The sequence below is a fragment of the Mytilus trossulus genome, chromosome 13 (assembly GCF_036588685.1).
Source record: "Mytilus trossulus isolate FHL-02 chromosome 13, PNRI_Mtr1.1.1.hap1, whole genome shotgun sequence".
NCBI lineage: Eukaryota > Metazoa > Mollusca > Bivalvia > Mytilida > Mytilidae > Mytilus > Mytilus trossulus.
In genome coordinates this window covers 7,321,512-7,393,600 of record NC_086385.1, presented here as the reverse complement: position 1 = coordinate 7,393,600, position 72,089 = coordinate 7,321,512, and the positions used below count along the sequence as shown (strand labels likewise).

Below are 72,089 nucleotides of genomic sequence, written 5' to 3'. Positions count from 1 at the left end.
TTTTTTTGTGATTTCACTTTTTAAACAAGTAAATCATTATGTTGCAAAATGTTCTATCATATTTGACAATGTTTGAGCTATATTGAAAGTTGGTGCAAAGTGATACTATTCTTTATAGCAATCTAACACATATAAATTCATGTTCAATACCTTGTTTTCGTAAACAATAATTCATTATGACTGAAAATCCATAAAAGGTTTATACATTACATATTGCTCATATAAATACATGAATATGCATATTTGTTATTATCTGTAACAACATAATGACATTTTTTGGTCAACATAATGTCTTTTACAATGTATATAAAGATTGGAAATTTCCGAAAATTCTTTAATTTCTAAAGATCTAGCAAAATTCCATGTAATAGTGTATATAATTGAAATACAAAAACGGGAATATTTTTTGGTCAACATAATGTCTTTTACAGCTTACAATTACTAAAATAAATCATGATCTAAATATGGTTCTATTTGTTGTCAATACATTGGCTTATGTATATAATATTCTTACAAAGAGGAATATGGAAGTTTATTTTTATGCAACGAAAATAACTCTATAAAGGATCTTTCTCTAAACTGATAGAGGTGATACATTTTATTTCATACATATATGCATAAACTTCCCAGCAGGGGTAATAGAAATAACAACAAACAATATACAATTATGTTTATCTTGTTTATTGATAGGCCAAATCAAATTCGAAGTTAGCTGATTTGGCAATTTTTTTTAGATTCAATTTCTTGCTTTATTTGGCTTTTTTATTTTTGTTATTTTTTGGTTTGAGCGTCACTGATTGGTCTTTTATAGACGAAATGCGCGACTGGCTCAAACACAAATTTCAAGTCTGGTATCTACATGATCTATGATGAGTTTATTTACAACCACTGGTTCGATGCCACTGTTGGCGGAGTTTTGTTTTATTCTGCGAGGTTATTGCCCAGTTAGTCAGTAGTTTTGTGTTGACATGAATTATCATTAATATGGTCATAATTATAAGGTTACAGTTTTCAAATTTTAACATTTTGTAAATACCTTAAAACAATAGTACTCTTGCTACATTTTGGCAGAACTTTTAGGAACTTTTGGGACTCATTGCTCATCAAATGCATTCTTTATTTATCTGTTTTCACTTTTTCCGATTCAACCGTCTTTGATAATCATCTGTAGACGAAACGCGTGTCTAGCTCAAATACAATAGTTCATTCCTGGTATCTATGACGAGTGAGTTTAATCATACATCATAGTTCTGAATTGACCATGGTTGATATCCTTTTTTTCTCTTTTCTGTTACACTTGAAGGTGTTTTTTTTTACAAATACACTTAAGAATTATAGCTGGATTAATTGATATGACCGAGCGTACTGTCTGAAAAAGCAATAAGGGAACTCGTTGTGTAAACAAAAATAATGGACAAGGCGTAACTTTTTATAAGAAAATTATACTTCATCAAAAAGGTTCCCTGAATTTGCCAAATAACTCATCAAAGATATAAACATGATAAACGGTGCCATATATTTGTGTATAGAAAGAAGAGTGTTCCTGGTCTTTTCTAAAACTTTTAAAATTATAAGAAGTAGTTATAATCAGTCAATAATATTTGAAGTATGTTGCGAAAATAAGTTATTAATTAGAAATGTTTAGAATGTGGCAGGGTAATTTTAGACCAAATTCATACTGTTCAGGTTGAAATGTTGTAAATATATACAATGCAATTTCTCATATATAACAAACATGAGCACATTCTACTATACTTTCAATTATTAGAAATACTAGAAGATAGTTTCCTATGACACAGATGATAGAACATCATACATAAGCAGATACGTTAATAAAAAAAATGAAACAATTGATCAAACTTAACTAAAAAGTCTTTAATATGGTCTTAAGTCTTGTTTGTCTGGACAGAGGATTATCATATAATGCATCTCTAAAATTGCACAGTGAATTCTAAAAGTAAAACAGACAAAAAATAGGAAACCCATTGGTGCTTTGAAATTTTAGCATTTGCTGCAAATCCAATGATATCTGTTGTATTTTTCATGGCCAGTTTAATATCAGCAAATTAAGCGTCTGTGCAAAAAGCAAAAATAGATAACGGGACTGTTCATGAAATACTGACATTATGTGTTCATCTAAACAAACAAATATTGATCAATATTTATAGTTTTTTGTTGGATATAAGCCAATGCTCCGTCTTTCAGACTGTACTATGACCTATTATGGTTTACTTTTATAGATTGTGACTTGGACGGACAGTTGTCGCATTGGCACGCATACCACAATTACTTATATGTATTATAACACAAAGCGGGATATAAAACAGCAATATTCAAGGTGGAAAATAATATCAAATAAAAAGTGAGAATGAAAATTTAGTAATATGTTAATATGACAATTACACGACCAAAGTGCAGATAATAGCCACAGGCCACCAATGAGTATTCAACACAGAGAGATATTTAGGGACCAGCTGATACCGCAGCCGGAGATGGGTATCAGCTGGCCCCTAAATTAAAATGTGTCCTAGCTCAATGAAATTGGGCGTCTTACTGAACTCCAAAACATATAAATGAACTGAAAAGTAAACGCATAACAATACGCACATTCAAATTCAGTTCAAGAGAAGTCCGAGTCTCATGTCAGAAGATGAAACCAAAGAAAATAAACAAAATGACAAAAATAATACATAAATAACAACAGACTACTAGCAGTTAACTGACATGCCAGCTCCAGACTTCAATTACAATGACCGAAAGATTATGATTTCATCATATGAACATCAGGCACAACCCTTCTCGTTAGGGGTTTAGTATCATACCATCATAACATATATGAGAAGAACATTACCCGTGTCATGCCAACAACTGGTTTTTGAATACGTGTGTTTAGTTCCGATGCAAAGACCCTATAAGTGAATCAATATTAACGCCCAAATATGCAATCTTTATTGACCTGACAACAGTATCGTAACTATATATCTTCTTAATAAGTCTATTCAAAGATTTTGTTAGTTTATGAGGAGAATACTGACACCTTTGCGCTTTATTAAGAATATTTCCATAAAAAAAATGGATGTGAAATACCTAAATGTATAAGAAGTCTGCATGTTGAGCTTTATTTACGAATGATATCCTTATACCGAGGATAACATTTATTGAATGTCTTGACTCGTTAAAATCTAAAACATTGTTACATACACGAGCAAATCGTACATGAGATATATAAACGCCGTAAGATGGTGACAATGGAACGTCACCATCTAAAAATGGATAATAAACGATAGGAAATGAAAAATCATCTATTTTATCATAAATTTTAGTATTCAGCTTTCCGTTAGTGATATAGATATCAAGATCGAGGAAAGGGCAGTGGTCATTGTTAGTATTAACTTTATTTAAAAAATGAATTTCTTTAGTAAAAATACTGATGTCGTCATTATTCACAGCTACAATATCATCCAAATATCTAAAAGTATTATTAAATTTGTTTATCAGATGTTGTTTCGATGGGTCTTTTGTAATGTATACTATTCGCATATAGCGTTCAACCAGATCTCTGTTAATGATGGCAAAACACAAAAAATATGTACAAAATGTTGCATCATCATATTTTACAATACTTCCATATAATCATGTACTATTTCATAACCATCTTCAGATTCATGTAGTTCCTCCTTATCAATTTCATCGTGATCATTTAGTTGATTTGAAGCACGTTCCTCATTTTGAACACTTTCCATAGCTTCATAATTTGAATGTATTTCTGGAATATCATATTGATGGACATTATGACCAGTTACTTCTTCTGTATTAAACCTAAATGAAAAATAACTCGATGACTCACTCTGACATGTTGAAGCATTGTGATTCAATCACAACAAGGGCATTGGATAAAATAACCAGGACTTAGAAAATGAGAAAAAATCGAAAAATTGAAGAAAAAAAAACAAAGCGCAAAAACAGACATCATAATTATATATGGACATAACACAAAAAAAAATCTCATAACAAACATTCATTGTATATTTGTAAACAGTTTTCTTTGAACCTATGTATTAAATTTATCATGTTATGTATCAAAGATACTATAAAAAAATCTTTATATAACGAAATAGCTTTCTGGTATATTTGTGTTAATCCTGACAAGTTAAAGAGAATAAACTATTCACCTTTGAAATTGTAGATCATTGTCTAGACTATACGTTGTACTATCCATGTTCGGAGAATAAACATATTAACATTCTTTTTCGATTTTTGCAAATAATTAATCAACCCAAAATCTTTAATGTGAAAAGTAATGTTACCAATAACTGCCTTACATAAGTGCAAAAAATCGTTTTGATATTATTTCAACTACTGCCATCTACTGCCATTCCCGTATATTTTGGAAAAATATGTCGGTACATGTAAGCTTGTTTTTGTATTCCTTTTCTTGTGTTTTGTTTATTCATGCATGTCATTGGGTATATATCATCGGGGATTGAGAACAAGTTCTCTTATTTTCTTTTCTTTCCTTTTTTATACTCTATTTTGTTGTTTTAATCTTTGTATATAAGCCTAGAAAATATGTGTATTTTGTTTAATGCTTGAAAATTTGGTATATTTTACCAATGAAATTCACTAAACCTGATTCCCAACGAATCTAATCATCCATATTCAGTGAAATCAAAAATTGACAGTCATCGCCTACAGTCGTTGTTATCCAACACAAACAATATATGTTAACCAGACTTGATTTCTTGTTAGATCCTAATCATAACCCAGTTATTATTTAACACTTCCTATTGATAGAATGTTTTGCATACATATGGGATATTCCAGTTAATGATCACAGTATTCCAAATATGAAAGCAGTTGTGTTATATTATTTGCTTATAACAAAATACTTAAGGTAAGTGGTATGTTTCTTTTCTAGTAAGTCGCATCCGAATATAAGAGTGTTATACAGCTATTAGCTTGAAAAAAGGAATATACATTGCTTTTGGAATAAAGCATTGTATTATATGTTTCAAAATACATCTGAATAAATTTCACACTGTCTAACTTTGCGTAATCACATGTAGATCTACATAGAAAACATTATATTGATTATTGATATTTACGTACATGGATTCTGAATATAGTGTTTGTCTGCCACCTACAAGAACATAAATGTATATAATATTTATAGAATCCCTAAATTCAGATAAAATATTCATTGTTTTTAAATTTCATTTTATGGTGGTTTAATTTCTTATATTAAATATACGCTTTCTTTGTCGTTTTAATTTTTCAAAGTTGTTAAGTAAGGATTCTAAATTTGGTGTGTTGAAGTCCAACAATTCACGTGGACCTCTCCAATCTGGATGTTAAACCAGTCTTCAAAAGATGCTTCACCTCAGACGTGAATTGTGTGTAAATATGCACAAGCATTCTGTTGAAGTTTGGTTATTCATGGAATGAATTTAGAAGGAATGGTCCCAAGGCATAATCGAAAAATATGCCGATAAATCTAATCGTAGGTAGTCTGTTGCATAAAAATATGTATCTTTTTCTAGTAGAAGTCGGATTTCATTCGATTAATACTTCAAGAACAGGCCCTGTGTGAAACCTATATTTTGGATATATCGGTTATCTTTTCTTATCCTGAATGTATAAAAAGGGATTCCCTAATGAACGTTCAACAAACAACAACCAAAAATCAGTTTTACATAGATTTCTATTTTCCAGTTCGTATCTTCTGTATTTTTCAGACAGTGTACATGTATATCCTAGTGTTCTAATATAGAACACATATGTATCTGGTTACATAATGCTACACATACAGATGCAGTAGAACATTTTATTTTAACAATGTTTTAAAATAAACTCATCACAGATATCAGCACTAAATTAAGTATATACGCCAGACACGCGTTTCGTCTACTAAAGACTCATCAGTGACGCTCGAATCCAAAAAAGTAAAAAATGACAAATAAAGTACGAAGATGAAGAGCATTGAGAACCAAATGTCCTAAAAATTTAGCCAAATACAGCTAAGTTAATCTGTGCCTGAGTTAGAAACGCTAGTTTTCTAACCTGTGAAATTAAAGTGGTTCATTTTTTAATGATTCGGTTATTCGATGTAAATATAGAAGCTCAACTGAGATATGTTTTGTGCACGTGAAAATGACTTCAAACGCGATGATTTTAATTTTGACTTTTCCCTGCTAAGTAGCAATTTACCAACTTCACCTGCATATGGGATATACATTTCCCAACGTATTCGTTATTGAAGAGCTTGAAGCTTCTTCTCAAACGTCACAAGTGTCTAAGCAGAATGTTGATGAATCAGAGGTTATGGGACCTGCCTTGCTTTTTCTTAAAATGTTCATCAGAAGGTATCAAGACCATGAAGACCTTGTTGATAAATACCCCGTATCAACTTCACAGATTCTACACGATTGATTTGAAGTATCGAGTCTGCGTTTTCTTAATAACGTGTAATAGTATTCTTTAATTTGTCTTTATAATTTTTACCTTCACTGTTAAGTTTTGTTTATATATCCATTTGACGTGACTCTATAAATCCCGTTATACTTTGAACGGCGTGATTCAACGCCAGTTCTTAAAATGTTTCCTTTTATGGGAGGATTTTGCATAGAAAAATTACAATAAAAAAGCAAAATGAGGCTGTTGAATTGGATGTTTGCCTTTTTCTGCCTCTATGTTACATTTTTTTATGGTGATGGAGATGATAACAGTGTTGACAGCTGTATCCCAATTTTTGACATTTGTACCTATGGAGTCTGTTTGTTCACACATCGTTGTCAATATAATGAAATTTGATGCGATTGTCATACAAGTGAGAGGTTTGGCTAGCTAAAAAACAGGTTTAATCCACTATTTTTTACATGAGAAAATGCCTGTACCGAGTCAGAAATATCACAGTTGTTATCCATTTGTTTAATGTGTTCAGATTTTGATTTTCCCATATGATAAAGGACTCTCCTTTAAAGAGTTGTCATAGGAGTACAAAATTTTGTGGTTAAATTTTTCAGCCCCAAAAAATATACACATGTGCAAAGGTGGACTACTGTTGGTTGTTGTTTGTCTTTATTGTGTACGTCTGTGGATTCAATGTAAGCGGTTTGCTTAGTCTATTTGTATGTCGGTTTATTGTGATTCCTGTTATCTTTTTAAGAACTTGTGTTATACATATACAAAAAAAATACCTCTTCTATAACTGTTGAATAAATTTGCAAAAACAGAAATTATAAGAATCAATATGATAGTTCCAGACAAAAACCATAAGATGTCCTTAAGATGGAATTCCGAATCGGATACAGATCCTGAAATACAATAATATTTTGTTAAGTTTAGTTATTAATAAATTTAAACTATCAACATATGTCAAGATAAGAATTGTCTATATTATGGTACCGTTTATAACTAGAATTTATCGCGGTGAGCATGGTGCGATCGTGATCTAGTGGGACAGGGGCTTAATGTAACTAAATATAAAAAATGTTAAATATTTACTATAACAGAGGGAAAAAAGATGCCAGAGTGACAGTCAGACTCACAAATTAAAAATAAACTGACAACACCATGGCTAAAAATGATGATAAGACAAACAGACAAACAGACAAACAATACTGCACATGACACAACATATAAAACTAGAGAATAAGCAAGACGAACCCCACCAAAATTTATGATGGCCACATGTGCTCCGGACGGGTAAGCAGACCCTGATCCACAAGTGGCACCCGTCGTGTTGCTTATTTGGTAACAAATCTGGCAAATAGTATAATTCGGTGGGTCGCTCTAAATGGGAAGGGCATTTGTTAAACGATTATTCAATCAACAGCTAGCGTCCGTAAATTTTAGAAGGGATGATTTCAACTTCATCATTTGGAACTCTTGGTTTAATAGCTTCCTTGTGAGTAGCAACTCTCAATCATTACTATAAAGTGCAACAACTCCTTAATAGGCATTTGAACATTTTGGTTATGTTAACTTATGTGTACATTTTCAGATCTTACTTTGCTGAACTTTATTGTTGTTTACAGTTTATCTCTTTCTATTATAATATTTAAGATAATAACTAAAACTGGAAAAATACATTTGAATTACCAATCTTGGGTAAGCAACCCAACAAAGGGTTGTCTAATGCGTTTGCAAATGTTAGGGAATACAGATCGTGAGCTGATAAACAATTTGACTCCACCACAGATTTGCTCTAAATGCTTCAGTTTTAGAGACATAAGCCAAAAAAGCATTTTCCTCTCTTGTTCTATTTTTAGCTATAATGGCTATCTCGATTGATTGTTGGGATGAGCGGATATATTTTAAAACTTACTCTAGTGATGATTAAGGCCAAGTAATTTTTAATTAAGCCCAGTAGTACAAGAGGAGATTTTGGTACGATATTGCAAATATTTACGAAAAATTGTGAAAAAAATATGTTTAAGGGCAATAACTCATGTTCACTCATGTGTAAATCTTACTTCACTGAACAGTGTTGCTGTTTACAATTTATCTATTTTAAATTCAAGATAATAACCAAAAACTGCAAATGTCCTTAAAATTAACTATGGGATCCCGCTAACATGTTTAACCCCAGCACATTATGTATGCTTATACCTGTCCGAGGTCAGAAGCCTGTAATTCAGTGGTTGTCGGTTTTTTTAAGTGCCTATGCGGTATGGGCTTTGCTCATTGTTGAAGGCCGTATGGTATTAGTTGATCATTTCTGTGTCAGTTTGGTCTCTTATTGAACGTATTCTCATTGGTAATCGTACCACATCTTTCTTTTTATTTATACAGGGGCAGCAGCTAACAGTAGGTTATCTGATGCGTTTGAAATTTACAGTGCAGATAGATCTTGACTTGATGAACATTTTAACCTTGTTAGATTTGCTCTAGTTTCAGAGATGCAAGCCAAAAACTGCATTTTAGCCCCTTCGTTCTATGTTAAGCTATGGCGACCAGCTTGGTTAATTGGAGGGGTCATCGGATATATTTTTCAAATTAGATACCCTAAGAATGATAAAGGCAAATTTGGTTTTATTTGGTCCAGTAGTTTCAGATGATTAAATTTTTGGTCCAGGTGAGCTAAAAATCTATATCATGTTAAACGTTCATTTTTGTACTGAATAACTAAAAGTAAATTGCGAAAATGAAAATAGTACCGTTCCGTATTTTTCCGGTATTTTAAATTTATTTGTTTTTCTTGCAGGAAGATAAATCTTCCTTCTTTTAATTTATTAATAATTATGTTTTACGGACTAAATCACGGAATTTACGAATGTTCTGCGTTGAAGTAAGACTTAAAAAACGGTCACTTTGATATGCGATTCTGACGCAATAAGTTATTAAAAAAAGTGTTTTCATTTTCAAATAAAAGACACTTAACCGTTACTCGCAGTTAATTCTAACCAATCAATCCTATTTTTTTTAACTATATAACTGCTTTACCTTTCTCTCCTATAACAAAATATTCAGAAACATTTCCAATCTCATTTTGCACTATCATTAACAATGTTTTTCGAGCATTTACAAATGTTTTCAGTGTTAGATTTGCTGAAAATCCATTTTTGTTTATAAGTTTCCCATGTAGTTTTCTTTCCACCAAAGTCTTTGAAAGGGTCAACCTATATCTTGTAGAATTTTTAATTTGAACATTTTCAATGAACCATGATACGTTAATTGGATGCGGATCTGCATAAATCTTTACCGTCACTGTCAATAAAGGCTCCTTGTATATGTATTTATCTGTAACTATTGGTAATCCTGAAATATATAGAATACACGTACTATAACAAAATGTAACATATGGGCAAATTTATGAGAACATTTAGAAAAAAAAAAAATATACGCTGCCGATTTTAATAGATAATGCACATGTTTACAAACTATCTTTCATTTTGTAAACATAAATACTTATCAGAACATCAAACTAAATACGTCTAAAATACACAATAGAACGGATATTTATGTAAAAGGCCTAAGAAATTTTATCAAATGAACTCATTACACTGTATTGAACAGTGATACCTTTCCAATACGTTTTAAAAATTGTAAAAGACAAAAAGGAACACAAATAATTTAGTTTTGTCTTACACAATCAATTTGAAAAATCATATTATCTGAACAATTTTAAACATAACACTTTATGTACTTTTAAGATTTTATTTTTTTATTTTTTTCAGATATAATTTTGTTGTATATTCAGTTTTGTTCAGATATTTTGTTAGCTGTCAATCCATTATTGTTCGGTGCATCGTAAGACAATTTAGTTACTATTTATTTCGTGCATGTAAAAACAAACTTTTGCATTATCTGAAAATATACTTGTCTGGTTCGGTCTTTAAAGAACTAAATTGCTAGTATTATTTGAAATAAACGAGTTTTGGTCAAGGTGTTTTCAGCATTCCAGAATGCTACATTGGGGAATGTTCTAGGAAAAAGGTACCTGAAAATGCAGTTTTGTATGGGAACGAAGTCCCCAATAACATTAGAAAAATCAATAAAAAAAATAAAATCTTCAAAAAGCGGGAAATTTTCATTGTACTGATGAACTTAAAATCGTTCAATTTTTTTATGACATATTTTGAATTCCCGCATCTGCGCAGACATCTACAATGTACTTCATTTGTCCGGTCTCGTTTGTATGAAACTTTGAGTTAAATATATATTTATCAGTCTAGTAAAAAATAGGAAGGAACGCAATACCAATTTCATTTTTCATAATTCCTTGATATGAAAAAACGTTACCTGATGATAGAGTTTCTTTGTTTACATTGCATATGACGTCATAACTTAAATAACGTCACATTTCCGTTTCTGTTTTTTAACAAATATTTAAGTTACTTCGTCCTCATTTACAGGTAATGCCTACCACATATTAAATTATAGTAAAATCATTGCATAAACATTCTGACTTCTGAATAGCTCATCCGTTATGCACAAATGAACAAAATATATTTGTGTTGCTCGTACATCTAATAACAGCCATTAGATGTTTACCTCTCTGACTTGAGATAAGTATACAAAATAACAGTGTACGTATATGCAAATGAAAACCCAGTGATAGAGATGAGCATGTATCAATTTAATAATGGAAATGTTACAATCTGCACCATAAAAAGTAGAAATAACAATGAATGGTTTAAAAAATCGATATATAAAACAATTACCTTTGATTACCATCTTGCTCGAAATGTTATTCGACAGATCAACATTTTCTATCCTTGTCCATGCGCTACATATATAGTCTCCCTCGTCTTCATAGTTGCATTTATCCAAGTTTAAAATTGATGTGTTCGCAGTTCTTTCGCCCTTTAGATACCTTACAATATTTCCATTATATGAATGCTGCCAGAGTCTAAAGTGTAATACTGGTATTTCTCCACTTGCGTTGCATGATAGTTTAATGCTGGTTGACTGACTGCACACGGCCGTGCTCATTAATTCAAGAACAGGCGATTCTGAAAATAAAAAATCTATATTTTCGAATTCATCTTCTTGTCGATAACAACAGAAAATGTTAAGATTTGTATGAAACACGAGTCATAAATATCACTGATTTGGCCAAGCGGTATAAAGTGCTGGAGAAAGTAAGTACGGGGTTGCAATGATGTTTCTGTAGGAATTGTAATTGATTTTCATATGACGAAGACATAATCTTTCTATCAGTTTAATTGAGAGCTGGCTTGTTAGTAAGTAACTGCTATGATCCCTTTATTCATTTATATATAATTGACATTTTGTTTAGTTCATTTTGTTACATATACCTATTATGACATCGGACTCTGACTTCTTTGAAACTTAGTTTAACTGTTCGTATTACTATGTATTTCTTTGCTCTACATTGGCTAAAGGTAAAGAGGGAAGTTTGATATCTCAAAAACATGTTTAACCCCTATCGCATTTTTGCGCCTCTCCCAAATCAAGAGCCTCTAACCTTTGTTAATCTTATATTAATAAGAATTTTAGTTCATTCATTTGTTTTGAAGTTTAGTATGACGTTCCTTTTCATTGAACTTGTACACTTTTTTATATAGGGCCAGCTGAGGCCAATCTTCGGTTGCGGGATTTTCTCGCTGCGTTGAAGACCCAATAGTGGCCTTCGGCTGAATTTCACTCTTTGGTCGCGTTGATGTCTCTTTGACATTTTCTCCATTTCTATTCTCAATTGTATTGTGTTAAATTATAAACATACTTGTTTTAATTTAACTATTTTCTAATTTTCTTTGATTTTCCTAAATCAATATTTTAGGAGTTTTATATTAATTTTCAAAAAGAAGATGTGTTATGATTGCCACAACAGACCAAATGACACAGACATTTAACTATAGGTCCCCGTACAGCCTCCAACAAAAACAAATTCCATATCGCATAATCAATTATAAGTGACAAGGCATAACAAATGTTTTACAGTTTAAATACAATTATTCACGTAAAGTCGCGTATAAACATAATAGATTTCATTTGACAAAGGTTTATGTCTTTTCATTAATCATACTGGTCTTTTATTTAGTATTGTATTTTGGTTCAAAAATGTCTTGAAACATTTGGGCTTCAAATGTACATGCCTACTATAAGTGGATTTTTTTTTTATCAAAAGCATCCTTTATTATAAAGATCAATTTGTATTATTGTTCCTTAATTAAAGTGGCATTCACTTTCATGATATTTCATCTGAGAACGTAGTACTACATGGCAATACAGTCAATATTAGATACACACCTGTAACTCTGATCATCATACAGTCGGACATTTCCAAAGAAGTATGAAATTTCACCTTGCATTCGATTAAAAATATTCCACCACTTTCAAAGCCTTCATGCTTTATGAGATATGATTTTCCATCCGCAGAGCACTGGCAGTCATTGGGTCTACATGTGTAGTTAACTGATGAATAGCAACCACTGTCACGTTTGGTCAATGTATTGTATAGTTTATCATTCACGTAGAACCGCACCGATTTGCTGGTCATTGGTATATTGGAAACGCATCTAAGCCAGACTGGTTCCCTTGTCCTAATCAAGGTAGGCCCAGTAAGACGAAGATAAACTGGAGACTCCTTATCTATTAGTTTTAAAACAAATTCATATATATCAAGGAACTACAATATAACTGTTTTAGTGTTTTGCACTGTGTAATGAAATGTTCATGTTTCGAACTAATCGCTGTGAAGTAATCAGTTTCGATGCAAACGTGTTTTTATAAATGTAAACAGTTGGTCACAAGATTTGAAACTTTTGTTCACGTTCCGATGGTGTGGTATCATATAGGATAATTGATCCTTCATTGTCTGTGCTGGTAGCTAAATTAGGTTCGCATGCTAACACTATAATAATGCTGAATATGCGCCAAATTTAATTTAAATGGATTACTCGCTATGGGATAACGAATTAGTGCAGTGGAAGGAGACGATGCATTTTGTAAAACAAAAAGCACTGTCATTGAACAAATTAGGACAAATATGTACATTCTATTTCTCGGATTAAGGCCATTGTGGTCGGACACAAATATTTGTTTTTCATATAAATACTTAACCCAGCTGATTAATTCGTGTTTGGTACTGAGCATAAGTCAGGCGAGGTTGCCACGGTGGTGTGACAGTGAGAGGCTCGGATCTTATTGAATGAAGCACACGAGTTTGCTTCAGCACATTTTTATGTCGAAGATGTTAAGACTCATTTCAGACAAATAAAATATTGATTGTGGTATTGACTGTGTATAACCTATCGTTATCCAACAGGAAAAATCTGTCATGAAGTTGCCACAAGCTTAGATGTATATATAGAACCTATGTTTTTCTATCAGGCGTTCTACGATACAGAGTAATCGTTTGCAAACAAATATCCTTACCTATCTTATTGCGTACTGAAATAACCGCAAAAGCCGTTTCAAAATTCGTTCCATGGTGACACGACCATTGTCCGTTAACAGTTTTATCTGCAAGTCCTCTTAGGTCGAAAATTGTTTCCTTTCCTGTCAGCGTCTGGTGGATATTACCATTTCTGTAGAGGCTTATGCATGATGGGAATGGATAAGGTATAGCACAGTATCCTTGTTCCTGTTTTAAAGGGTCTATAAACGATATTTTTGATCGTGTTTGGTTTGTTAGACATTTCAGCTTTAATGTTTCTCCGGTGAAATTCCATGTCAGGCAAATATACCCATTACTTTTAAATATATCTACAAATATGCATCATTGTTAAAGGTGTTTTCTATCTTTTATTCTGGAATCATTGTCATTCATTTTAGAAAATAAACTTAAAATTGTTCTCATTTTGATATTACCACAAATACCGATGAGGACATATGTGCAATGCCGCAAATACATTTCACCAAATTAATTTACCACTCCAAAAACGCTAAATGTTATTGAATATAGAAAGAAACCAAGTGCATTCGGAACAGTCGTATAATGATTTGTACATTTTATTGTTTAAATCTAAATCTCACGGAATTCAATCAAATGTGTGTGCATCTTTTGACGATTTTCATCCATATTTTATTTTCTTACATTGCTTTACCGTAGAAAGGATGATGATGACGGCAACATTCTAAGACGTAAGAAGTTCTATTTAACATTTTGTACAAACGAAATAATTGTGTGTAGTTTGATAGGTAAATTTGCAAAATGCATTACTTATATTTGGTACTATAAGATCTGCACACGTTTTATTGTCTTTTGTTTTTTATAAAAAATATACGATTAATTGATACAATCATTTTTATAAATCAAAGAAATGTCCGACACAAGTGGATAAAAGAAGTCATACCTCATTAAAATGCTGATACATTGTAATAGGAAGAGTCAATTATCCTAAATTAAATTATTAATTAATTATTTCCTACAATATTTATATCCTGAAATTTAATACCGGCAATTAAACTAACCCAAAGACGTATATAGACAATAATAGTGCATTAACTTGACATATCAACGATATGAGGATGAGGCTTAGAAACGGGGAAATGCGAGGCTGTGACGAGCAATTTCCCCGTTTCGGGCCGAATCCTAATATCGTTGATATATCAAGTCAATGCACTATTATTGTCTTTATATGCAATCTAAAAAAAACATTTTCAATTGTTGTTTAATCAAATGAATAAATTGTATTTGCAAAAGCATATAGAACATGCTATGGCAATACATAATATATACAAAATGTGACAAAAGACTGGTAACAGAGAACAATACAATAATAACATACATAATGTAGCTAACCAATAATATCAGATCTAGCTTTCCATGCACTCTTTAAATAGTTACAGAGCTTAATTGTTAGAGATCTAGAATTGACTTTCAACAAACAAGATAGTTTAAAAATAGTAGGCCATGAACAATAATAGCGTGGCAAAAACAATAATCTAATTGCCCTATATGCTGGACATACCAATACAAAATCAAATTCGTTCTCAACACATTGCATATTACAACATACACAAAGACGCATTTCTCTTGGTATATCAGAAAAGCGACCAACTTCAACATTAAGTTTCAATGTACCACTTCGTAGTTTTGTAAGAATGTTACTATTACTAATGTAGCCAAAATAATTTTCAAGACAAAAATCAAACTTTATGCTACTATACACACTTAATTTCTCACAGTCACATATATCTGCTGACCATTTTTGTAGATATTGGTCTTTAATGCGTGTCTTTATAACATCAAACGATATATCAATATTATTCTGATCAATCCAAATATGATTCATTCCAAGACTAAATAAAAAATCACGCACATTAGATGCCCAATTAATTTTACCATGATTTGCATCGTCATATAAAATTTTATATACATCATATACAAAAGCTGGTTTATATGTAACAATACGTAACCAATATTTTAAGATTAATTGTTTTCTCAAAACATACATAGGTAGATGACCAAGTTCGCCACAAAGAAAACTAATAGGAGCACGTTTACCTAATTTTAAAACAAACCTACAAAAACGGTTATGAATAATCTCTATGTCGTTGGCACGTTGAAAACCCCATATTTCGGAAGAATAGTTCAGTACCGATCCAACCATACTGTCATAAAGAAGACATTGTTGCTTTATAGAAATGTAAATATTATCTAAACATTTTAAGAGTGATGAGAGAGCTCTTGATCCTTGTTGTGATAGTCGCTTTTGTGTGTAAGAATTTCCCGTTAAAGTGCATCAACATTCCAAGGTAAACGTATGAATGTACGATTTGAAGTTCTTGATTATTATATATGAAATGATTGTTTACAGGTTGCCATCCATTTCTAAACACAACTATCTTAGTTTTATCAGTGTTAACTTCTATGTTCCATTTTCTACAGTATTTGGATAGGTTGTCAATTAGCTGTTGAAGAAGTTTGGCAGATTTGGAAAATAAGACAGTGTCGTCTGCAAAAAGTATCAAATAAATTAAAAGACCGTTCAGGTTCACTACATCTTCATTATCTGTAACAGTTATATCTTCTATAATATCATTAATAAAATAGAGGAATAATAAAGGAGATAAAGGTTCGCCTTGTTTAACTCCTAATAAATTGTCAAATGCATCAGAAAGAAGTCCACCAGATCTTACTCGAAGACGCACAGACGTATAAATTGATTTAATTATGGCCACAAATTTACTGCTGACTCCATTGCGAAGTAATTTATAAATCAAAATTCTCCTGCTTAATTTATCGAACGCTTTTCGAAAGTCAATGAAAGCGCAGTATAGTTTCGTTTTTTGTTGAAGAATATGTACAATTATACCATGTAAAACAAAAATAGCATCAATAGTTGAATGTCCAGGACGAAAGCCAAATTGATTGTCGATTAGTTGATCTTCGTCTTCGGACCATTCTAGTAATCGAGTATTTAGAATAGACGTGAACAGTTTTGATAAGACGCTCACTAAAACAATGGGTCGATAGTTATTTGGATCGGTCAAATCTCCACTCTTAGGAACAGCAATAACAATACCATCTGCTCAAGTATCAGGAAAAGTTCCACTTTCAAAAGTATAGTTGAAAAGTTTATTTAGAATTGGAGCAAAAAATGTTGGACTTGCAGCAAACATTTCACTAATAATTTGGTCATCTCCCGCGCTTTTGTTCAATTTTAGTTTTTTAATCGACTTCACAATTTCATCTTCAGTAATTTCAGTGTCTAGGATATCTATGCCTATATTTTCAAAATGTTCATTATTTATTAAGTTCAATACTTCATCACAAAGATCGGGTGGATTTTCGCCGAGAATTCTTTCGAAATGTTTTAACATAACATCATTTTCAACTGTGCATCGTGTTCTTTTCGTAGGCCTAATAGTGGACCAAAATTTTCGTGGATCAGTTTTTGCAATATTACAAAGTTCAATACCGATTCGCCGTTTATAGTTAACTTGGGCTTGCCGTTTTATCCTGTTAAATCGATTTCTAGCATCTATGTACGATTGTCTATTGTTGTTTATTGTGTTAATGTTATTATTTGATATAATATTGGGAAACATCACCCTTTTATGAAAAGGCCTCATATCATGCAGGCGGAGAAATATGCAACACGATGAAATGTACATTAATTTTACTTGTAGAAATTCGCAATCGATGGGGAACGAATTTGTTTGAGAATGAACTTAAATATCAACAATAAGCATAAAACATGATGATTTATAGTTTGCAGACCAAAATATTATTTTATATGAAAATTGCAAAAGAAATAAGTTTGAGTCGTTGTATATTAGTACATGTATTGAAAACAAGAACAGGTGTGAATAGGTCGTATGGATAATTTATTATAATTTCGGAATTTTCAATTTGAATATTCATGAGGAAAAGTGATATCATGTCAGTTACTGTATATGCCATAGAAATATACGGTCAACGCATTGTGAATGCTCAAATAGAACGAGTACAGTATAAATATTGTTATAATGCTTGCACGACCTGCAAATAAACTCATCATGTATACCATATTATAGTACCATACGTAATTAATGCATATCTCGCTACATTGAAGACCTGTTGATGACCTTCTTCTGTTGTTTTTTCTATGGTCGGGTTGTTGTCTCTTTGACTCTTTCCCCATTTCCATTCTCAACTTTATCATCCTTAGTATTTTAAAAATTTAAAGGTTTGGAAACAGTTCATTTATTAATATTGCCATAGCAATGATAATTCATTTCAACGCAGATGTGCTGACTATTGGGCTTGACCTACACATGCATAGTTTTCTTGCATAACCATATGTGTTTACTTGCCCTAATTTATTATCTTTATGATTATTGTTTGTCAATTTACCTGTTCTACTGTAATCTTAATCCAGAACTCCTTCGAAAAATGTTCTATTTAAGAAAAAGACACACGGTATATTTACTTGCACATTATTTATATATACAATTTGACATCAAAACACTTAATTGACTGTTGAATGGAAATGGAGAATGTGTCAAATGACAACAACCGAAATAACGAGCAGACAACAGTCGAAGACCACAAACGAGTTTCAATACACCGAGAAAATACGGCACCCAGAAGAGTGTGCTTTACTGCCCCTTAGTAAAAAAATATGTACTAGTTCATTAAAAATAGACGTCTTACTTAACTCAGAAATATATAAAAGAAACTTAAATTAAAAAAAATACAAGACTGACAGAGGCCATAGGTTACTGGATTGTGAAAGGCACAAAAGCAGCGAAGTTAAACATGCTTTTTGAGATCTCATCTCCCCAATATATCTAGCCAATGTAGAAAAACAAACACACGACCATACGCACAGTAAACTCAGTTTAAAAGAAGTCCAAATGACAAAATAACAATGATACACAAATAACAATGGATTATACCAGTAGTTACTGACAAGCCATGTGTCTTTTTCATATGAATATCAAGCACAATCTCTCCTGTTAGTAGTTGAGTATCATACCATCAAAAAAAATGAGAAGAACATAAACTGTATCATGCTTACAACTGGATTTGGAATAAATGTGTTCATTTCTGATACAAATACCATATTTAAGTGAATGACTGTTAAAGGTGTAACACCACTAATTCAGGCCCGGCCAGAAAGCACATACCAGAAAGTAGTACATATTTAACACAAAATAGTTCCTACGCATGGACATAACTTTCAAAATATTTAGAATATTTTATTAATTTTGGTATCAAATGAAAGCTGCATGACTGGTGATCATTGTAGAACAATTTTTGACTGATAAATTTGAATAATAAAAAAATGGCATGAAATTTAAAAAGGAGGGTACATTTTGCCTTTTTGTCAGATCGGAAGTACCTGTTTTGGTACATCCGAAGTTCTGGGAACCAGTTCTTTCTTATATGCAATGTAAGGTATGTTGATTTTTTCAGTACAGGACACCAGAAGGTGTTGCTTTGACATGCAGTGATTGCCACTTTATTTGAACTTAAAATAAAAGAGGTGTGCCTGCTTGAAACGGAGGAATTTAACATAGAACGCAATGGGACCATGAATTAGTGGTGTACTTCCTAAAGCTAAAATATGCCATCTCAATGAACTGACAAATGCATCGTACCTATATCGCTAAATAAGTCTTTTTGTGGTTTTCTTAGCTTATGAGATGAATGTACGTCGGCATCGTTTGTGCTTTGTAAGCATATTACCATGAAAAATTGAACATGAAATACCTGGAAGCCTAAAACCTGTAAAAAACGAACCGGATTTCGGTCCGCATGCCTGTTCATGTTAGATCGTATTTTAGTATCATATTCATGTATAAATGTCTTTGATTTTAATGTTATACAAACAGATAGTACGTACAGTGATTAAGATAGAAATATCATATTCTTAAATAATCTTACTGGGTCAATCGAAAACTAATACTTCTTATACAAAAGGATAGTACGTACAGTGATCATGATGGAACTATCACATTCTTAAATAATCTAACTAGGTCAATCGAAAACTAATACTTCTTTTACAAAAACTATTGAAATATTAATTTTGATAACTGTAACGAGTTAAAATTTCAAAAGCAAGCAATAGAATTGGTCTCCTGTCGGAAAATGAAACAGTAGAGTTTGTCTTCCGTCGATTCGTGTACACTTTGAAATTTCTTTTAATATCAATGGTAAATTCTACACAATTTTAAAAAAACACGAAAACAATTATGCAAGCATGTTCTAGTAAAAAATCTATTGAACAAAAATTATATTGATCGTATACGTCATATGTGTTAAAGCTATTATGATCATACATGTGAGTTATTGGATGGGCATACACTTTATAGCTAAAAGATTCTGACAATTAAGAACGAAATTGAAGCTGAAAGAAAAGTTACTTTTCTCACCATTCATGCTAGTAGGAAAGTATATATTTCAAAACAGGCTTGCATCGCTAGTGGATAGAAAAACTTCATGAAAGCTCAATATGTTCCATTCTTCACATAATGCCCCCATCTATTGAATAAATGTCTAATTATGATTTAATATAACGTAATGATTGTAAAGTATCCATTTGTAGACTAGATAAAAACAGAAAATCCTTTTTACTATCTTGATGATAAACCCCGCCATAAGGACTTCCTAAAATCAAACGTAATACAGTCACCCTACTTTCTGTGTTTTGGTGATAGAAAACTTTATATTATTCATACATGCTGGAGAAATGCGTGCAGCTCTACTAATCGGTTGTTAGAAAATGTGCATTAATTTAGATATTAGATATTGGAGAAAAATAAGTTAATACATATGCTAAATGATTGTGATTTATATTTGGTTTATGTAAAACAACACTTTTTTTATAATTGTTTTATCATAAACCAACACACATACATATAAACACACACACACACACACGCACACACAATACATACATGTAAGTCCGTAAAGCATCCAACATATAAACTGTAGATGGTTCATATTTAATGTTTAATGTCATTTATAACATGTCAGACAATATATTATGGTGCCTTTCTGTATTTTATGTTCTATATCCTTCCTGTGTCCTCTCAATTAAAACCCGGAAATTGCGAATTAAATCAGTTTTGAATTTCTATTTACTAAAACTCGAACTTGAAAGTTAAAAACTTCCTTATTTTGTGAAATATGTTTTGTTTCTATCATGTTTATTATGGTAGATATAAGCCATACAAGGTCACTGAATATGAAGTAGAAACATTAGGCAAACAATATGAGTCACTCCATGTTTTGAAATAACAGATATAAAAAAAGGGGGGGGGAAGGAAGGTGTAAGCACTTGAATATTGTTTATAGCTTACATTTTAAACCAGTATTGATGCGCACTAGGAAGAAATCAATGTTATACTTACACGTGACGATTTGTATAAACTTGAAATTTGTTTAAATAAATCGCTAGGGAAATTTGATTGCTTTACAATAATACCGCGGTGTTTTTTTAAAACTTTATTGGAATAAGAAACAACTGTTTTAACCGTAAAGGTAATCTTATACAGGTTGATATATATTATTATTCCTCACCAAATTCACTGTTCAAGTCCTGGCTTAGTACAAGCATTCCAAATGCACTTTTAAATTCGTATGTTTCATAACTTCCGAAACAGTTATCTGAACTCGCAAAAACAGGTTGGTGAATTGTTTGAAACTTTAATATCTACGGTTTCAATTGGTGTTCCAGACAGAAAACACACTCTAATATAGAGCTCTATGAATCTTGAATTGAAGGCCACAAATCTTTAACTGAGATCAAGATAAAAAAAAAAACCTTAAATATAGTGAGAGCCAAAGAATTTAGTCCGATCCAAAAGAACATATATGGGTACATTTGAAATTGTACATTTTAAGTTTAAACAAAAGCAATCCCACTGATTTCTCTTACTTTATCAAAAAGTAAAACGTTTTTGATAACGTTGGTATCAACTGAAGGAATAATTACAAGAAATTTCTATAATAAAAAGATATTAGAAATTTAAATAAAACAAAAAACAATAAAACTATTTTTCTAAATAATTGTTTGCCCCTAATTCCTAAACTGTTGGGACCAAAACTCTCAAAATCAATCCCAACCTTCCTTTTTTGGTCATAAACCTTGTGATTTAATTTCGTATAATAGTATTTCTATTTATTAATAACTAAAGTTATTTTGCAAAAACCAAGAAAACTGCTTAATATTTAGGACAGTGTTTTGCCCCTTATTCCTAAACTATTGGAGCCATAACCCCCAAAATCATTACCAACCTTTCTTGTTATGAACCTTATGTTCAAATTTTATTCATTTCAATTAACTTATACAGTACTAAAGTTATTATCCGGAAATTACTTTCAAATGTGTCTCAAAATTTACAGTTTAAATATATGAAAAATGTGAAATCAGAAATGAAACATCGTGACTTCATAAGTGATTGTAATAATATGTCTGGACGTGTTGTATTCAGGGGCGAGTCAAGTCTTTGAAAAAGGAATTTGGGTCCCAACCTAGAATAAAGAGAGAGGGGGTTTCAATCTTATGTCCAAATTCAAATGATTTGATTGTCAAAAATAGGGGGGTTTCACCCCTAACATCATCTCGATCTTTCATTTGATGTTTTGTTTTTATCAGATATTTTTTTATATTTATTTCTATTAACAAATGTTTACTTTCTTATAAGATAAAAGATTAAGAAGATGTGGTATGAGTGACAAGCATGACACAAAGCTACATCTAAATCTCAATTTCAAAACGTAAACCATTTTAGGTCAAAGTACGGTCTTTCACACAGAGCATTGTCTTGGCAAAATATAAAAGGCCCCAAAAATTACTAGACGTGTAAAACATTCTTACGGGAAAACAAACGGTCTAATTTATATAAAAAAAAATAGAAACGAGAAAGCCTTTTAAAACACATCAACAAACAACAATAACCGAATATCAGGTTCCTGACTTAGGACATGTACAAACAAATTCAGTGGGTTTAAAACCCTAAATAGGTACCAACCTTCTCCCTTTTCTCAAACAATAGTGAAACATCACAACATATAAAGACACACTATAAAATATCAATTGAAATGGCTTAACTCAATCAAGTGACAGATTAACACCAACAAGTCAATATACACTGAACTTTTTTGGGCAATATTTGACCATCAGTGTGCCGTACCTTATGAAGATAAGGATGGATGCATAAAAAATAAGTGAAAAGATGATACAAGTATTTTTTTTCTTCATAAAAATGGTGGACGTTGTTGAAGTGTATGGACAAAGATGTTCCATATTATGTTACACATACTCCTATCTCAACCAAATTATCAATTACATGTATGTGTAAGCTAAAATGTGAATAGTGTATTTTAATTGAATTTAAACATATTTGTAGTTTAATCAGGATAATGACAGCAAACATAGCAGTAAATCAACTAAGTCATATATGACTGATACTCATATGATAGTCTTGATAGACAATGTTATGAAGACACCAACTTCTGCTCTAGATTTAACCTAAAAGTGAATGTGTAGTATTCTATGAAGTAATACCTTCAGAATGTAAGTAAGCCAAGCAAACGTGATGAAATTGTCAATGGAATAGTAGACTTTGGGGAAGGACTCAGTATTAATGATCAGTGAAGAAGATATTGACCATATACATAGAGTTATAGCTTATGTCATCCTAAATGAAGGCGGACTACAATGTTTTTAATGATACTTAAAAGAATCTCAAAGACAACTGATGTGCTGTTTACATTTGCAGCAACTTCTGGAATTACATGCTTTACATACTGTCAATTAATACCTCTTATTTTATGGAATATAGTTAGTCAGTATCAAGCACAAGTGTGTATTTCTATGAAGGACTTGAAAATAAACTGACAAAGCCATGGCTAAAAAAGAAAAGGCAAACAAACAAACAACAATACTCAAATCACAAAATAGAAAAACAAAGATTTAGCAACACTACCTCCACTCTTATACAAGAATATACCATTGTGACAGCAATCTGACAACTATCAGAAAAAAAATATCAAAAATTCGTAAATCATCAAGTATCTTGAGATTTAAACCAACACATTATTATTTTATAAGAATAATAGCCAAATGCCTGTGACTAATTGATACGAAACTTAATATTATAATATATTCACTACTGAAGTAGACTCATAGCATTCTGTATAAGCCTAGTCCCAAGTTCCAAGTCAAGGCAATGCAATTCAGGATCGTTTGTTACTGTTCATAAGCATTAACCATTCTTTGTTTTGTCTACTGGTCTACTAATCTACTGGCTATCTTGTTTAAATTTATAATGCAAACTTTTTAAGGCTAATTATAAGTGTGTGGTTAACATAAGAGTTCGAAGCATAGTTGAATGTGGTTTGATAAGCTGTAGTTGCTAATATCTACTTATTATGCCTAGTATTACATGTATGCGAAACAAATAAACAAACAACAAAACGAAAAACTTTCACATCCTGAGTATACGCTTTGCAGTCTTGTCCATAGCAAATATTGCTAAGTCAGATATTTCTTGTGAACATTAAGAACACTAATTTAAAGAGCTGAATAAGTTAAAAATAATTTATTTGTAGTCATATATATTTGATAATTTATATCACGTTTAGACAAACAAAATAAATTAAGACTCTATCAAAAACAATCTGGTTCATATTGCTAACATTATCAGATTTACTTGCATTGAAAAACCAACAATTTCAAAAAATAGTAATATTATACACATCTCCCTATTTAAATATACATTCGTTACATTCAATTGTAAATCACAGTCACTTCAACATGTTCAATCTATCAAGAGGAAATAAGCTTGACGTACAACTTCTAACAGTGCACCACTAAAACTTTGGGTAATTGTCTTTTTTACGCAAAGATCTACTGTTTGATAAGTTCAAAATTGAATAAATATGTTGTTTCTCAAAAAGTTGCAAGAAGTAATGTTGATGATGATGCTCCAGTTAAAGACTGCACCGGACTAATATAAACTGTACTTGAAGATATGTCTGTTGATACAACAATTTCTGATAATGATGGTTGTATGGATGGTGTTGTAATAAGTGTTGTAGGTGCAACAGTTTAACAGGCTAAAGCTTGAATGGCTTGTAAGGTTGAAGACAAAATCTCATTGGTCCATATGTTGTTGGTTGTGTTGTTTGTTTGGCAATCTGTCTATGTCCAGTAAAGGTTGGCATGATTCTTTCTTCATCTGATGATAGAACTGCTAGGGCTGGTGGAGATAATATGTCACTAGCTGGCTTATCAATTGAATTTGTTTGCTGTTTTGCCTCTTCAGATGATGGGTACTTAATAATGTATTTAATTATACTTGGGTGATCTCGCTCATCGTTATCTAATAGATCAGGTGTGCTGTTTGTAAGATTTATAATATTGCTGATATTTTCATCATTCTGTCTACTTAGTATTTGGAGCATGGAGTTTTGTGTGTTTAACAGATCTTCTCACTTTTCTAATGGTGCAATTAATAGGTGTTGACTCTGACATGTCTGTGGTCTAGGTGGATATTTCTTAGTTTCCTTTTCTGGGCTGACAAAAAAATGATAGAAGGTTGTGTATGAGTCTTAAAGTTTGTAGTTAAATGTCCAATAGGATATGTTCGTTTTTTTCAGAATTCGGTTTAGCCAGCTTTCACTGTACGTTATTTCACTGATGAAGGTAACTTGAGACCCTCAAACTAATATTAAATGGTCTAACTATGATAAAAGAAAATTAAGACTTCTCACGTTGTACGATGAAAGAAAACAGTTCTCGGAGAAGAACTTGGACCAAAATCTCTTCAAGTCGGTAGTTCAGATCCTTTTTAAAGGAAATAAACTATTTACCATGATTGCACTGTTTTAAGAAAATGAACTATTTACCATTACACTGTTTTACACAACACACAAATGTTTAGTGCTAGGAATTCAATGCCAAGGTTGGATTAAATGGGAATTTGATAGCATTATGAAAAAGTGAAATTATAAATATACTGAACTTAAATGAAAATCTAGTCGGAAAATTCATATTCACAAGGCAAAATCAAATAACAAAACACATCAAAAAGGAATGGACAAGAACTATCATATTCCTGACTTGGTACATGCATTTTCAAATGTAGAAAAAAGTAAAATCACAAAAATACTGAACTCAGAGGAAAATCAATTTGGAAAGTCCATAATCACATGGCAAAATCAAAAAACAAAACGCATCAAAAACGAAATGGTTGATTGAAACTGGTTTTATAGCGCTTACCTCACTTGCACGACAGATGCAATCAAATTTTATGATATTGACAATGATGCATGAACAAAACAAAAGGACACAAAAAATGTCAAAAATAATAATCAACATATGTTTAAAGAGAGATAATCCAAAGATCATTGATGGGAAAATCAAAAACATGAAGCCCCCAAACTTTACAATTATTGATAAAAAGACTAAGATAAAGAAATAGCGTTAGCTGAAACTGAACCAAGACAAAACGGAACGGACACTTTTTACACCAAAAACTCTTGTAAAGGAATTTTCGAATTGTCTGTAAAATTGTCATTTGGTGGTACAAAAGTTATAGAAATCCATCTGTGGTAAACAAGATTGGTATTTATTTTGATAGGACATTACATGTAAGCATGGAAAAGTAGGATTAGGTCGTCATGACGTCGTGGTGTCTTCTAAAAAAGGAACATAGGTCAAATTCGGCAATATATCACTTAGAATGTCTGCAAAAATTTAGTCTTCTCGCTTGTCACGTCACGACTACGGAAAACGCTCTGTTATAGGGAGTAAATGCTAGTTTAAACAATTCCAAATTACAGCGAGTAAAAAATACGACAGTCAGACTTGTTAAACGTACCAAGAAATTTCAACAAAGCTTCTGCGAGCCTCTGAATCAATCTTCCTAGCCATCTAAGACATGAACACTCAATTGAACTTTTTAAGAAAAAAATTGAAACCCCAATACTTTAGACTAGCTTTCAGTGATTCATTTAACTTTATATTGACAATGACTTTTCATTCGTTCTTTCCGTTGTTGTAATTGTTTTAATTACGATAATTTGTTTCCGTTCGGTTTCCTTTTATATGTGTTCAAAATTTTATTTTATTTTTATGTATTGGTTGTGTTAAAGTCTTACACCTCTTTTAACTGCATTGATTATTTTAAGTGATTAATAGAGTAAGTTTTCGCTATACAATTATTGCAATTAAAGCATTTACAAAAAAAAATCTCATCAGTTTCGACAAATTTAAATGGTCAGTTTTGTAAAGTATAAAAGATTGATACAAAACGAGTATGATGGAAAAAAGGCCTTATCAAAGAACAATCAAACAGAAGGGTTGACATTACAAAATCTGGCAACACTTGAGTAAATATATAAAAGACTTCATGAAACACCTTCATATTCCAGCTAGTACAACATAAAGATATGTCCTGCAACCATAAGATAACCATATAAAATGTTCCAGCATACATTTACCCTTTGATATAGATAGCAAAACAGGTGATACCTTCAATATGTCATACTAGTAAATCCTCAATAGCAACATCAATTATATTTATTTATTTTATTTTTCACAGAGTTCTTTACTTCGATACAGCACATGTCTGGCTACTGATCCGATTGTTGTATTTAGATATTTGATATCGTTAAAATCATGAGTAAATTTATAAAATCGAATATATAAATGTATACCATAGTTTTTCGACCAATCAAAATTCTTTTCAAACAGCAGCGGAAGCTGTTGCCAACTAGGTCTTACAAACGTTTTATTTTCAACATGAATTAAATCCGGGTACCTTTTAGATAACTGATACGGCACAATTGTGGAATGATATCCCCATTGACTTTTGTCGTACGTTTTGTATTGGGAATACCAAATGTTTAGGAAAGTTGCGTTTCTCTCTGCAAGAATTAGACCATTACTGAGATTATAATCAACTGCACGACTCAAAGTAACTGGATACTTCCGTAGTGGATCCAGAGATCTAAGTATAATCTCATCTGTGTCAATGTAAATTCCTCCAAATCCTGCAATAGAGATATAATACAAGTAGGTGTCACGTGATACAAGTAGATGTCACGTGATACAAGTAGGTGTCACGTGATACAAATAGGTGTCACGTGATACAAGAAGATGTCATTTGCACACAGATATAGTTTGAAAAGTCGTTTCAGCGGAAAAAAGTCGATTAAAATGAGGTGTAAAATATATCAGTAAAACAATCACTTTTTCTATCATATGCGTAGAGTCAGCCAGCTTAGCATCATTTTGGAAAATATGGATTAACAGTAAATGTAAGGATTTTATCATACTATCAACATATAAATTAACTGGTTCATATGGCAAGCCGTTTTACTATTTATTTGAAAATCAAGATATCTCCTATAATATATAAGATATCTTCTTTAATGCATAAGATATCTTATATAATTTCATTTTTATAAGATATCTTATATAATTTCATTTTTATAAGATATCTCATATATTATATAAGATATCTTTAAGGTTATATAAGATATCTCATAAAGTTTATGTGATATCTTACATGTATATACTTTATAAGATATCTTCTAAAGTATATGAGATATCTTATAAACAATTTTATATAAGATATCTTATAAACAATTTTATATAAGATATCTTATAAACAATTTTATATAAGATATCTTATAAACAATTTTATATAAGATATCTTATATAATTTATAAGATATCGTAATATAGTTTATAAAAGAGGGACGAAAGATACCAAAGGGACAGTCAAACTCATAAATCCAAAACAAACTGACAACGTCATGGCTAAAAATGAAAAAGACAAACAGAAAAACAATAGTACACATGACACAACATAGAAAACTAAAGAATAAACAACACGAACCCCACCAAAAACTAGGGTGATCTCAGGTGCTCCGGAAGGGTAAGCAGATCATATAGTTTATAGGATATCTTATACAGTTTATGAGATATGTGATAAAGACAATTATATAAATATCTGATAAATTATATGAGATATCTTATAAACTATATAATATATATTATAGACTATATGAGATATCTTATAAACTATATAAGATATCTTATAAACTATATGAGATATCTTATAAACTATTTAAGATATTTTATAAACTATATAAGAGATCTTACAAAATATATAAGATATCTTAAAAACTATATACGATATCTTATAAACTATATAAGATATCTTATATAAAGTTTATGAGATATCTTGAATCAAGAATAAATAGTAAAACGCCTTGCCATAGGTTCCGATTATTATCGCATGCCTTTTAGTATCGTTTTTTTATGATCGGTGTGATGCAAATAGGTTCGGTGATCGTTTGTAGGAAAACAGTATGTGCGATCGGAGTGAGGGCAAATATGTACATGTATGTGTGATCGGTGTGAGGCAAATAGGTATACGCGATCTGGATGAGGGCAAATGAGTATGTGTCATCGATGTGAGGCAAAGAGGTACGTGTGATCAGGTGAGACAAATAGGTATATATGTGCGATCAGTGTGAGGCAAAGAGGTACGTGTGATCAGGTGAGACAAATAGGTATGTGTGATCGGTGTGAGGCAAATAGGTCTGTTTGATCGCTGGAAGGGCAAATATGTATGTGAATGTGATCGCTGTGAGACAAATATGTGTGTACTCTTTCTACCTGCCACTAGGTTTACAGGACAAAAACTTTCTATAGGTGTGTGTGATCGGTGTAAGACAAATAGGTATGTGTGATCGTTGTGGGACAAATCGGTATGTGCGATCGATGTGAGACAAATATGTATGTGTTATTAGTCTGAGACAAATAGGTATGTGTGATTGGTGTGAGACAAATCGGTATGTGCTACAATGAATCAATGTGAGGCAAATAGGTATGTGCGATCGGTGTGAGGGCAAACAGCTAGGTATGTTTGATCGGTGGAAGGGCAAATGGCAAGGTATATGTGATCGGTGTGAAACAAATATGTATGTGCAATTGGTGTGAGACAAATAGGTATACCTGTGTGATCGGTGTGAGGCAAATAGGTCTGTTTGATCGCTGGAAGGGCAAATATGTATGTGAATGTGTGATCGGTGCGAGACAAATAGGTATGTGTGGTAGGTGTTTTGCAAATAGGTATGTGCTATCAGTGTGAGACAAATAGGTGTGTATAATCGGTGTTAGGCAAATAGGCATGAGTGATCGGTGTGAGACAAGTAGGTATGTGTGAGACAAGTAGGTATGTGTGATGTTATGCTATTGTTTCAGAAAAAGGGAGAAGGTTTGGATCTTTTAAAACGTTTAATCCCGATGCAAATGTTTGCACCTGTCCTAAGTCAGGAATCTGATGTACAGTAGTTGTCGTTTGTTTATGTAATATATACGCGTTTCTCGTTTCTCGTTTTGTTTATATAGATTAGACCGTTGGTTTTCCCGTTTGAATGGTTTTACACTAGTAATTTTTATACTTGTTGTTCGGTGTGAGCCAAGGCTCCGTGTTGAAGGTCGTACTTTAACCTATAATGGTTTACTTTTTAAATTGTTATTTGGATGGAGAGTTGTCTCATTGGCACTCACACCACATCTTCCTATATCTATGTGTAATCGGTGTGAGACAAATAGGTATGTGCGATCAGTGTAAGTGCAGATAGGTATGTGCGATCGGTGTGAGTGCAAATAGGTATGTGTGATCGGTGTGAGGCAAAAAGGAATATGTGATCGGTGTGAGACAAAGGGGTATGTGCAATCGGTGTGAAGGCAAATAGGTATGTGTGACCGGTGTGAGACAAATATGTATGAACGATCGCTGTGAGGGTAGATAGGTATGTGTTATCGGTGAGAGGCAAATAGGTATGTGTTATCGGTGTGACGCAAATAGGTATGTGCGATCGGTGTGAGGCAAATAGGTATGTGCGATCGGTGTGAGGGCACATAGGTATGTGTGATCGGTGTGAGGCAAATAGGTATGTGCGATCGGTGTGAGGGCAAATAGGTATGTGTGATCGGTGTGAGGGCAACTATGTATGTGAGATCGGTGTGAGGGCAAATATGTATCTGCAGTCGGTGTGAGGCAAATAGGTGTGTGTGATCGGTGTGAGACAAATAGGTATGTGCGATCTTTGTGAGAGAAATAGGTAGGTGCAATCAGTATGAAGGCAACTATGTATGTACGATCGGTGTGAGGCAAATAGGTATGTGCGATCGGTGTGAGGGCAACTAGGTATGTGTGATAGGTGTGAGGCAAATAGGTATGTGTGATCGGTGTGATGGCAACTAGGTTTGTGTTATCGGTGTGAGGCAAATAGGTATGTGAGATCGGTGTGAGGCAAATAGGTATGTGTGATCGGTGTGAGGGCAAATAGGTATGTGCTATCGGTGTGAAAGAAATAGGTAGGTACAATCGGTGTGAGGGCAACTATATTTGTGAGATAGGTTAGATGGCAAATATGTATCTGCGGTCGGTGTGAGGCAAATAGGTATGTGTGATCGGTGTGAGACAAATAGGTATGTGCAATCGTTTTGAGAGAAATCGGTAGGTGCAATCAGTATGAAGGCAACTATGTATGTGCGATCGGTGTGAGGGCAAATAGGTATGTGCGATCGGTGTGAGGGCATAAAGGTATGTGCGGTCGGTGTGAGGCAAATAGGTATGTAGGATCGGTGTGAGGGCAAATAGGTATGTGTTATCGGTGTGACGCAAATAGGTATGTGCGATCGCTGTGAGGCAAATAGGTATGTGCGATCGGTGTGAGGGCACATAGGTATGTGTGATCGGTGTCAGGCAAATAGGTATGTGTGATCGGTGTGAGGGCAAATAGGTATGTGTGATCGGTGTGAGGGCAACTATGTATGTGAGATCGGTGTGAGGGCAAATATGTATCTGCAGTCGGTGTGAGGCAAATAGGTGTGTGTGATCGGTGTGAGGGCAAATAGGTATGTGCGATCGGTGTGAGGGCATAAAGGTATGTGCGGTCGGTGTGAGGCAAATAGGTATGTAGGATCGGTGTGAGGGCAAATAGGTATGTGTTATCGGTGTGACGCAAATAGGTATGTGCGATCGCTGTGAGGCAAATAGGTATGTGCGATCGGTGTGAGGGCACATAGGTATGTGTGATCGGTGTCAGGCAAATAGGTATGTGTGATCGGTGTGAGGGCAAATAGGTATGTGTGATCGGTGTGAGGGCAACTATGTATGTGAGATCGGTGTGAAGGCAACTATGTATGTGCGATCGGTGTGAGGCAAATAGGTATGTGCGATCGGTGTGAGGGCAACTAGGTATGTGTGATAGGTGTGAGGCAAATAGGTATGTGTGATCGGTGTGATGGCAACTAGGTTTGTGTCATCGGTGTGAGGCAAATAGGTATGTGAGATCGGTGTGAGGCAGATAGGTATGTGTGATCGGTGTGAGGGCAAATAGGTATGTGCTATCGGTGTGAAAGAAATAGGTAGGTACAATCGGTGTGAGGGCAACTATATTTGTGAGATAGGTTGGATGGCAAATATGTGTCTGCGGTCGGTGTGAGGCAAATAGGTATGTGTGATCGGTGTGAGACAAATAGGTATGTGCAATCGTTGTGAGAGAAATCGGTAGGTGCAATCAGTATGAAGGCAACTATGTATGTGCGATCGGTGTGAGGGCAAATAGGTATGTGCGATCGGTGTGAGGGCATAAAGGTAAGTGCTGTCGGTGTGAGGCAAATAGGTATGTAGGATCGGTGTGAGGGCAAATAGGTTTTTGTGATCGGTGCGAGGAAAATAGGTATGTGAGATCGGTGTGAGGCAAATAGGTATGTGTGATCGGTGTGAGGGCAAATAGGTATGTGTAATCGGTGTGAAGGCAAATAGGTATGTGTGACTGGTGTGAGGCAAACAGGTATGTGCGATCGCTGTGAGGGCAGATAGGTATGTGTTATCGGTGTGAGGCGAAATATGTATGTGTGATCGGTGTGAGGCAAATAGGTATGTGCTATCGGTGTGAGGCAAATATGTATGTGCGATCGGTGTGAGGGCACATATGTATGTGTGATCGGTGTGAGGCAAATAGGTATGTGTGATCGGTGTGAGGGCAAATAGGTTTGTGTGATCGGTGTGAGGCAAATAGGTTGAGATCGGTGTGAGGCAAATAGTTATGTGTGATCGGTGTTAGGGCAAATAGGTATGTGCGATCGGTGTGAGGCAAATAGGTATGTGCGATCAGTGTGAGAGAAATATGTAGGTACAATCGGTACGAGGGCAACTATATATGTGAGATCGGTGGGAGGGCAAATATTTATCTGCGGTCGGTGTGAGGCAAATAGGTATGTGTGATCGGTGTGAGACAAATAGGTATGTGCGATCGTTGTGAGAGAAATCGGTAGGTGCAATCAGTATGAAGGCAACTATGTATGTGCGATCGGTGTGAGGGCAATATGTATGTGCGATCGGTGTGAGGGCAATATGTATGTGCGATCGGTGTGAGGGCAAATAGGTATGTGCGGTCGGTGTGAGGCAAATAGGTATGTGTGATAGGTGTGAGGGCAAATATGTATGTGCAATCGGTATGAGGCAAATCGGTATGTGCGATCGATGTAAGACAAATAGGTATGTGCGGTCGGTGTGAGGCAAATAGGTATGTGTGATCGGTTTGAGACAAATAGGTATGTGCAATCGGTTTGAGGCAAATGGGTATGTGCGATCGGAGTGAGACAAATAGATATGTGCAATCGGTATGAGCAAATAGGTATGTGCGATCGGTGTGAGGGCAAATAGGTATGTGCGATCGGTGTGAGACAAATAGGTACATGTATGTGTGATTGGTGTGAGGCAAATAAGTATGTGTGATTGGTATGAAACGGGAAGGTATCTGCGATCAGTGTGAGACTAATATGTGTCTGCGATCAGTGTGAGGCACATATTTATGTGCGACCGGTATGAAGCAAATATGTATCTGCGATCATCTACTCACTCTGTAAAGCCTGTATTCTGGCGATATCAGCTTTATGTTCAATATAACCAAAGGGTTTTCCGAATATATCTTCTGGTGGACTTTTTTGAACATGCATTATATTTGGCACCAATTTCAATAGATATTTCCAGTATGTTCCGAATGGAAGATGGTCTCCATGTACCAAAATAAGACACGGATCTAAAAATCTACTTGCACTAAGAAAGCTAAGAAATTGATAAAAATTCATTTCTCGTTTAGAAAACCAAATGTAGTGAACTAAGTTGGGGACCAGTTCTTTATCATGACAATTTTCCTTTACAAATGTCTGGAGGCATTCGGAATTTTCTGAAAAAACCTGAACTGGTTCCATTCCCGTCACATTTTCAAGTTCCATAACAGGCTGCATCGTCTGGCAATTGATACGAGGTTGCGCATGCTCGGACAAATTTGTTTTTTCCGGCATATTTGCGCATGGCACTTTACAATTAAAATTCCAGTTATCCGAATTTTCCTCCGGACATCTAAACGAAGTTTGATTTTTTGTTCTTTCTTTATGAACATGATTGGTTAAAGTAGTGTCCTTTGGTGCATATGCTTTGTCCCTTAACAAAGCATTGTTGTTAGATATGCGTACAGGACTGGAAGTGCCATCAAGAGGTCTCTGGTCATCTGAAACAAGAAAATAGATATGAGAGAGAAGGGAAGAGAAAATATATATGAAACAGAGAATGAATAGAAAATGCGACTGATATATAATTATACAAAATGCTACATAATTTGATATATATAACTATGATAACCATAAAATAGAAAAATAAAACAAGAACTACAATCAAGAATTATCTGGTTATCTGAAACATATGTGAAAAAGAGAAGGAAATAGACAATATGACTGATATATTGAACAAAATACCAAATAATTTGACATAATTAAAACCATGAAATAAAGAAAAAAAAATTGAACCACTATCTAGAGCTCTCTGGTTATCCGAAATAAGAAAATACATATTAGAGAGAGTGAGAAGGAAAGAGAAAATATGTATGAAATAGAGAAGGAAATAGACAATCCGACTGATATATTGAACAAAATAATAAATACTAAATAATTTGACATGATTAAAACCATGAAATAATAAAGGGCTGCGCTTCAGCGCATGATATGCCCGTTGCTCTTTTAACTTGTCTTTTATGCTTTAAATGAATTTATATGATCAACTAGAAATATATATACAAATCAAAAGGGATGTTACATTTATATATTCACCAAAGTTTCATAAAATTTCCCTTTTTTAAGTATAAAAATTCATTATTAAATATTCGAAAGAAACCAACAGATATAGATTTAGGAATTCGATATACCAAATAAAAGATAACCCAAATCCATTGAAATCACTCGTAATATTTCCAATGACTTACCTTCGTTATACAAATAAAGATAAATTGTAAGACAAACTAAATAATAATCATAATAAAAAACAACAAATAGTAAGTTTGAATTTTTGGCAATTTTTTGTCATGGATTTATTAGGACAGTTCAACTATTCATCAACCGGCCTATGAATTTGCATTCATCGACAATGTCTCATTAATGTCCAAGATAAAAACATTGAAGGGCAACCATCATATGTTTTCTCCAAATGGCAACTGGGCTACCAGACGCCAACTGTAATAAATTCAGCCATTCAGTACATCAATATATTCAGTTCATATTCTGTCCAATCCATGACGCTTCTTTAACAATATCTGAAAATATACAACAGAGAGCAGAAAATATTCTCAAGGGTGGGATAGGGTGGGTTTTGTGTTCCTTCGGTTCAAATCACGCAATGAACAATTCACGAAAAGCATGCAATTTTATACCAAATAAAAGCGGGAAAACCGCTTATGAAATTAGTAGGTAAATAAAAGACGCTCAAGTCCTTCAAAATTAAAGAAAAGATAACTCAAGTTTTAGCAGACGATAATCTTAATTTATTAAATTGATTTAATGCTTAATGATTAAATCTTATTATTAAATATTCGAAAGAAACCAACAGATATAGATTTAGGAATTCGATATACCAAATAAAAGATAACCCAAATCCATTGAAATCACTCGTAATATTTCCAATGACTCCAGATTACCTTCGTTATACAAATAAAGATAAATTGTAAGACAAACTAAATAATAATCATAATAAAAAACAACAAATAGTAAGTTTGAATTTTTGGCAATTTTTTGTCATGGATTTATTAGGACAGTTCAACTATTCATCAACCGGCCTATGAATTTGCATTCATCGACAATGTCTCATTAATGTCCAAGATAAAAACATTGAAGGGCAACCATCATATGTTTTCTCCAAATGGCAACTGGGCTACCAGACGCCAACTGTAATAAATTCAGCCAAATGCTAATAAACTTGTTTGTAAGCATCGCCAACAAAATTTATCAATCCATGACAAAAAATTAATTTTAACGCACAAAACAAATGAAAAATTCTAGGTTTTGAACAAACATATCAATTCAAACAAAGTTCACAACTAAACATTAGTTCAACGAAGTATATCAACTTTACTATACAACAGTTCAACGAAGTATATCAAATAAACTATACAACAGTTCAACGAAGTATCTCAACTATACTAAACAACATTTCAACGAAGTATAACAACTATAATAACAACAGTTCACAGAAGTAATCAACTTTACTATACAACAGAATAAACAACTTTCACAACAACCAAAATTATTCAACTATGTATTTACAACTAACAACAAAACTGTTGTATCTTCAACAGAGCTTTCAACTTGATACATGCGTTTAACAACTGAATAAATTATTCAACTGACATACAACATCATGAGTCCATGCACGATGGCTTACAAATTAGAACACTTTAAAGTTCATTTGGATATAAAAATCTGTTTGGATATTTAATGAACAACTCTAATGCTGACTGAATAGCATTAATAAAAATGTCATTGCCAATATATGACAGATGTACGCCATCATCAGCGAAAAGAGTTGGATGGATATCATCAAAATCAGTATATTTAATAGCCTTGCCCCCAACTTTGTGTAGGTAAGATCTAACACCCCTATTTACACGGGCTCTAGATCGTTCTATTGCCTTTTTATTCATGGCATTCCTCCAAATTCGTCTTGGCAAAATGTATGACCAAATAACAGTTGTGTTTGGTAACGATGACATTAACTGACGTAAAGTGTCCTTAATATTGTATAAAAGTTTACCATTTTGAATGTTACATAAATCATTACCACCGCAATGAATAATAATTATTGAAGGTTGCGATCTCCAATTCAACAATGCAGTTATAATTGAAGGAACCATATGCCATAACATTCCTGAATGACCTATCCACACAACACTGTAACCAAGTTTTTCCAGACCCAGATCAATACCAGTTGCTCTAGTTTGAGTGTGTTCAGATGCCTTTTTTACCAAAGATGAACCAATGATCCAAATGTCATTTTTTGCTGAAACAAATTAAATATTAGGAATTCTAATGTAGCGCTGAAATGATGACGACATCCAGCGACCCATGGTTTTAATCTGATTTTCAGTTTTACCAGACATAAATGCTGACGTTGCTGCTCCTATTCTAAACGAATGCGTATTATATCTAGATGTGTTTAAACTCAAAAACTTGAGTCCTTTGTTTAAAATAGTCTGAAACTGAAATGCTGAAATCTTGTCAATGATTTCCCATTTATATGGCAAAAAAGAGGACCATCATTTCTAGGTCTAATTTGCAAAAAAGCTTTCAAACTTTGTAGAGGACAAATCTCATTTGATTCATTTTTTTCCACAACTAAAGTAGTGGATCTCCCATTTTGATCAGTTTTCGAAAATTTTATCGTAACAAACAGCTGATTTTTTACATGGTCAATATAAACATCCCGCCTATGTAAAACATGCTCTAGCATAACATTCGTTGTAATGGCAAATTCACTCACACGTAAAAATGCAGCAAAAGCTAAGTTAAATGCTGTTTGAAACAATATTGTTTCATATCTTGAAGAGCACACGTGTCTCAAAGCCACATTTAATCTAATCAAAATATCAATAGTCAAAGGTTCCCGAAGATCTTTACACTTGTAAAGTCTATCACAACCACCCAAAAGTTTCTGAATAATAAAAGATTTCGTTAAATCTTCATTCCCTTGAATTTTTAATTTGTAACTTATTCCAGATATATATGATCTAATTGTAGATGATGAATAATGATTTAAGTGACAAAAAACCAATATAACGAATAATTTGTCTGGTACTTGGTGGCCAAATAAGGGGAATAGAATATTCCACCCTGAACATATTGAACGAATGCAATGCATTTTCATAAACATTTCTGGTACTTTGAGAAATTGAATGATTCAACAATTTTGAAGCTTCTACATCAAAAGATCTAAGAATTCTTGTGGAATAGTCTGTGGCGTCGGGTCGGCATTGCTCGTTACTTCTCTGAACTTCTTCATCTGCCCACGAGATAAAGCATCAGCAATAAAATTGTCTTTTGAAAAAATATGCAATGCTTTAAATTGAAAATTGAATAATAATGTCCACAAAACTATTTTTCTCAACAAAAACATAACCCTGTCATTTTTGGAAGATTTTGAATTTAAAATTGTAACAAACAGCCATATTATCACAATGAAAAATTATCTTCTTATTTGTAAACCTTTCTTTCCATAAATAGATGGCCAAAGCAATTGGTATAATTTCCAAATAAGTAATGTCACTTAATAAAACTTTGCTCCAATTATATGGCCATTGTAAAATTGCCCATGACCCATTTAAATAAGCTGCACAACCCAGTGAATGACCACCTGCACTGTCTGTATACAAATGTAAATCAGCATTTGAAACCCAGTCTAAATCTTGGATATATGAATAGCCATTAAATTCTTTAAGAAAATATTGCCACATTTGCAAATCATCTCGTATTCCTTTGGTCAATCTTATAAAATGATGAGGTTTTTTAACATTTTTAAAAGAGCCATATAGGCGCCTCAAAAATGCTCTACCAGAGGGAAGAGCCCTTGCACAAAAAGCCAACGAACCTGTTAAAGACTGCATTTCTTTCAGAGTAATTTTTCTTTTTTCCAATACACAATTTATCTGATCTTTAAGTTTTAGAATTTTATCATCTGGTATTCTAACCAACATCTCATCTGAATCAATTAACAAACCTAAATATTCCAGTTTTGTGCAAGGACCTTCAGTTTTTTCATTTGCTATAGGAACTTCCAAGCTTGAACAAACATTTGAAAATGCAGTCATAAGAAAAAGACAGTCATCTTTATGAGCTTCTCCGACAAATATAAAATCATCAAGATAATGATCCAAATTTTCAGAATGCGTTTTATTTTTAACTGACCAATGTAAAAAGGTTGAAATTTTTTCAAATGTAGCACAACTAATAGAACATCCCATGGGCATTGTTTTTTGGATATAGTAAAGACCATTTAGTTTGATGCCAAGTAAATCAAAATCACCAGGATAACATTTAAGTAAAGGAAATGCTGATTTTATATCCATTTTAGCCATTAAAGCCGATTTCCCCATTCGTTTAACAATTTTGACTGCATTGTCAAATGATGAATAAGTGACCTTGGTAAACTGAGTATCAATAAAATCATTGATACTTTCATTCGGTGGGTAAGACAAATGAGTTATCAATCTAAGTCCACCAGTTTTCTTAGGAACTAAACCAATAGGAGAGCACCGAAGATTTGAAATAGGTTTATGTTTGAATGGGCCTGCCATTCGACCTAATGATATATCATTATTCAACTTCATTTGAGCTTCAATAGGGTTTTTTAAAACAGACAACAAATTTCTATATTCACATGAATGTCTAGGACCTTCGTAATGAATTTTAAAACCATATTTAAATCCATTCAAAAGTTCAACAGAGCTTTGCTTATCATGATATACTTCCGGAAGCTTAGAGAGTTCATTTACATTAACCGGAGATTTTCCTAGGGCCCAAATATTAAACTGGTCTGGATGTAGTTCTGAAAAATTATAAATTATCTCTTGTTAAAACCACCTTTTGAGTTTTGTCTATTATCAGAGTTGTTTACCAAAGGTGTAAAGTTATTTCTCTTAAACCTAGATGGACCAGTATTACCTTCATTGTCCATAAAGCGACGACATCGTAAAGCAGGGTGATTAAAACCACATTTGAGACATGCATGTCTGTATTGGCAATTGCGTTTATTGCAAAAACCTTTAAAATTAAAATCATAACATTTATAACCAACATTAGCCTGCTGTTGTTTTTGAGTATTGTTATTCAAAATACGCAACCATAAAAACCCATCTATGGATGACCATTTTTTTGTATGATCCCTTGATACTCTCAAACGAAATTGCTGGTCATAAGAATACCATTTTGCAACAGGGTAATCAGCCGCTGCACCCCTTATTATGGACATATATGAGAAAAGTTCACTTGCTTTTCCAGGATGCCTTTCAATAAGGACCTGGGCATAAGCAATAAAGCAATCAGTCCAATTTTCAACAGAAGTAACAGTATGGTTATTCTTAACTTTGTTTTGTATTACCAGCAGGCCTTCATTAATGCCAATGGTGTTTTCATTTGTTTGACTGTTGAAATTGTTGCGATGCATAAGAGACAAATCAACATATTCAAAATTCCAAATTTTATCCTTAAGCTTTTGACTTATAAAAATATCAACCTCATTAAAACCAGGCATCATTAGAGGTTCATCAAAAACTTCATTAACCTCACCTAAGTCAGCTAATGGAAGTTCATTCTCTTGCAATTCTACATCTGGTTGCAATTGAGGTTCATCAACTCTCCGTCTTCTAACTACAGGGGCATCTTCATCAACCTCAACTTGGGGACGCCTTCTCTCATTCCTAACTGGTGGTTGCTGTTGTTCCCTAGGAGCCCTTCTATGACAAAGTTCTCGACCGCCTCCAACCGGGTCCTGCCGACGACGCCTGCCTCTACCCCTTGGCATTGTTATTAACTATTATAATTATAAAAACAGATTAGATACATACATCAAGTATTAAAAGCCCTAATCATATTTCAAAATATAAATTCAGGTTCTTATTCAATCATTCAATTTAGATACATTAAATACCACATATAACCCACTACGTTGTCTTCAATAAACTTAATACATTTGAATGCATTAAACAACTGAAGTTGGTAAGTAAATACAATTAACTTATAAAAATGCACGTGTATCAAATAAAACATTAGCGGACATGTAAATGTTAATACGGCTTACACTACAAACATGTAATTACCTGTTTAAAGAATATCGTTCATACATTACAATCAAAACAACTGAAGTTGGCAAGTAAACACAATTAAAACAAGTATAATGTTCTTTTTAACCAAATAAAACGTCGTTATAAACGGCAAGTTAAATAACCAAGCTTAATTAATTATCCGCAAATTAATAACTTATAAAAAATGAACGTGTATCAAATTAAACATTAGCGGACATGTAAATGTTAATACGGCTTACACTACAACATGTAATTACCTGTTTAAAGAATATCGCTCATACATTACAAAGAATACAAATATATCACCTGTATTAAAGCATTTTAATTTTAATGCTATTCACTGATTAATATATGTGTGCACAAATGTAACTATTAAATAATAGTCTACTCCGTATAAAAGCTATCCAAGTACGCGATAATTTGAATTAGAACCAAACTATTGCAAGAACAACTTTCAATAAAATAAAATTATTCGTCACACATTACAGAAATAAAATCATTCGGAAAATTCAACTGCAATAAATATATCTAACACTAAAACATATGTACTTATCTTATGTCTGAATCCTGTCATTTTGTGTTCCTTCGGTTCAAATCACGCAATGAACAATTCACGAAAAGCATGCAATTTTATACCAAATAAAAGCGGGAAAACCGCTTATGAAATTAGTAGGTAAATAAAAGACGCTCAAGTCCTTCAAAATTAAAGAAAAGATAACTCAAGTTTTAGCAGACGATAATCTTAATTTATTAAATTGATTTAATGCTTAATGATTAAATCTTATTACTTAAGAAAACGTAAAATCTAAAATTAATAAAAATGGAAAGGGAGCTTATGTCAATAGATATAAACAATTTATCAAAGTTCCATAAAATTTTGTGAAAGTGTTAGTTATTGTCCAAAAATTTGAAAATCTCCCCTTTTTTAAGCATAAAAATTCATAACACGGAAATTTAAAATCTGAAATTTATAAAAATTGAAAGGGAGCTTACATCAATAGATATAAACAATTCACCAAAGTTTCATGGACATTGGTGAAAGCCTTTTTGAGTTATTGTCCGAAGTGTTGAAAATCCCCCTTTTTTATGAATAAAGCCCCATAAATCCAAAACTTAAAATCTGAAATCTATAAAAATTGAAAGGGAGCTTACATCAATAGATATAAACAATTCACCAAAGTTTCATGGACATTGGTGAAAGCCTTTTTGAGTTATTGTCCGAAGTGTTGAAAATCCCCCTTTTTTATGAATAAAGCCCCATAAATCCAAAACATAAAATCTGAAATTTATAAAGATTGAAAGGGAGCTCACATCAATAGATATAAACAATTCACCAAAGTTTCATGGACATTGGTGAAAGCCTTTTTGAGTTATTGTCCGAAGTGTTGAAAATCCCCCTTTTTTATGAATAAAGCCCCATAAATCCAAAACATAAAATCTGAAATTTATAAAGATTGAAAGGGAGCTTACATCAATAGATATGAACAATTCGCTAAAGTTTCATGGACATTGGTGAAAGTGTTTTTTGAGTTATTGTCCGAAGTGTGGACGACGGACGGACAGACAGACGGACGGACGGACAGACAGACGAACGGACTGACAGACGGACGGACGGACAGACAGACGGACTAACAGACGGACAACGGTATACCATAATACGGCCCGTCTTTTAGACGGGCGTATAAAAATGATAAAAATGAAACCACTACATTGTATACGTATCTACAGCTCTCTGGTTATCCAAAACAAGAACATAGATATGAGAGAGAGAAGGAAAGAGGAGATTTATAGGAAATAGAAAAGGAAATAGAAAATCCGACTGTTACATTTTACAAAATGCTAAATGAATGAATGAATGAATTTTATTTGCAAAAGCATATAGAACATGCTGTGGCAATACATAATATATACATACTGTGACAAAAGACTGGTAACAGATAAGAGAACAATACAATAATAACATACATAATGTAGCTAACCAATAATATCAGATCTAGCTTTCCATGCACTCTTTAAATAGTTACAGAGCTTAATTGTTAGAGATCTAGAATTAGCTTTCAACAAACAAGATAGTTTAAAAATAGTAGGCCATGAACAATAATAGCGCGGCAAAAACAATATTCTAATTGCCCTATATGCTGGACATACCAATACAAAATGAAATTCGTTCTCAACACATTGCATATTACAACATACACAAAGACGCATTTCTCTTGGTATATCAGAGAAGCGACCAACTTCAACATTAAGTTTCAATGTACTACTTCGTAGTTTTGTAAGAATGTTACTACTATTAATGTAGCCAAAATAATTTTCAAGACAAAAATCAAACTTTATGCTACTATACACACTTAATTTCTCAGTCACATATATCTGCTGACCATTTTTGTAGATATTGGTCTTTAATGCGTGTCTTTATAACATCAAACGATATATCAATAGTATTCTGATCAATCCAAATATGATTCATTCCAAGACTAAAAAAAAAAATCACGCACATTAGATGCCCAATTAATTTTACCATGATTTGCATCGTCATATAAAATTTTATATACATCATATATACAAAAGCTGGTTTATATGTAACAATACGTAACCAATATTTTAAGATTATTTTTTTTCTCAAAACATACATAGGTAGATGACCAAGTTCGCCACAAAGAAAACTAATAGGAGCACGTTTACCTAATTTTAAAACAAACCTACAAAAACGGTTATGAATAATCTCTATGTCGTTGGCACGGTGAAAACCCCATATTTCGGAAGAATAGTTCAGTACCGATCCAACCATACTGTCATAAAGAAGACATTGTTGCTTTATAGAAATGTAAATATTATCTAAACATTTTAAGAGTGATGAGAGAGCTCTTGATCCTTGTTGTGATAGTCGCTTTTGCGTGTGTAAGAATTTCCCGTTAAAGTGCATCAACATTCCAAGGTAAACGTATGAATTTACGATTTGAAGTTCTTGATTGTTATATATGAAATGATTGTTTACAGGTTGCCATCCATTTCTAAACACAACTATCTTAGTTTTATCAGTGTTAACTTCTATGTTCCATTTTCTACAGTATTTGGATAGGTTGTCAAGTAGCTGTTGAAGAAGTTTGGCAGATTTGGCAAATAAGACAGTGTCGTCTGCAAAAAGTATCAAATAAATTAAAAGACCGTTCAGGTTCACTACATCTTCATTATCTGTAACAGTTATATCTTCAATAATATCATTAATAAAATAGAGGAATAATAAAGGAGATAAAGGTTCGATTTGTTTTACTCCTAATAAATTGTCAAAGGCATCTGAAAGAAGTCCACCAGATCTTACTCGAAGACGCACAGACGTATAAATTGATTTAATTATGACCACAAATTTACTGCTGACTCCATTGCGAAGTAATTTATAAATCAAAATTCTCCTGCTTAATTTATCGAACGCTTTTCGAAAGTCAACGAAAGCGCAGTATAGTTTCGTTTTTTGTTGAAGAATATGTACAATTATACCATGTAAAACAAAAATAGCATTAATAGTTGAATGTCCAGGACGAAAGCCAAATTGATTGTCGATTAGTTTATCTTCGTCCTCGGACCATTCTAGTAATCGAGTAGTTAGAATAGACGTGAACAGTTTTGATAAGACGCTCACTAAAACAATGGGTCGATAGTTATTTGGATCGGTCAAATCTCCACTCTTAGGAACAGCAATAACAATACCATCTGCCAAAGTATCAGGAAAAGTTCCACTTTCAAAAGTATAGTTGAAAAGTTTATTTAGAATTGGAGCAAAAAATGTTGGACTTGCAGCAAACATTTCACTAAAAAAATATGAAACGCTTCACGAATTTGCGTGTAATGATTAAACGTATAACCATTTAACTAAAAAAAAATTAATAAAAAAAACCTTTGCCTTCTGTCTACAGCTCTCCGGCTGTATGAAACAAGAAAATAGATATGAGAGAGAGAAGGAAAGAAATCAAATCGATACAAAGTTATAAAAGTAACACTAGCTTTAGTGAGCTTTTAAAATCCACAGTTATAGATTTCACCACTATAACTCGGGAAAACGATATTTCTCCACTCTCGACCGGTTTTTTTAATTATTTTTTAAAGGGCACGCCTCGCTTCAAATTTAACTGTCTCGAGTGGAGCAATATCGTAACAAACGTGTTGCAGTGATGGAATCTATATGTCATCGTGTTATCATACTTAAATTATCGAGTGGTGCCAAACTGAAAGTGAGGTCGTCGCGTTTAAATTCATGGGAAATTGGACAAAAATCTGTTCGGATGCGTTATCGGTACTCTTTGCTAAATATTTACATGTTGGCAATTTTACTTACAGCTATTTTCCTAATGTATGTAGTTTAAAGGTTTGGTTGGCTTACTTGATTTGTTTGTATAAATGTTTGCTCAAGCATTCAATAACAGCATACATTGTACAAGATCCGTTAATTAGAATGTACTAGTAAAACTCAATTTCAATTTCAATATTTTATTGGAAAGAGCACAATAGAGACGTTATCCAAATACAGACAATTATAATATTAAAAGAACATATAAATGAAATAAAGATGCAGGTGACAAGTCATAAGCCAATTCTATGTTTACCAATACATTATAAACTGATATTGATACCATAAACGTATACATCAGTATTATTCAAGATTTTCATAAATTTACTTAAACACACAATATAAGATATATGATTTATATATGTGTGTATATGCACTAACAATATTATGAATTTAAAACTCAATAAAAATACATGAGCAAACAGTTAAAAAAAAACAATACAGGCCTTAAACTACACAAATTAGGGAAATACGTGTATTCAACTAATTTTACAGTGAGGTAACTTCTTTAGACTATTTTTTTAAAAAAGAGGAGCAGTGGAACTGTTGATGTCTATTTGTGTGCGTCTAGCATGTACAGTAAACCAACTAATTTTCGCGTGCGATTTATTTTTGCGACTTTCGAGAGTAAAAAAAAAATTGAAAACATCAATCACTGTGAATATATCAAATCGTTACCAGGTAAACTACATGGAAACAACATGATTCCTCCTTTGAATAAAAATGGATACTTACCTCTAACGTCAAGTATGGACTGTTCAGGTCGTGCATCAAATATGTCTAAATTGTATCCAATTTGTTGGACTCCGATCATGAGAAGTACGCCGAAAACTAAGAAAATAATTAAGTTTCTCATATTATTTCTAATTTTAGCTTAGTATATACATGTATACAATTGCGTGTGAAATAAAGCCCACATCTGCTGTAATGGTGAATCTTTAATTTATGCAAGAAGATGACCAGTCCAGTAATAACCAGAAATAAGTTGAACAATGTAAATCAATGCATTAATGTCTAATTCAGACGACGAATTTCATCTTACATGCATATGAATAAATTATGGATTAAGTTTTGTTTGTTTATTGTCCTGATGAAGAACAAAAGTTTAAGGATGTTCGCAATTATTGTTTGTTTTTAACTTTTTGTTAGATATTAGACATCCCTGATTTTTATCTATGATATTGCCTGTAAACATTTTGCCAGCTAACCCTTACTTTTCTTTTCGTTATTTCTATTTATATTATTGAAAAAGACTTTTTTAAATCTTATATTATCCTTGTTATTTTTTTTTTTTAGTTTTTGAAAGAAAAAAAAGGTGCGAATGTTAGATAAATGAAAAAAAAAATCAATGGCTTATATATCTCGAAAACGCACTTCATGTTTTCTTCTTTTTCAGTTCCTTTATCTATATATACAATTAATTTGTAACGAGCTTTTAAAAGGCTTGTTATTTTGAAACAGAGAAGCAAATAAGTGGATGTACGACCTCTACGCCTCCTGGTCCGTGGATTGTGTTGACTCAATGCTAAACATATAGAAATTTTATAGAAAATAAACTGCATTTCCCCTTGTATTCTCATAGTTGGCAATGTAGTGTTTGAAAGATAGAGGATTATTGCATGCAATGATTTCCTTTAAACAATTTTAAATTTAGATATTGGTAATTTTGAAAATCAAATATAAATATGTACTAATTCAAGTAAACCTTTTAAGGTGCGCTCGACTTTCGTTACTCAGCACGAGTAATTTTGGAATTCAAATGTTGTTTAGGACTTTTTGCAAACAATAAACGCTAGCACATTATAGAAAACATAGTAAGTAGTCTATGTAATGAATTTTATAACCAAATTCTCAGTACTAAAGTCTGTGGATTTTCTACAAAAATTTGCCATAAAACCCCCTTTTTCTGTTAAATGCAATGAAACAATGAATAATAATGCTTTGCACGAAGTTTCCCCTTAGTATATGTACACAATGGCTAGTCTCTATTAATATTTATTATCTTTACTGTTTTGAAAAGATAAGTAAAACTTATAAAACTAACCTTCCACGAAACATAGAGCGAATATAACTTTCACGCACGACATCTTGGACAGTCTTGCCTCTTGGTTAAAGAGTAATATGGTTTTGTCTATTTTTAGAATCCTATTAAATGCCATGAACGAAATTTACATTGTTAAGCGCGTAAAATCAATCAGGGGTCTTTAAAGGAGATTGATAAGATATAAAAAATAACAATTTAAAACAGTTAGATTTGTTTTTATTTTTGCTGAATTTGTTTCAAAGCAACGTGATGTTTTTTTGAAGTTTCTGTTCCATATTTAATTAATTATTTAATAAAAAAAAAATGTATGTTAATAATAATTATAAAGAGTTGTACCTCAAAATGAGATATAACGCATATCAATGTTTGCTATAAACATCTTTGCCTGCAGACGGAGACAAAAGAAAGCCACATGGTTACTAGTATACGGATAAAGTCAACATGCCAAGAAATTGCCTCCGTTGAAATTCTGCAAACACCCTATACACCAAATTACATGGATGATAAATAATATTGACCATTTGGTGTATGGCTGTGTTCTAATCAACACGTATATGAAGGTCATAAATAAATTTGTTGAATGATCGAAATCAAATCTTTAACTACTAATGGGTGCCGTAGGATGTCGACCGGAATTTTTAGCGAGGATTTCCTTGCATGACTGAACAAAAATCGAGTAAAAGTCCCACGTAAAGTAAAATAAACAAAAATGAGCAAGGTCGAGAGACCCGCTGTAGCTCACCCGCGTCTTACGTGCGGTCAAAGTCGCTATGTGCCTGTCCAAAGCAGGACATGGTTGTCCTGTGTTCCAATGTAATATAGTTGTTACATGTATTAGCTGAAATCTTATTATTAATTTTGCATGAACATTTAATATCGCATTTTGTTATCCCGGATATGGGTACAGTTTACTATTTTGTTATTTTTAACATGCATGAGATCGTCAAACTTAGTTGTTAGTCGAAATAGATATACATGTACTATAAGGCATGGCCTTATCCATGACAAAACAATATTTTACAAAGTTTTTAACGTGCTTTAATATCTTTGTGTATGAATTTCCTCTTGTAGAAGAAATCGAAATATTTTACAATGCGTTTAAAAATACCTATGACAGTCCATTCAATATACTGACCATGCAGCTCCATGTAGTTATGGGTTACAGTAGGTCACGCTGAGCAATTACACTGACACTGTTACATGTAAGCAAATAAAAATCAAATACTAGTAGATTTAAAAAAAAAAAGAAAAAGAAAGATGTTCGTGTGCCAAATTAATGATAAAATACAACGCTGCATGCACCAGAGATGAATTGACGTAGAATGTAACAAATGTAGGCCATCTTACGGCATTCGACAATAAGCAAACCACATACCGCATTGTAAGCTTTAAAAGGACACGAAATACAAAATGTGCAACAAGACAACGAACAACCTGAGTTATGTACACAACACAATGGTTGTCGTTCGTTTGTGTGTGACATATTTGTTTTTTGTTCATTCTTTTATATAAATAAGACCGTTAGTTTTCTCGTTTGAATTGTTTTACATTGTCATATCGGGGCCTTTTATAGCTGAATATGCGGTATGGGCTCATTGTATAGGCCGTGCGGTGACCTATAATTGTTAATGTCTGTGTCATTTTGGTCTCATGTGGACAGTTGTCTCATACCGCAATCATACCACACATGTTCTTTTTTTATATTTTATATTTACAAGATGAAAATCAAATATAATATTCAGCAACAAACGAGAACTGGTTCATAGGCTCCTGACTTGGGACAGGCAAAGGTATGCATGATGCACCGGGATCAAATAAGACTGCTGACACCAAGCATTGTTCCCTTAAACTGGGACAGCGTTGTTACAGTTCAACATAAGGCCACACCTATATATATTATCTTGTTTTGCGGATTTTTTCACTTTAACAATTGAGGCACAATCTGAAAATCGGGGTTGTATGTGTGTGTGTGTGTGTGTTGTTTTATATAATAAAAAAAAATATATATAACAATCCAGACTCTCGTGTAGGCAAATAATAAGAATTACAGTTCAAAAGCATATATCAGTGCCAGATTGCTTTCTACTCAAAGGGACCACAATCTTGTTGTTTAGGGAAAAACTAAATTATACTCTGTGTTCTGAGCGCATGTTTGTATGGGTTGTTTTCAATGTGCACCACATTTTTTATTTTATTTCTTTATAGACGGAAAATAAAATTATGCAGATATATTATATTCATTCGATAAAAACATGTCACTGTACCATAAGATTGCTCATTGTGAACATACAATGATCGATAAACACAGAGTAAATAAAGGCAACAGTAGTATACCGCTGTTCAAAACTCATAAATCCATGGTCAAAAAACAAAATCGGGGTAACAAACTAAAACCGAGGGAAACACATTAAATATAAGAGGAGAACATTGACATAACACTAAAATGTAACATACACAGAAACGGACCGAGCATCAGACAAAATCCCACGAGAATAACAAATATAACATCAAAACCAAATACATGAATTTTGGACAGACAAGTACCGTGACAAGTCTTATTGCAATGTGAATTTACACTCAAAAATAAGAGAAAACAAACGACGCAACGTTAAAATGTAACACACACAGAGACGAACTATATTATAACCATGGCCATATTCATGACTTGGTAAAGGACATTTTTAAAGGAAAAAATGGTGGGTTGAACCTGGTTTTGTGGCATGCAAACCTCGCACTTTTATTGCCATGTGAAATATAACATCAAAATGACAACACAACACCACAGGACTACAATATAGATAAATAAGTAAAATTTATATAATACATTTAATGCTTAAATACAAAAATATATTCATATATGACAGAACAAATGAGAACGAGGCTTTACTGGTTGCAGTGTTTAAATTACATGCGTCCTCATTACAACACGTGGTGCATATCCAACTACTTCCGGTTTGATCACATGGGACGGATTCCGAATGTTCTTTTATTTGCAGGTGACACGATGAATTTTTCGTACATGTCTTAATTATTGAAAGCTGTTCGCTTACCTCTGTAAAAAAAACGAAAATAGATAAACACATTACTGAACATGTTAAACCATTGTAAATTATAATTTTGGAAATTTCGTACTAGAATGTACGTAAAAATTACTGAGCCTCCTCGAGTTTTTTTTTAATATTTATTATGTGATTACTATGACGTTTTTATAGTGGCTGTTTGATAACTAGACCAAGTATTTCTAAATATGAAATCCTTAATGATCTGACAACAGTATCACAACTTATGCTTTCCGAATAAGTCTTTTTGAAAGTTTTTCTAGCTTTTGATATGAATGCCGACATTTTTGTGCTTTGTAAAGAATATTACCATAAAATATTGGATATGACAACCTTGTCTTACAAGTATCGAATCCTGTTATAACTGAGTATGACAATGTCGTCTTACAAGAATAGATTTCTGAATCACAAATGGCACATTGCTTCAAATTATAGTATACCTGAGTATGACAATGTTTTCTTACAAGCATCGAATAATGAATCACAAATGGATCATATTGCTTATGATTATATTAACCTGAGTATGACAATGTTGTCTGCCAAGTATCAATTCCTGAATCACAAATGAATCACTTTGCTTTAGATCATAATTACCTGAGTATGACACTGTTGTCTGGCAAGTATCGAATCCTGAATCACATTGCTTCAGATTATATTCTCCTACGCACAGAAAATTGTTTCGTTCGTTTTCACATTTATAGCACATGAGTCCATGACAATCTGAAAGAAAAAAAAACAATAACATTACTGTTACTGTTAATGAATCAATTAAGTTTTCACACATGGAAGATAACTCTTATTTATTTTAAATCGAACACATGTACCAGTAACAGTATGAGGATCACACCTAATTAGCCAAAAACTTTAAAAAGAAAACACTTAGCACTTGGTGGTAAAGATTAAGAGAACAGTCTGGTTTGCTCGGAATTAGTCGATCAAGTACAAAGTGAGACACATATGCATATCACGCAACATTCTAATTAACATCTTAAGCATGCATGAAACGGTTGTAACTGAATTCTTAAAAGTCATTCACGAATTCAAGAGTTTCTACGGTATCTTTCGGTGTTTTTCATTTGTTTACATGCATAATAGTATCATAAGCTATATCAAATGTATTTTGTTCGTACCTAAAACCGATGAACAAACCATATGTTAATGGTTGCATTACAATAAATCAAATCAGAACGTTTTATGTAAACACTAGTACAAATATTACCTACAACTCATTACTGTGATTCGGAAACATTAATAAATTGATGCGTTTGTATCGATGAGTTGCTGTCTTTTCTACATAAATATACCTACATACCCATTTCAAATGTATTAACATTGGCTTTGTTAAATGTTAAATATTTACATTAATATATCTATCATACAATAGAAATTTCATAAAAAAAAAATTAAGGATCATTCAGTTTTCTACAAAAGAAAAAAAGCACATGCTATATATCCGGTTACGGGAGTTTCTCGCTGCGTTGAATACCCATTGGTGGCCTTTGGCTGTTATCTGCCTTTTTTCTCGGGTTGTTGTCTTTTTGACATAATATTATTCCCTATTTCCATTCTCAACTTTAACTCAATTTGTGCGAACAAAAGTTATGTTTTACATAGACCAAGTTTAGCACACCAAACACATCACAGTCTCCGACCGCCTAATTAGACACCAATGAAACGAATAAACGAAAAAAATATATATATATTTTTTAATCTTAACACCTGAAAGAATAATGTTTTATGGTTGCCATGATCTAATTTTATTTTTCCTATCAATCATTTATTTTGATAGCTTACAACTACAGCGTGTATTCCCTGTGGAGCCTCATCGTGACACGGGAAATTCAGACGTAAAGCGTTGAAGCAAACGTTACGTGTTATATCCAAATACCTAAATGTGATTTCTTACAAGTTATGTAAGACCACAAGGGACTATATTCCAAAGTATTACTGTCAAACTAATCTAATTTTAGATTTAATTGTCTGGAACATTAAAGAAACTGAAGCTATCATCACCACGGCGTGTTATTGGAATTGCATACGTTGTTTATTCAGCTTTCCGAAAGAAATAACGATTTCCTATATATGGAAAGAGCACTTTCTGACAGTGGTGTATTGTGTTGATCTCTTGTGAAGAGTTGTCTCACTGGGAAATTATACCACATATCTTCTTGTTTTTATAAATAATGAAATACTATTTCTTTCTATGAAGATGATACGATTATGTAGGAGTCTGAAATGTCTGGATCCGCCACTGAGTAACACTACTTCTGCTAGGCAGATTTATAATTCTCAAATATCGAAATCAAAACTGAACGTTTTTTTGATTTTTTGTTTAATTAATGTAAAATAGGTTTGAGTATGAATTAAGCTAGTTATATATCTTTTTCCATCGCATATATAATCAAGAATATTAAAATACGGTAAAAGACATTAAGGATTAAGATCAGATCGCGTAACAAAGGTACAATCATGGACACTTAACAGCTGTACATTAATGTTTCTGATGCATGCATATTTGTCAATATTTAACCCATTGATGATAAGTATTTTAACAACGTAAAACAATGAACTCTATCGATAACAATCGGTTATAATGTACATTTGTAATGAATTGAATTAAATCAAATTATTCATATTCACGGATTTCTATTTTGACCTTCCGTTAACTTTTAAAAACAATGTTTAGGAAGATATTAAGCTAACGATTATGTTATGTAGGGGGTGTCATTGGGGGGTTCCAATCCCGGATCCCGCTTTCTGTTTTGTCAGATTCCTGTATCCCGCTTACATTATGTACGTAAGCAATTCTCATTTTTTTGTCATTTCCAGGGTCCCGCAAGACCTCATCTCCCGTTTTCACGACACAATAATTTGACTTTCACGTTTCACCCTTACGAAAAATCAGCAATCCCGCGTCACGCTAAGACCCCAATGAGACCCACTATGTATTGTTTGCTGTCGTAGTTTGTTAAGTCCGTATAATTCCTCCAGTCGACAAAATAAGCAAGAATGTGTCTACAGTACACACATGTCCCATCCACACTATCATTTGCTATTTTAAGTGGACCGTGAAAATGGGATAAAAACTCGAAATCGGCATTAAAACTAGAAAGATTATATCATAGAGAACATGTGTACTAAGTTTCAAGTAAATTGGACTTCAACTACTTTATCAAAAACTACCTCGACCAAAAACTTAAACCTGAAGCGGGACAGACCAGGCGGATGAAAGAACAGACGAACGAACGAACGGACGGACGCACAGACATGATAACATGATGCCCATAATAACAACACAAGAGACCGAAAAACAAAGGTGGTTGTAATATCCGGTGGCAAATAAGAACAATGAAAAAAGAACGCGATAACGTGTCAGAGTTTAAAAAATGACGATACTGTATCCGTAAATTGGGTACATACTCTGTTTTTTTTGCTTTTTATATGTTTTTGAGTTTTAGTGAGCCCCCTGTACCTGCACAAGTACACATTTTTGTTTAGAGGCCAGCTTTAGCCTGCCTCAAGGTTTTGATATTCTCCGCTCGGCATTGAAGACCTATTGGTGGCTTTGGGTTGTTTTCTTTTCTTTGGTTGGGTAGCGACATTGTACCTGTATGACGGGATTGCTTCACTTAGAAAATGTGGTAGATTCTTAGTCAACCGTAAGCGGATAAGCTGAGGAAGAACTTCTGTAGCTCAGTCGGATAACGCGCTGCCTAATTACACAGAGGAATATATAGAATCGATGGAAACAATTTCTGATCGAAATGTTCTTAGAAATCTGATGTTCAGTAGTTTATTTGTCGTTTGTTGATGTGGTTCATCGTTTTTTTCCCGTTTTTATATAGATTAGGCCGTTGGTTTTCCTGTCTGAATGGTTTCATTCTGGTAATTTTGAGGCCCTTTATAGCAACCTGTTTGGTTTGTGACAAAACTCCGTGTTGAAGGCCGTACTTTGACCTGTTTAATTTTTACACATTGTGACTTGGATACCGTGGAGAGTTGTCTCATAAGCACTCACACCACATCTTCTTATTTCTATTATTGAGGAGATCAACTAATCTCTTGCAACATTTTCCTATTTGCTTTAATACAAAAAAAAAGAATACGAATTACTATTGTTGAAGAAATCAATTTGACTCTTCTCTTGGGAGATTTACAAATAATGAAAATGTTAGATACATCTCATTACTAGCTTTCAACAGACCGTTGTCTTCAATTATATGGATTTATTACTAGAGAAGATAATAAAGTGTAGAATATCATTTGAGAGAGATGAAACAAGAAAAATAGAATCGATGGAAACATTTTCTTAGCCGAGTGTTCCTAGATTGCAACTAATGCTTCGATATTAAGGTGTAACGGTTTACCACACATGGTCTGGCAAAGTAACACAGCATGTTACTGCTGATTACAATGAAGTGTCATAAGAATTATTCTTATTCTTATGACACTATATATATAGTCACATTTTATGTACCACGTGTTATTCCTAAAGCAACTGCATCACTCTATAAAACTTTTCATTCATGATAACACGTGGTCTACACCCCAATGAATTTACAAAAAGAAGCATTCAATTTCTTAAATAGGATTGGTAAAACTGTTTGAAAAAAAGAACATAAGAATTTGAAATTTCCCAGAAGTCTATGACATATTAACCCTAAAATAGTTTCCGTTTTGAAGTTGTACGTTTTCTCTATATCGAGTTTTATGAATTGGAAAGAGTACGTGACAGATGCGTACATTTATACAATGGAAGGGGTAGTGGTGATTAGATACGTTTTATTACTGGAACATCATAATAATGTTAAGGAATATGATCAAGTTTTAAGAAATTTCATGCAAAACATAAAAGTTGTTAAATAACATGTATAATTTGGAAAAGAAATGAAGTGAAATGAAAAATATAATAAAATTAAGTGAAGATTATGGAGTTATTCCCTCATTCAGACTTTCATCGTGCATTTTATGTAATTTACATCTGGACGATCATGACCATGGGTTAATGTAAAAATCGTTGGTAGTTTGAACAAAAATTCAAATAATATACATTTAAAAAAAATCTATGAATACCCTTAACCGTAGTGGCACTTACATTTCTATCGACAATGATTCTGTTTTCATGTCTTGTGTCAACATTATGTTGCAAATTGTAAACGACTGTATCGCTTTATTTGGAATCGATTTTTTGGCAATAAGTCGTAGACTAGTGCGATTTTTCAGGACTTCAATCTATTATAATGCGACTATTTTTAAACAACTGTATCGCTTTCGCAGGCGAATTTAGCGGTAAATCCAGGTTCCGGTCACACTTATTTTATTACTTTAGCGAATCACTCAAGCATGACTGGAGCGGGTCCCCTCTTAAGAGGTCATTGGGGGCACTCGTTTGCAAATATCTGGTATTGGTACTGGTTTTATTTGCATTGAATCTAACATGTTGTTTATACAAATTAAATAAGTCACGACTATTACTTGTGTATTGTGAAACTTTTACAACTTCATTGCTTTATTCTGAATAGAATACGTTCTCAATACAAATCAAATAAGTTTCAGAGAAATGGAAATTTCTGTAGGCTGCATTCTAATATTACTTGTCTCAACATTATAAAGCAAACGTTTAACATCTGCATCGCTTACAACTAATTTCCTAGAGCATGTAGATCAAGACTTTAGTTAGCTTGCTTGCTTTGTTTTTATATTGTACAATCAATAGGATATATATATAATACCAAATTAAATTAAAATATTATATATGTAGGTTAAATTATAGATATAGGAATGAGACAACTCTCCATCCAAGTAACAATATAAAAAGTAAACCATTATAGGTTAAAGTAAGGCCTTCAACACGGAGCCTTGGCTATATATATTGTTTAAAGATGTCAATCTTATTTACAAAGCTTTTATAAAAAAATATAAAATCAAAGCAAGCAAGCCAACCAAAGTTTTGCTTTACATGCATTAGGAAATTAGCTGTAAAGCCTTTACTTGCATGGAATCTAATACTTTCTTAAAATAGGTTAAATAAGTCGCAAAGTAATGTAAATTTCTGTAGAATGCAACCAATTAATTTTTTCAACACCATAATGCAAACTTTTAACAACTGTATCGCTTAAAGCCTTTACTTGCATGAAATCGATTACTTTGTTAAAACAAAATAAATAAGTCGCAAAGTAATGTGAATTTCTGTAGTTGCAACCTATTACTAGTGTCAAAATTATGGTGCAATCTTTCAAACAACTGATTTTTCTTTACTCTATTTGAAAATCAAATCGAATATTTTGTCACTACAAATTAAATAAGCCACAGCGTAATGGGAATTCCTATAGACTACATTCTATTACTTGTTTCAACATTACAATGTAAACTGTCAACAACTGTATCACTTTATTCTGAATAGAAGACTTTGTCAATACAAATTAAATAAGTTGCTTAGACATGAGAATTCTATAGCATGTACGCACTGCAATCTATTATTTGTTTCCGATAGCTAACGACTTTACGGTTGTCAAGGATTTAAATGAGGAAAAATACCTTCGAGACTTTTAACATTAGTGAAAATAACTTTTATATTCGGTTAAATGGTAGGCATTGTCTAATGGTTGTGACATACCGGTCCACTTAAATATTTAAAGACAATTTATCGGGTTTTCAGATATTAATTCATCTTATGTAGTCTAGTGTCCAGCGCTAGAGCGTAGCTTTGTTCTGCGGGCAGTGCACGAATAAAGTCTGTATGCTGGCAGTCTTGGGCCGTTCGAGGCCCCGAATTGGTCCAGGACATAGTTGTTAAATGCTACGCTAGTGAGTTGCCTTGTGAGTATGCTAGATAACTCGACAAAGACACACTCAACTTTCAGGAAACATTATGTAACAGTATACTACATAAAAAAGGCCATTACATAAGATTACAAATTCTATATAATGTCTTTGAATTAATCATAGGACCGAGCTTTTGCTGCATGGTTTTAGATATGGCAAAAACGTCCTTCAACAATAGTCAACTGGCTATACATCTTGCTCTAAACTAGTCTGGATAAGACAGTTGTCATCAAATGTTTTAGAGAATTTACATATCTGTCTTTGGCGCCAAATTACGAATTTGACAAAATTATCAATTATTATATATAACAGCTGACTTTCTGACTTTGTCATTGGTAAAGCACACCAGCATGTAGCGGGATGAAACGGATTGATTAAATCTAAATAGCTTCTAGTTCTTTTTATGTTATAAGACAGCAACCAAACGAAACAAAAAAGAACATAAAAAGCGTCTATAGGGGTCAACTATAGTCTTGTAAACTGATAAGTGATTTTCAAATCATGAATATATATTTACTAATTTCATTCACAGATGTATACCACTTACACTTAGATTAAAATGTATCTTATATGCTTAGCACTCATGTCGACTGTACTACAATAGTTTAAATTATTGCAACCGTTTCAATTTTATAGTGGTTTTCTTTCGATGAGAAGCGACTAGCAAGGAGTAAACATGTTCACAAAGTACCGACAAATACATTTAGGAGAATTAAGGTGGTCTACCACCTTTTCTGCACAACATTTGTGTTTGTTTGTTTTCTGCTTTTTTAGTCTAATTTGTTATTTGTTAAAAGGAGGTAGACCTAGGTTAAGGGAAATAACTCTTAAAATCATCAGTACGTTTGTGTCAAACATTTTTATAAATATATTCTAAGCTTCTATGTTAGATTATTTCCCATCTTTTTCAGGTAAATGCTTAAACTACATTGATGATACTTGACTTTTTACAAACGCATAACTGATCTAAAGAGTTATCTCCCTGAACCATGGTCTTCCCTCTTAATTCGGCCTACCTTTACAAACTATATACATGAATCTTTCGATCTTTGGCAAATGTGTTATTGTCGTTAAATAGTACATGTATTAATACACAAACCTGTACATAAATAGACCATGACCACTGCAAATATGATTAAAACTTCCATAAATATCTCCATTCAATATCTTGCACTCATATTTTCATTTCTACTTTCTTTTTGAATGAACTGTAATTGAAAGTAACAGCAAGGGGGATATTTGTTACATAAGTTAATATATTGGAATATTGACATTTGTTGTCAAAGTCACATGGGCTGCAGCAAAAATAACGACATCATATATCAATACTTGCTTACGGCAAATTCAACTTCCTTCTTTATACATTGTATCTGTTCACATACAGACTTTGATTTTGCAAAGCAGTAGCCCACTAAATTGAACTACGATTAACATGTTTCTTTAACGAAATTTCTTTTGTAATGAAAGACCAATCCCTTTCGAAGTAGAGTAGCTATTCCTTTTAATGGCTTATCAATGTCAACGTTATTTTGACATATACATTGAGTTATTCAAAATAATTCCATTTGCAATGGCTTTAATAGTCAAATGTCCTAAAAAAAATATTTCCGATTGTTCTTAACTTCAACACTGTATAAAAAAAATTATGAGTTTTAAATTTAAATAACTGCTTCTCGTCAAATCAATCGCATGTACTTACAAAGTTCGTGAAAGTCATACACGACACAATTAATTCATAAACATACTTAACTAAGTGATAGTATGAACTTCATAAAGTATTTTGTTTCGTCGAATCCTGTATTTCCGATCAATTATAAACGTAGAATCACAAAATCTCTATATTAGCATAAACAGCACTGATTTTGTTTTATATATTCTGATTTATTCGTCATTCAATGTGGTTTACCGAATCTTGAAAATAGTCACGTCGCATGTTACATGTAATTGAGAGCTTATAATGTGTCTGCAGTTTTTCCATAATCTAATTTACTAAATCTTGAAAATACATGTAACCTCGGTGCATCATCACTGCTAATTGTTAGCTTCTAATTTGTCTGCAGTTTTTCCAAATCCTGAAACACATTAAGGATAAAGAATATTTCCTTTCCAATACACAAGTTATTGATAGTTCATCGCTTGTTATCTGCCAAATGATTGGTTTTGATCTCTGCGATGAAACAAATTAAGTTCTCTCTGATCGATTCGGTCCCATAGCTGATGTAAAGTAAAGAGAAATTATTGGAATGTCTCTGCAATTGATTCGATTTGTTTGCTTTTAGTATTGTACACTCGAGGCATGATCAATGAAAGGAAATATCCATGGATTATAATCCGGAAGTAGTGTTAAATTAGTTTGGTAATACTAGTATTGGTAATGGTTTTTTTTCTGATTTTATACAACTGTCAAAATATATAAAATAGTCAAAGCAATACATATAAAAGTCTAAGCAGTTAAAGATTTACAATAAATCTCCAATACGTTTTGAAGTAAATTTTAGTTCATTTATATGTTTCGAAGTATATAGTGATACGTCAAATATCACTGAACTAGTACATATTGTTGGTCAAGGGGTCAGCTGATTCCGAAGATTGTCATAGGATGCATGCTTTTCACGCTGCGTTGAAGACACATTGGTTGCCCTGAACTATGTTATGCTATTTGGTTAGGTTGATGTCTACATGTATATGGCACATTCCGATTTATTTGTTGTAAAAAAAAATCATAAAAGAAAAAAGTGGCGAAGTTAAGACAACAAAACTCATAAATTGAAGACAGACGGCAAAATTAAATGGAATCTGATAATATAAACAAAATGCTACCTAGATGCTTCTAAACACGACAAGGGTGGACCCAGGCCAGGATGGAGATAATTTGTCATCGTCGATTGAAAAGTTGGGACATATTTTTGTTAGTTAATTTTTTATACGCACGTTTTTCTTCACCTTCTCTCATTTGAAAAACGCTTATTATATACACAACAAAGTCTTTTTTCCATTTTGCTTGAATGTCAAGACCAATTTATTTTGTAGATATAAGAAGATGTTACTGGTATGGGTGCCATTCAAGTCACAATTTGTGAAAAGTAAACCATGCATTTTGTTTTCAGTAGATTAAAAGCTAACTAAATATTACTAGTATGCTATATACATATACATTTTCATGGATCTACAAACTGTCGATACCTGTAACTTGGCATTGCACATGGTCATGTCTTTCTTTGGCTGTTTATGACGTCTTTTACTAAATCCATTGTATGTTGGATGTGTACGGATTGATTGTTTAGTCTTAGAGGCATGATTTTTTATTAGTTGTTAGTGGCTTTGAACTAGCTGTCAGATAACTGCGAGTACTCTCAGATCTGTTCATTGTGTCTTTTTTGTGTCGGGATGTATAAGTACCCGGCCACGTCTACTTGTATTTTTTGTCGATCTGATGAGTTAAGCCTTTTTCAACTGATTTTTTATAGTTCGTTCTTATGTTGTTCTGTTATACCACTGTCCCAGGTTAGGGGGAGGTTTGGGATCCCGCTAACATGTTTAACCCCGCCACATTATTTATGTATGTGTCTGTCCCAAGTCAGGAGCCTGTAATTCAGTGGTTGTCGTTTGTTTATGTGTTACATATTTGTTTTACGTTCATTTTTTGTTTACATAAATAAGGCCGTTAGTTTTCTCTTTTGAATTGTTTTACATTCAATTTGTCTTATCGGGCCTTTTATAGCTGACTATGCGGTATGGGCTTTGTTCATTGTCGAAGGCCGTACGGTAACCTATAGTTGTTAATGTTTGTGTCATTTTGATCTTTTTGTGGATAGTTGTCTCATTGGCAATCATACCACATCTCCTTTTTTATATATGTCGTAATGATTACACGTACGTGACTCCAAGCTGTTAAGAAAAAGTTTAAAATAATTTCTTCGTAACAATTTGATTATGTTTATCGCTCTGTTGCTGTCCCATTGCAGTAGCGGATCTAGAACTTATTACAGGGGTTATTCCCTACATAATCAACCAAATTTTCGCCACAAAAGAGGGGCCCAAGTCTCCCAAGGCCCCCTGGACCCGCCTTTGCAGTTTCCAGATCATCATAAATAGCATATGAGGTGTTTTCCGCGGTTGTGGACAGGAAACAATAAATTGATCAATGAATAAACAATTTACATTGGTGGACAGGCCCGTAGCCAGGAATTTCCAAAGGAGGGTTCGTTGGACTCACAAATTCAAACAAAGCATTGACTTTAACAGTGCTTAATAGTTGTCAAAGGGTGGGGTGGGGGGGGGGGGGGTTATTCCGAACCCCCTGGTTACTGGTATGGTGGATTCTTCAGAAAATACAAACAATTTCTATAGTCATTTGGTTGATTTACAATCTGGTATTATTGTTATCGTGTAAAATGCAGTCGGACACCAACTTGAAGGATTTTTTTGTGATGTATGTTAGATTGGGTTGGTTAAGGGTCTGAATGGGAGAAAGTGGAGAGGTGGGAAATGGGGGGTCGTCTTTTTTTTTGTATTCTTTATTTTTTTATGGCCATTTTGTCTTTCTTTATAGTATTTTTGTATACTATTGTTCTACAGTATTCTTTATGTTTTTGAGAACCCCAAAATCTATTCATGATTATTTTGTAACTTTTATTATCTATGATTTGCATGTCAGATTTATTTTGCAAACCCAATCCGATTCCTCAAAAATAAATTAAAAAAAAAACACCATTTCAAGGGGTTTAATTCTATATTCAGTATGAGTGATAGTGGTTTATGTTGAGAATCTTACAGTACTTTCTAACGTACTTAAAATACATTTAATATCTTTTAGAATGACATGTTTGAATTACATGTAACGTTATAGTTATATATCAGATATTGTTTCCGAATCATAAATACGCAATAAAAAAAAATCCAGTTGGCAACAGTTCAAACACATTATCACTGATCGAATTGCAATTTGTGGACGTTCGTTTTGTTTTAAATATCAAGTGGTATACAATTTTAGGTACTTAGGTTAAACCAAGGGGAGTAATTTTCTGAAGTGAAAGTGAAAGTAGAATGTAAACAAACCGATTTATTCCACAGGGTGAGATAACACGTTACACTTTTAATAATCATACTTATTTGGTAACGAAATTAAAACCTCTGTAGGATTCGCTGTTTATAGAAAAATTTAAAACTAATTTCACGGGTTCAATACAATACAATACAAAGTATTTTATTGTCAATTATGACGCCCAATAATTTGAGCAGTACAATTAAGTTCAATTTCATACAAGTGATTACATATTGATTACATTGATTATTTAACAATTAAACAAAGTCAAGTCTTTTTCACCCAATTTCAAATAATATCTGCAAAAAAGATGAATATATATATATATATATATAGTTTTACAATATTATATAGATGGACAAACTACCGGTGACTAAACTGTATCTAGAATTGATTTTCTCTCTTTGAATAAAGTACACAATAATAAACTTACTTTTTTAATTATAACATTATCCTCAGATGACATTAACCATATTAATTTTGATTTATTTGGGAGGCTTTTAAAGTTTCATGTTTTTAAACGTGTCTTGTTTTTAAAAGGTTTGACTTTTAATGTCAAAATCTAGAACAAAGCAATTACATTGTTGACTCGTTTTTTTCAAGCCTTGCTTTTTAGCATTTTGTAATGTAGGATGTCAGTAAAAGGGTGTAATTTATATATATAAAACTTTCAAAATTATGACCCATATTTTTTGCACTTCCCTGCTTACGCAATGATATGAAGTTACCCCCCCCCCCTTTTTTTTTTTAGCCCACCCCGTGGGTAAAGCAATTAGATAAGTTGCACTGAATTGGAAGAGGCATTTCAGTTTCAGTATCTTGACTTTATGTTACTTAACAACTAGTGAAATGCAAAATTACCAATTACATTTTATGACATGGTGTGTGAAGAGGAGTTTATTATAAGATATGCAAAAGCTAGAAATGTCCTTGGAATTGGTGCATAGTATGGACAAAGTTGTGAACGAAGTATTACTCCAAAATTAAAATATTACTAAATCCTGTATTCCCTGCAACTGAAACATCAATTTTAAGATTTTCTGATTATTGGGATAAATATACATTCAAAGTGTCCTTTTTTGTCGGGATGTACAAATACCCAGCCACGCCCACTTGTTTTTTTGTCCATCTGATGAGTTAACCCTTTTTCAACTGATTTTATAGTTCGTTCTAATGTTGTATTGTTATACCACTGTCCCAGGTTAGGGCATTGTAGGGGATGGTTAGGATCCCGCTATTAACATGTTTAAACACGCCACATTATTTAAGTATGTTCATTTCCAAGTAAGGAGCCTTTAATTCAGTGGTTGTCGTTTGTGTATGTGTTACATGTATATATTTGTTTGTATGGACTTTGCTCATTGTTGAAGGCCGTACGGTGACCTATTATAGTTGTTAATGTCTGTGTCATTGGTCTCTTGTGGACAGTTTCCATTGGCAGTCATACCACATCATCTTTTATATATAGTGTGTTAATTTACGTTTTTTGATTGAGTTAACTTCAAGCCTTCAAATTCATATTATATCGTGTGGTTTTCTATGTTGTGATGTTGTGCTATTGTTTCAGAAAAAGGGAAAAGGTTTGGTACCATTAAAACGTTTAATCCAGCTGCAAATGATTGCACCTGTCCAAAATCAGCAGTCTGATATACAGTAGTTGTCGTTTGTTTATGTAATGTATACGTGTTTCTCGTTTCTTGTTTTTTTCATAGATAAGACCGTTGGTTTTCCTGTTTGAATGGTTTTACACTAGTAATTTTGTGGCCATTTATAGCACTTTGTTCGTTGTGAACCAAGGCTCCGCGTTGAAGGCCGTACATTGACCTATATACTGGTTAACTTTTATAAATTGTTATTTGGATGGAGAGTTGTCTCCTTGGCATTCGTACCACATCTTCCTTTATCTATGTAATTATACAAATGTAGTCAATAAAATGAATTGTGATCGTTGTTGTTGTTGTAAAGAAAAGCTTCTGTCAAGCGTATGTAACATGTGACGTGTCTAAGTAAGGAAATAAATATCACAATACACAGATGACTGTAAATAATGATAATTACATTAGATGTATGTTTCATTATAATACTTTATTCTGATTGGCTAACTGCACATCACGTGTTATTCCGTAAGCAATTGCATCACTCAATAAAACTTTTCATTCTTGACAACACGTGGTCCCACAATAAAGTGCACAGGTGAATAAAATTTAAAAAAAATTAAAAATCGTGTTTTCATGATCATAGCTAAAAAATGTAATTATAAGTATTGAATGCTTCTTTTTGTAACTTCATAGGGTTGTAAAAGCGTTGACCGTGCGCACATTTTTAGAATGAAGCGCTTCCGCGCTTCATACAAAATGTACTCCGGTCAACGCTTTTACACCCCAATAATTACATTAGATGTAAGTTTCATTATAATACGTTATTCCGATTGGCTAACATGTTATTCCGTAAACAATTGCATCAGACAATAACATTTATCATGCATGATGACACGAGGTCTCACAAAAAAGTGCACATGTGAATTAAATAAAACTGGATAAAAATCGTGTTTTCATGATTTTAGCTAAAAAAATGTAATTATAAGTTTTTAAAACTTTAAAGGGTTGTAAAAGCGTTGACCGTGCGTACATTTTTAGAATGAAGCGCTTCCGCTCTTCATACAAAATGTACTTCGGTCAACGCTTTTACCACCCAATAAATTTGCAAAAAGAAGCATTCAATTCTTAAATAAAAATAATTATAATAAATTCTTTACATATGTATTTATATTTATATCCATCTGACTAGTTTAGATTTTCAACTGCATGGTGAACATGTTCCTATGTTGTACTGTAACTCATCTGTCCCGGGATAGGGAGAGGATCGGGATCTCGCTAACATGTTTAACCCCGCCTCATTCTGTAGGTTCATATATGTGCCTGTCCCAAGTCAGGAGCCTGTAACTCCGTTGTTGCATGCATGTCGTTTGATATTGTACATATTTATTTTTCGTTTACTTTTTGGTATATTTATTAATCCGTTAGTGTTGTTTGAATTTGTGATTTCGGAGCCTTTTTTGGTTGACTACGGAGTATGGCCTCATTGTTGATGGCCATACGGTGATTCATATGTGAACTATTACGCTACTTTTAAAAGTAACTGAAATTCATTTGTTTCAATGATTGTTTTTAATGTTGAATTTTAGGATAGTTTATTATGACGAAAAGAATGGTATCTATAGCAACAGATGTAACCTCTAGACTGACTTTAAACGATGGAGTACGCATGCCCATGTTTGGTCTGGGTATGTATGAAGCATCTTCTGGGAGCGGAGGAGTGGCAGAAAAAGCAGTCCAGTACGCTCTATCGAAAGGGTACCAACTGATCGATACTGCAGAATTTTATGGGTTGGTATATACTCATTATTCATTTATGATTTTCTTGATATTTGGCACCCTCCTTTCATCTTGTGTTAGCGAGATATTTTTTTTGGAATATAAGTATTACTATATTTTTTGACAGATAGACATGGACACATCTAACATGGATATTCATGAGACAGAAATCCATTATTATATTAAATGTCTTGTGAGCTATGGAGCCACGACAAATGAGGGCATATCACTTAAAGTCACCATCATTCAAAAATCAACGCCCTGAGTTATTTTTTTAGGCCTGGAAGGTATTCATATATTTTAAAACAAGATTACTTGGCGAAAAGTGCAGAATATTAGGCAAAAAAGTAAAGAAAGAAAAAATAAAGAATACAATTACATGTAAATTAGTGGGCAAAATAGATAAGAAATTGAATACTGTATATTTTTTTTTTATGAAAATAGAGAGATATAATATAAGCTGGCTTTCTTCTCATAACGTGGGTATACAACAGGCCAACCTAATGCTTGGTTAAATGTGTAAAAGTACCGTTTTCCGTACAGTATGTACGGGTTTTTAATTTGAATTAATTACATTTTAGAAATGAAGCCGATGTCGGAATGGGTATAAAGAAATCCGGATTTAATCGAGAAGATGTATTTGTTGTCACCAAGTTATGGGATAATGGATACAGTCGGTGTAAGAAAATATTTAACCGTAGCTTGAAGATGTAAGAATTGATTTAATTACTTACGTAACGTTGTATTTGTCTTGTGGGTTGATGAAGTCACCATATAATTATAGCATTCAAAAAGGAGAAACACAAACCTATCATCATTTACACATCGAATAAAATGAGATCTGGGTAAAACATCAAGAAACAGCAACCTTGCAAAACATGCGAAACAAAACAAGACAAATTGAATCTTTAGCAATTATTTTTATGAATAGACATGTGTCATACTGTAAATGCGCAGTTAGCAATCATGTCTAGCTCTAAGTCCCCCCGGTCAATATACAGCTAACAGAAATAATCAAAAAGTCAACCAGTGAAAACCGTTTGCAATGTGGGCACAACGTGTTACGATTGATGTTCGTCCGTTCGTCCATCATTCCATTCGCCCGCCCTTTCGTCTTTCTGTCTTTCCGTTCGTCCCATATTTTTTTGCAGTTTCCGCACTTTTAGTAGCTTATGTCTTTCCTCATCCATTTTTTTTGTAATTCATACAAAATGTAAAGAATCACAACATGCAGACAAAATTCGAATATTGGGAGCGAGTTGATTAATATTCTAGAGGCATTTCCCTTTGGAATTTGAAAAAAAAAATGCACAGCTTGAGCATTGGCATGCTTGTCCTCAAATATTCTTCTGATATTTTCTATAAGAATCCGAGAAAGGGAAGGACTGTGACAGCAATGTTATATTTTTACCTAAAGAAAATCGCGCGCCATTTCACATTTTAATATATGGATGTACCATAGAAGCAACATACATAATCATATCGGACGTATATGAAAAATCACCTAAGGAAGTCAATGAGCTAAAGCTTTCGTTGCAACAAATATCATTGTATATTCAACTTTCCTAACGTGCATCTTAATTAATGCACCCACTAGAATATAAAACCATAAATGACTGTATTTCTTTTTGTACACAGCCAAACAAACTTCCTAGTAAGTTATCGCACATATTAACGTTGTGCACGATGTTCCTACAACACGACGTTACACCATCACGACGTCAAAACGATTTTTTTGAAACTTTTGACGTACACTTATTCAATTTGCAAGTTTCATTTGTTTTTTTTTATGTAGTTGGTTGATTCTTAATCTGTCTCTATTAATTTTGTCTAGTATTTACCATGAATTTATTAACCTCAAGTTGTGGAAATCGAAAAATAATTTTTACCCTTAATTCACCTTAAAATGTTGTATTGTCGTAAGTTATGAACTTGAAGAAAGGAAAAATGCGACAAAAGTATACGGTTTTCAATAAATTCAGTTCCAGTTTTTACAGATAGTTTTACAATCACGTACATAGATCATGTAGATTAGCATTCCTTTTGTCTAGTATTTATTTATCGTAGACTGCGGGGTAAAGTAGCTTTTGAATTAATTAAGTATTTATTTGGAGTCGGCATCTATATACATAATAACAGACAAAACACATGGGCTCTGGTGAGCTCTTCAACCGACTATTAGTTTAAACATTTTTTTTCAAAAGTGCACAATTTAAATTATACAATAGAAATACAGAGATTTGTAAACAAGAAAAAACTTATGTAAAAATCCGTCTCTGAACGTGTATATATTTGTTTAGGGGCCAGATGAAGGACGCCTCCGGGTGCGGGAATTTCTCGTTGCATTGAAGACCTGTTGGTGCCCTTCTGTCGTTGTCTATTCTATTGTCGGGTTGTTGTCTCTTTGGCACATTCCCCATTTCCATTTTCAATGTTATTATCCTTTGACAGTAGCTTTGCATATAACAGTCTAACTCGATTTGTCACCTACGAGCAATTATAAAACGAACACACTTACATGTACCTATTCATTTTCTGTAATGCTTGAAAATAAGAGGTGCTAGAGATCAACGTGATTTGCAAACTAGTGAGTCGAAAACAGAATAGCAAAGCCATGGCAAAAATTAAAGAAAAAGCTATACGCAACACCAAAGATTTTCACCTATCTAACTTTGAGCTTTTGAAGAAAGCTTCACACAAGAATGTTTTAAAAGATATATGAACTACAATAAGCTTGTTCATCGAAATTTGCTTTCTTGAAATGTCTTGTAATGAATATGTGGATAAAAAGTGGATGATTTTATAACTTTAGACACTTGAATAAAGTGAATGTCTTTTAAAACAGTCAAAATAAATTTCAAATGCAAATTCGATGCTAACCATTTCAAACTGGTTTTAAATGTATGGACTTATGTTGTGCTGTTACATTTCTGATAGAGGTACATTTACATTGTACGGTTAAGGTTGAGCACTTACGCATTTGTTTACATGTAACTCTCGTGGGCAGTTGTCTCATTGTCATCTTTTATTTTTTTTTAATTGAAAACCATTAATGATTTTGGGGCCTGTTATAGCTTATTTTTTAATTTTTTATATTGCAATCTCTTCTACTTAAAAGCTGAGAACATAATAGAGGAAATAGCTGAAATAAAATCGTACCAGAGAGTTTTAGGGCTTATGTCCTTTTACCTAGATCTATATCCTAAATATCTTCTATTTCATAGGCTTGATTTACAGTACGTAGATCTATATCTGATACATTCACCAAGCAGTGGTCAAGTAGTGGAGACATACAAAGCCATGTTGGAGTTGAAACAGGAAGGCCTGGTCAGGTAATGGATATATCATAGATATAGGAAGATGTGGAAAGAGAGCCAATGAAACAACTCTCCATCCAAGTCACAATTTATAACAGGAAACCATTATAGGTCACAGTATGGTTTTCAACACAGAGCTTAAGCTCACAACGAACAGCAAGCTTCAAAGAGCCCCAAAAATTACTAGTGTGAAACCATTCAAACGGGAAAACCAACGGTCTTATCTATATAAAAAACGAGAACCGAAAACCACTTTTGAAGTTTAGTATGACGTTCATTATAACTGAACTAGAACATATTTGTGTTTATGGGCCAGAAGAAGCAGGCCTTTATGCATGGTCTTCAACATAAAGGATTAATTGTTTTTTTTTTTCAATTTTATTATTACGACATGAAGCCGGAATAATGAAGATACTAAATTGGAATAGACGAAAAACGAGAAGGTAGTTCGTGGGATCGTCGATTTTACGTAAATGATAGGAATATCATACGATCAATCCGCTTGTTGTCGAGTTTTCGACTTTAGTCAAAGCGTGACATGTCGATCCTACATTCCGTTGGCGTCGTTGTCTCGTCGTCGTCGTCGGCGGCGGCGTCCAAAAATAATCACTCTGTTGTTAAAATTTTGGAATTTTAATAACTTTCATAAACACTGGATTTCTAACAAACTTGGACAGAATCTTGTTTAAAAAACTATGATCAAAGATACTATCCAGAAGTAAATTTTGTAAAAATAAAATTCCTGTTATCCGTATTTTACTTATAAATGGACTTAGTTTTTCTGCAGGGAAACATCACATTTACTCTGTGGGTAAAGCTTTTAAAATTTTAATAACTTTCTTAAAATATTTTTAATTTGTACCAAACTTGGACAGAAGCTTGTTTATGACCAAGGCTAGTATCTATAGGAAAGTTTGTTTAAATTTTGTACCTGTGTACAGTTTATCTGTATTTTGATTATAAATGAATTTAGTTTTTCTTACAGTAAACATTACAAACAGTCTGCATGCGCAGTTAAAGTTTTAAAACATATATTAGATTCATAAACTATCCTGGAATTTTATCAAAATTGGACAGAAGCTTTTTATTATCAAAAGATATTATCAAGAGGAATATTTTTATTGATTTTTTTCCTCATTTTTGTTGAGCCTGCGATTAACAGCAAAAGTAGGTGAGACACCGGGTTCAGCGGAACCCTTACACATTTGTCATGTTGTTCTTAAGTTGTTTGGAAAAGAAGGTCGACCAGGACTAAGAATAAAAAAGTCGACTGCTATTTGCTAACTTTTATTCGTGGGGTACAATATTTTTTCTGATATCTATATATATAAGGTCGAATCACGAATTAAATTTTAAACGAAGTACTACGTTTAAGGTATAATTCTATTCTCCATTGAGCTCAAAAGTTATAAAAGTGTACATAATGTCGACAGTTGAATATGTTTGATTAATTCCTGTTTATTTTTACATTGACAGATCAGTAGGTGTTTCTAATTTTGGGGTTCAACATTTGGAGGGTTTAGAATCTGCTGGGCTTCCAACACCATCAGTGAACCAGATCGAACTGCATCCATGGCAACAGAAACCGGATATAGTGAAATACTGTCGAGAGAAGGGAATTACTGTAATGGGATATTCTCCTATGGTTAAAGGACAAAGATTTGATGATCCTACACTGGTGAAAATTGCTAACAAGTATGTTTCCTTCTATGTTTGTAATTTAGTTTCATGATGTGTTACATTACATATCAATAAGGGAAGAGCAAACAGTAAAAGTGGTTTGAAATATTTTTGGTTATTTTAAAATTGAATTTGCAAATTCTACAGCTATGATATATATGAATCATCTAAGAGGTTGATTGTCAATGCTGACCAGTAAATTTATGAGTTTCTAAAAACTCGAAGATTGGAATTTGGATTTGTGTTGTAGGCAGTTATGCACAGTATACACCCTTGCTTGATATATATGTTCTTAGAGATAATAACGAAATCGGATAGTGCCGCCATGTAACCTTTAGCTCAGAATATTTGTCAGTGAAAAAGCGTTTACACGATGTGCTCACGAGTTTGAATGTCCCTTTAGTATCTTTCGCCCCTCTCCATATTGGAGAAAGGGAAAATGATACAATGATTTATCTTTCTATAGGTACAACAAATCAACAGCACAGATCCTTATTAGATGGAGTATACAACATGGGTTCATTACCATACCAAAATCTGGAAAAACAAACCGAATCGATGAAAACATGAAAGTATTTGATTGGGCTATAGCGGAAGACGATATGGCTGTCTTAGTAAGTATATAAGTTTAATTATATAACGAAAAAAAAACCTCTTGCTAAAGCTGAAGCACACCTCTGGACGTGGGTTTTATGGCTGTATTGAAGACCCATTGGTTGCCTTGGAGAATTTTTCTGCTCTGTGGTCGTCTCTTGTCTCTGTGACACATTCCCCGTTTCCATTCTCAATTGTATAATTGGAAAAGATGTATGAGAGGAGTGTAAAACGGAAATGACTTTGATCTTGATTGTAGCATCTACTTTGCTATTTGTCAGAACTCTGTAGATCATATGAGAAGTAACATTGGTTAGCATAGGTATCGTGATAAAAAGAACGAAAACTACACAAAATAATACCACATGCTATTCGGAATCTATTCTGTGTTATTCTCAAAAATATTTTTCATATTAATTATCCAAAATACAAACCAGAAAATCGACAATTTATAAAAAAAACATTGATAAGTAAAGTCCCCCTAAGGTGACTTGGGAATAAAAATATCGTCACTCTTGTTCATCTTCTGACTCTCAGTGAAACCCTTGCTATGTCATTAACCATTTGGCTGTACGGAATGTATAAGTACACACCCACGTCTAGTGAGAATGGAGAGTTAAGAGAGTGTCGCTCTTTCTGCACATTAAGAACCATTGCAACAATTCTTTGAGAGGTAGCCTCTTGCAGGCAAAACTTGTGTCCCTATTCCTTATACCCCCATTTGCCAGTGGCTTTCC

The 72,089-nt window shown here is 33.0% G+C and overlaps 3 protein-coding genes across 3 annotated transcripts in view; 1 reads left to right on the top strand and 2 right to left on the bottom strand.

The window, feature by feature from the left end:
• Window positions 1-27,439: 27,439 nt before the first annotated feature.
• On the bottom strand, window positions 27,440-34,441 carry LOC134695030 (uncharacterized). Its single transcript, XM_063556167.1, has 2 exons — window positions 33,811-34,441; window positions 27,440-27,910 (listed from the first exon to the last, which is right to left on the bottom strand). Exons 1-2 carry the CDS (start codon window positions 34,253-34,255, stop codon window positions 27,447-27,449), a joined length of 909 nt encoding a protein of 302 aa, XP_063412237.1. The 5' UTR covers window positions 34,256-34,441; the 3' UTR covers window positions 27,440-27,446.
• A 15,830-nt stretch (window positions 34,442-50,271) lies between these two features.
• On the bottom strand, window positions 50,272-58,548 carry LOC134695426 (uncharacterized). The gene is made up of 3 exons (XM_063556675.1): window positions 58,443-58,548; window positions 51,113-51,238; window positions 50,272-50,511 (listed from the first exon to the last, which is right to left on the bottom strand). The coding sequence occupies exons 1-3, from the start codon at window positions 58,501-58,503 to the stop codon at window positions 50,273-50,275; spliced, it is 426 nt and encodes a 141-aa protein (XP_063412745.1). The 5' UTR covers window positions 58,504-58,548; the 3' UTR covers window position 50,272.
• Window positions 58,549-65,562: 7,014 nt separating this feature from the next.
• LOC134694044 (uncharacterized oxidoreductase YtbE-like) overlaps window positions 65,563-72,089 on the top strand; it is an 8,219-nt gene continuing 1,692 nt past the window's right edge. The window contains exons 1-5 of the mRNA XM_063555041.1: window positions 65,563-65,773; window positions 66,343-66,471; window positions 68,986-69,093; window positions 70,555-70,773; window positions 71,225-71,372. Coding sequence (XP_063411111.1) covers window positions 65,583-65,773; window positions 66,343-66,471; window positions 68,986-69,093; window positions 70,555-70,773; window positions 71,225-71,372 — 795 coding nt within the window. The 5' untranslated portion in view covers window positions 65,563-65,582. The remainder of the gene's footprint in view (window positions 65,774-66,342; window positions 66,472-68,985; window positions 69,094-70,554; window positions 70,774-71,224; window positions 71,373-72,089) is intronic.

Excerpts from the sequence above, each read along its gene's own strand:
- LOC134695030 (XM_063556167.1), bottom strand. The coding sequence starts at position 34,255 with ATGCCGGAAAAAACAAATTTGTCCGAGCATGCGCAACCTCGTATCAAT. Across the intron at positions 27,911-33,810 it reads CAGAATACAGGCTTTACAGA|GATTTGGAGGAATTTACATT; the intron begins GTGAGTAGATGA and ends TCTCTATTGCAG.
- LOC134695426 (XM_063556675.1), bottom strand. The coding sequence starts at position 58,503 with ATGGAGATATTTATGGAAGTTTTAATCATATTTGCAGTGGTCATGGTC. Across the intron at positions 51,239-58,442 it reads CATGGTCTATTTATGTACAG|ATTGTCATGGACTCATGTGC; the intron begins GTTTGTGTATTA and ends TTTTTCTTTCAG. Across the intron at positions 50,512-51,112 it reads GACAACAGTGTCATACTCAG|AGGTAAGCGAACAGCTTTCA; the intron begins GTAATTATGATC and ends TTTTTTTTACAG.